Raw genomic sequence first — 60,948 nt, forward strand, 5'->3', positions numbered from 1 at the left:
AGAATATTTAAATGGACCGTTTGACAAAATTTAGAAAATCCATGTCACTGCTTCTTTTCAATACACATTGATAAACATAAATTGTTCAGACATTGACTGACCTGAAGTCCAACAGGTCAACCCGGTGATGGGCCTAAAAAGTTACCTAAATAGGTCTACACCCGCAAGTGCACGGGTGTCAAGTTGTAGTTTCCGGTAAGACCGGTTCGTTCCTCAGAGACTAAGTTAAACTAAATTCTAACCTTAAAACTATAAAGATTTAAAAATTCGATTTTTGATTTTTTTTTTTTTTTACAATTAAATAGCAAAATAACGTAAATAAGTAATAACGGAGAACGGATGAATGGAGGAAAAGTCTAGGGTTTTGAATCTATTTTAATCATGCATAAACATCGATTTAAATCTATTACCTTTTGGTGACTAAACTAATAATCAATTCTTAAGGATTCTAACTATTATTTATCAACTATCAAGTATCCAATATTAAAGAACCTAATCTAAATATAATGGATCAAGACTAACGAAGTATAAATAATGAAAGACTTAAAAAGAAATTGAAATATATCTAAGCACCTAAGTTGTCGAAATAATCATAATAATCATGCATAACACAAAAATGTCATCAAAACCCTAAACTAGGTGTTTAGCTACTTATCATAATCATGATGGGAGAGATAAAAAATTAATAAAATAAAGGAGAGATAAGGAATCGGCAAAGAAACAACCTTTTTCTCGCAATTTTCCCTCTGCGCAGCCAAACAGACCCTTAGGGAAGGGATTTTCCTTCTGGTTTAGCTGAATTCTGCCAAACAGACCCTCAAGGAAAATAATTTTCTCGTCTTCCTGGAAACGATTTCCTGGTGAGAAAATTATTTTCCTCACCTGGTTTTTCTCTCTCTTTACTGTTTTCTCCTTCTTTCTTCCCCTAGACTTTCTCTTTCTCTTTCTTTAACAATGATAAACTCTCTCTTTCTCTCTATAATCGAACCAGCAAAGGGAGAAGAAGATAAAGAGATGTAAAAAAATTGATTTTTATTAATATGAAATCTCTCTCTCTCTCTCTTTACAGTATCTCTCCTAACTCTCTCTTTCTAATCTTATCTATCTCACAAAGATAATAATCAGAAGAAGAAGAGGAAAAAGAAACAAAACTCTAACTCCCAAAAAACTCTCTTTCTCTCTCTAGCTCTAGCTCTCGGTTTTCTCTCTCTAAACTCCTCTCTCTGTTCTGTTTTTCCGTGGAGAGATAATGCTTCTCCTCTAAACCTTCTGTTATATAGATAAGAAAATCAAATCCCCCAACTCCTTCTCCTCCTTCCTTCCTATCAAAAATCCGGTTTAAATCTCTTTCCTTCTTCCTTTATTCTTTCCTTCTCGGTTCATTCTTTCCTTCTCTTCCCATATTAGGTAAAATCTCCAGCTAACATAACCAAAACTTACCATTTCTCGATTTGTATCACTGCTGTTAAGATGAGGTGGCCGTCGGTTTGTACCATTCTTTCCTGCTGCTCGGTTGTGTTTTAGCCGTGGAGAGATGATGATGGCAACTCTCTCTCCTCTTCTTCTCTCTCTCTAATCTTTCTCTTTAATTGAGCTGGAGAGGATCAGTTTTTGACCCCCAATCGAGATGCCTCCTTCCCTCTTCTCCTCTCTGTCTTTAAACCAAGAGAAGAAGAAAAACCGAATCAGTTCTCTCCCTCTCTCTCTCTACTGTCATTTGCCATTAATTTCCTTCTCAGAAGATCTTCTCTGTTATTTCCTTCTCGGTTCATCAGAGCAGAGAAGAAATCTCTTTCTCTCTTTCTATAATATCGCTTTCCGGCCAAAATCAAATCAAGATAAGACCCAATCCAATCTTCTTCCCTTCTCTGTAAATACCTTATTCAGCCCTCTCTTTCTAAAATCTCCATCCTCAATCATTCCCTGAACATGGTAAGAGTATTAAACCTAGCAATATCCAGCTATCTCTCTCGAAAGATAAACCAAAATTCCATATTTAGTGAGATAAGTGAGAAAGAGAGGGAAAAAATGAATCTGGCCATTTCAAATCTTCCATGTTAATTGAAGATGATATGGTGCATCTCGCTTGAGTGAAACAAGCGGGACGTGACTTCTTTAGATTTTGCCAACGTGTGCAGAGATTAAGTTGAGCGTTGGATCTCTCCTTGTGTACGGGAGTATTTCTGGCACGTCACATAGTATCACAATTTCAATCAATAGACTAACGTGCACTGCGGCCATGCAAATATGGAACAGCTCTCAACTAAAATCACGCCACGTAATCCTTCCTGTCCCGAAATTATCCCGATATTTAATAATACTTGACTAAAATTTTGACTTGCTCTAATTTGCTCTCCCGGACTCCGGTTCGACTTCCGTTTTCGCCATTGGGATCGTCTTGGACTCTACTTTCACATGAGCACTAATATTGACCAGAATACCCTTGTCATGAAAATGACCAAAATGCCCCTCAAATATGTCTTTATCACGATGTTTCCGCATCGAACTCCGTAAATGAGACCTGAGAAAGAAAATCAAACAAATCATCAGAGTAACCGCTCGAACTGGACTAACTAACCCTAGTTAAGAGATTCAGATGGGACATTTTCATGTCTCATCACCCGGCTTAAGGCAACATAATAGCTCAACCCTCGACGCTCTGCCACCTACACCCCTAACTGGGAGGCTAGGACAAGCTAAGAGGCATCAACTCTGTTTCCCCCAGCACGAACGGATCAACCCTGGAATCTCTAAAGGAATGAGGGGGGTCCGCGTAAGCTACGCCTCTGTCTCACGCCCTAAACTGGGGAGGCAGGAAAGTGCCAACAACTTACCGACTCAATCCCAGAATCTCCCTAAAAGATCTTAGTCGGTTGCAGATCTTAAGTGTTTAAGCAAGTTTGGGCTTTAAGAGTCTCCAAAGAGAAAGTATCTCCCCAAAGATCTATCACCTCGGCAGGATATCAACCAAGTATCCTTAAACATAGGAACATCCTGTTATCTAAGATACGGGATAGACTCTAAGAGAAACCCTAGATACGAATAAAGGGTAACTTCTTTTAACGGTTTGACGACCACCGCCTCACCTACGCCACTACACAGTCGGCCTACCATCGCTTATAAAAGGGCCCCCCATCGTCTTCCACAAGACATCCTGACACCCTCGATCTTCACCGAGAACTACACTTCCACTGAGTAACACATACTTGCCCCCCAAAAGGTTCAATCAACATTCAATCTTTTACTACAAAGAACACCCTGATTGTCTTGAGCGCCAGAGCGGTTTTCGAACCCTTTGCAGGTTTTCCCCTCGAGAATCAGGAGCAAGGAGCAGGAGCAGAAACCAGAGCTGGGGCAAGGAGTTCGGGAAGGAATCTTAATCAACTCACAGAATATTCGATCATAACAGAGGCTGTCATGCATCAACTCCTTTTTTCATGATGATATAACAAAGGACATTTTTTCACATCAACATTTGGGCCTAGAAGGAGGTCATCTTTCCAACAATACCAACAGTTCGAAAACCCGAACTCTCTCTCTCTTTATCTCAAAATTAACCGTTTCCATTAGCTTCCCAGACAATGATGTCCACCGACGGCAGCGCCGCGAGAGAGATTGAAGCTAAGCCTTCTTCCACGGAGGAGGCCATGACCGAAGTAGAGCAAATCGGAGAAGAGGAGATACATACATACCGAGTGGGTTGTGGAGCTCAGCGAGTTCGACATCAAATACATACCAAGGACCTCCATCAAGGGACAAACACTGGCAGACTTCATAATGGAGTGCTCCATTCCTGCTACGGATATAGGGCCAGAACAGACGTGGATTGTTTTCGTAGATGGAGTCTCAAGCGCAGCAATGAAGGGAGTTGGAGTTGTCCTAATAGACCCCGAGGGAGAAAAGACTTTCCAGACAACGACCTTCAAGTTCGTTGTAACAAACAATGAAGCGGAATACGAAGCTCTACTCGCAGAACTACGAATGACCTTACAGGCCAGGGCAAACAACATCCGAGTATACAATGACTCCCAACTGGTAGTCAACCAGATCAATGGGGAGTACGAAGTAAGAGGAATCGACATAGCCAGGTACGTCGGTAAAGTAAAAAACTTGATCCAGCACTTCACTAAGTTCACCATCACAAAAATTCACCGGGAAGAAAACACGCTAGCAGACGCCTTATCTAAAATGATCAAGGGTCAAGAAACCATACCAAGAATAATCTTCCGAACACTGGAAGAAAGAAGCATTGACAAAGCAGCAGAAGTGTTAGCCATCAGAATGGCCCAAGAGATAGACCACTAGCATCTTCTCCAAGAGATGGACAACTACCATCTTCTCCGAGGCATCCTTCAGATGCCTCATTAAAATATTGAAAATTTCTAACATTTCATTCCCCTGCTTACCCTTCAACCTCTCTCCCTCTCTCTCTTTCTTCCTCCATGTCTTTCACCTTCTTTCACTTTATAGTGTCTTCTTACATTTTTTTTTCTCAAGTATTTTCACTTTCCTTGATCATTTGGGTAATGTCATAAATTCTAATTTATTCTTTTAAAAGACTTTAAGCCGAAAAGCTTGCTTCTTGGGTACCATTAGAGCCAATTTAGAGTAAATCTTTTTTTATTTTTCAGAAATTTAAATCTTTAGCTATTTTTGTATTAAGTCTTTGGGGTACCTATTGTTATGTCTCCTAATCTAAAATTCAGAAATAATTTTAATCAAACTTCTAATTAAACTATTGATTTAAGGGTTTAGGAATAGCAGAATAACCATGGCTTCCCACCATCTCTACCACCAAAAATATTTAAATCAAACTTCTTCCTAATTATCTTATTTTGTCTTTGGGTACCTATTGGTATGTCCCCTCAAGATCTTATCACCTGAGTTCATCATGGCGTCTCACTATCTCCACAACCAAAATCACCACCACCAAGATCATCACGAACAGTGGCAGCAACAAAAGAATAACCATAATCTCTCTCTATTACCAAACTATATATCTATCTCTATCGAAAAATTCTGGGGGTTATGAAAATGTTGGAAATTGATTCGATTGAATCACATAAAGATCAGGTTTAAATCGATAGAACCTCTGAAATACCCAGAATAAAATGGTTTGATTAAATGGTAATTATTTGATCAGATTTAAATATTTTGAATGAGAATTGAAATACCCAGATTTAAATATCTCATCTCTAATCTTCTTCTGATCTCTTCTTTTGATCTCTTTCAATCTCTTTGTTAGAACTGTTGATCGTAGGTCTCATTTAATCCCTTTCTCACAATCAAATTCCTCTATGTGCAACAACAATGGATCATTATCTTCTTCATCTTTGTCGTTGTCTTCTTCGTCTTCGTCATAACCTCTGAGAGTATTTATGTACGATCTTTCAAGTAGATTACATCTAGCTATGATTAATTGTAAATTCCGTAATGAAGCTACTCCAACTGCTAAGAATTTACAGAAAAAGAATTTACCTTCATGGTTGAAACAATCAAGACTTAAAAGGCAACATAGTGTTGAGTATTGGATGATGCCTTATCTTCTTTACGAAGATGGGCGAATTTGATGGAAGAGAAGCAATCAGAGTTATGAATCCTGAAATTTCTTATGTATTTTTAGAGAAAGAAGAAAAAGGGATGAAAAGATTTCTTTTAGAGAGAGAAGAAAAGGGGACGAAAACATGTGAAATAGGAGACACATGTCCACAATTAAATCTTCATAAATAAGGATGAATTACTTTTGCTTTCTTGTCCTTGATATTTACAGAAGTGGTGAGGTAGAGAGAGAAAGATATAGATAGAGTTGATGTGAAAGCATTAATAGAAGGGTAGTTCTGGAATATACTATCCGACTTTAACGGACTTTTGACTTTAATGCCAAAAAGGTGGCCATCTAGGTATTCTCGATAAACTAGGAGGCTACGCGGGAAGCTGGTCATAAACTAAGGGGCCATTTGGAAAATAACCCTAACTATTACTAGCAACAATTCACTACTGCTTTGGGTAAGTACATTCCATCACATTATTAATATTGTTTGTTAATTCCACGATTAGGTGATAATCAACGAGATAAATTAAAATAGTAACGTGATAATTTAACGTGGTCTGGTCGAAGTATAGTAACCTACATGGCTACACCCATGGAGAAAGTCATGATGACCATTTAATCAATTACAAGAATCACGGGTCGGATTTGTAGCATTGGTCGGACGCAAATGAATGAAAAGACTCTCGATTCCAACTCATATTTACATAGTGGATGAGGGCCTTTTTAGTTTCCTTAACTCTCTTAATAATCTAGAAAGAAGACAATATCTGTCTCATAATAGTATTATAATAATTACAAAGATATCCTTGATTTAAAAAACTCAATCTTTTGTATTCAAATATCATAGATTTTTGTTGATCGTAGGAACTTTTTTTTTATCGTGGAACTTCTTTCTAAATTTGTTACGTTACTCATGTATCTCATTATGGTCCATTGATATCGTCAAATAATAAAGTAGATTATATGGAAGCACTATATGAGTTCAATATCACTTTTAAGTCAGGATAAATTTCTTTTATAAACATGTTATGCCGAGTTATTGGCATATAATTTAGTCAACTAGAAAAAATACATTAAAAATAATAATTGTAATAATAGTGTAGATTTTATTGGGTTGTTTGAACAGAGAAGAAGAAGATAGAGTGAAAATCGTTTGATTTTGAAGAGAAGGAATATAAGGAAGAGAAAGAAAAATAATGTGAGATTATATAGGAAGTGAATGGTTATTTCAACTTTTAAAATTTATCTTTTAAATAATCTTTAAAAAATAAGGTCCATGATTTACAAAAATATTGGAAGACTGAGATTTATAAATAACAGTTGGGTTAATTTCGTTTTGGCCCCCAATTTGTGACCAACTCACCGTTTTGGCCCCCATAAGTGTACGTCAGTTCGATTTGGCCCCCAAAGACCAAATTTTTGACATAGATATTCTTAGGGGCAAAATGGAATTATTTCTCTATAAAACTTAAAACCATAAAAGTCACATCACCTCTTTCTTTCTCCTCAACCACATCTCCTCCTCTCCACCTCACCTGTTCTTCTCCGGCAAAAGGTCGCCTACTGGAAAAAAAATTCGGTCGGCCACCTTTAACTTGAAAAAAAAAATTCTTCATGTCTTTTTCTTCTTCTTCTCTCCCTTCGATCTCCCCTTTCTCTCTCTAAAACCTCTGGCGAAGGGGTTCTTTTGCCGGAGGTTTACTCCAACAGACCTTCAAAGGTCTATTGAAGATCTGTTTAACAGACCTTCAGGTCTGTTGAAGACCTCCGGTGAAGGGAACCCCTTCGCCGAAGGTTTTAGAGAGAGAAAGGAGAGATGGAAGGAAGAGAAGAAGAAGAAGAAAAAGAAAAAGCAAAAGAAAAAGAAAGAAAGAATAAGAAAAAGTGAGAAAAAAAGAAAAGAGAGGGAGGAAGAATAAGAAGAGAGAGAAAGGAAGAATTTTTTTTGTTAAAGATGACCAGCCGAAATTTTTTATTCCGGCTGGCGGCGACCTTTCGCCGGAGAAGAACATGTGAGGTAGAGAGGAGAAGATGTGTTGGAGGAGAGATAAGGTGAGGTGGAGGGGAAGGTGAGGAGAAAGAAAGAGGTGATGTGGATTTTATGGTTTTAAGTTTTTTTGAGAAATAATTCCATTTTGGCCCCCAGGGATATTTCTGTCAAAAATTTGGTCCTTAAGGCCAAATCGAACTGTCGAACACTTATGGGGGCCAAAACAGAATTAACTCATAAAAGTTATAGAAGACAGAGATTGATATATGAAAGTTATGACATGACATGAAAATCTATATCATTTGTGATGTAAATGATTAACAATTATAACAATTACAGACATGTATAATTGGTTTGGAAATGGTTGTTTAAGGAAGTGAGAAACCTGTAACCCGATGAAGCATAACTTAGTTGTCTCACACTAATTCTTATTACAAATTATTTTCTCTCATATGTTTAAAAATATTCATGATTTTATCATATTTTGTCGGGAGATTTTATTGGGCCTCCCCATTTTTGTTGAACGGCCCCCCTTTAAAAGGCCCCCCAAAATCTCTCATTTTTGTTAGAAGGGCCCCTCCTAAAAAAGGCACCCCTCTTCTTTAGTTTGACCTGGCGGAAAAGTTAACATCGTTAGGTCAAAATTATTCAAACAAACAAAAACTCTCTTAACCGATCAAAAGTCTCACCCCGCTTTCTCTCCCTCATAACCTTTGTTTCATCTTCTTTTTCAGTTTATCTTCTTTCTTTGTAAAATCTATCACCTATATCACTACCGTCATTTTCATCTCTATCTCTCCCTCATTTCTCTCGGTTTCTCTCTTGTTCTCTTTTTCCTTCTCTCTCCCTCTCTATTTCTCTCCCTCTTTTCATCTTCATCTCTCCCTCTTTCATATTCCTCATAACCATAGGTTTAGATTTTTTCGACTTTTTACATTGTTTGAACACTTGAATCTACTGGTTAACAACACAAGGAAGAAGATTTGCGGGCCTTATTTGGAAGCATTTTGTCTGGAAGTGGATGAAAATCAAGAGAGGAAGAAAACCCCCAAGTGAGTTTTCACGTCGAAAAGCTACTGGTGGCATTTTCGGTGGGCTCGGGTCGTAAAATGTTACATAGCTCGACCTGAGCCCACCGAAAAATGACGCATAATGCGGCCTGAGCCCACAGAAAAATGTTGCATAATTCGGCATGAGCCCACTGAAAATTTTGCCAGTAGCACTAGTAGCTAATGAACAATTTTCGGTGGACTCATGTCGAATTATGCAATATTTATGGCTCGGGCCCACCGTAGGTAATGAATCCACTACGGTGTTTTTCCATCGGTTGTATCTTTTTACTAAGAGAAATCATATTCGGTCTGGTCTCACCGTACCATGTTCACATTATTTGGTGGAACCAGAACAAATTGAGCTTCGTGTTGAATAAAAAAAAATTAATACAACTACATCTTGTCTCGAAATTGATGTTCTTGGATCCTTTGCTATTTCTCCAAAAATTTTTGGAAGTTTCTTCATCCATGGTGGTTCGCAACAATGAAGATGCTTCGTAGCTTCAGAAATGAGTGCAACAACAATGTGAGATGCTGCAGAATTTTGGTGAACTTGCCCCGATACTAATGGTCGTCGGTGATGGATGACAATTTCGGTGGAAGAAGAGTGGAAGAAGATTTCGAGACCACTAGATCGGCTTCTGAGTATACCGCTTACCTTCCTTATTTGTCGAGTACAAAGTTTACTGCATTGTCAATAGATTTTGGGATTATTTCATAAAGTAAAAAAACTCATATCTACGAGATTATTTCCTTCTCATGTTAAATAGTCTTACCAATAAAATCTTATAAAAATTATGGGTAATTATTACTTCACAAATTAAAACTATTATGATAGTTTCTTTATCAAAATTGAATACTGCAAAAAAGAAGGATCTAAAAAAAAATGCTAAAGGCGCCCACGATTGTTATAATGACCTATATTTTTTTAGTATATTATTTCAAAATAGATATTTTTACATAATAGTCATAATGATTTACAGAACCATAACAGTGTATTAAAACCCAAATTTTTCTCAAAAACAATATTCACTAATCTTCCTTTATCAAATATTACCAATATAATCTATTTATTATCTCTCAGTTTTGTAAATCATGCAATCTAAACAATATTTGAATACTCTTAAGATATACCGAAAGCACTTGTGTTAAGTTATAAAATTCTTCTTCTGCAACTCGTTTGACTGAAACTACAGTTTTCAATATTTCTGAATTAAAGAAAAAGAAAGATTTCTATGTAGCCACGCTAAAAAATTTTAGTTGGTAGAGATTCAATAATAAAAATGATTCAGAGAAAGAAAATCTCTCATATTGAGTTTTATTGATAAAATTATTTTTCTAATCTTGATTAAAAAAGGAAAGTCTTATAAATTATAGCCTCTCTCCTGGGTTCTCCACCATATCTCAAGTAGTAAGGGAGCAAACAAGAGAAAAATAAAATAAAATTGTGTTTTGTTTGAGATGGAGGGGAAGATGAAGTGTGGAAAGCAAACCTTAATTATGTTGATGATATCAATTTTGGTGTTGGGCATGTTTGTAGAGCAAGCTCAAGCAGGTTGGTGGTGTTTTACCGCATGTTTTGTTTCTTGTAGTAACGGAGTTCGCGAATGTTTACGTATTTGTAAGGAGGAGTGTAAAGGAGTATTATCTATCGATGAGGTTAATATCAACTATACATGTCAGTCTCGATGTGCTTTATCTTATTGCTCTAATATGAGTACCCCAGAAAATCCTCGTAAGTTCGCCATATTCTTACGCGGTCAAATTTTATTTAAAATTAAATATTACTTAAAAAATTCCAAGTCGTTTTAGCTTAGTTTTCTTATTTCTTTTCGGATTTTGTTTTAATGCAGGTCCGGAAGAAGAGAAAATATGTTTGAATTCTTGCTCTGATAAGTGCAACAAGAAATACTAAATTATAGTATAATTGTATAAATTAATCTGGAAGTTTAAGTAGAAATGCAAGGAAATACTCACTTTATTTCATGATAATGTTTTTGTGTGGTGTACTTCCTTATTTATAAAATAATTGGAGTTTATAATTGATTCTTATGCCAGAGACCTTCAACCCTCTCGCCAACACCCATCTTCTCATGTACTATATAGATATCTGTAAGTACTATAATATATATATATATATATATATATATATATTATAGCTTCATATTATGTAGCTAGATATTACCGGCCAAATAGAGGGTACGGTCGGTCCCTATAAACTCTTCAATGCTCAAGATAATTGAATGCTCAAGAATAAAAGAAACTAGTAAAAAGTCAGTGTTGAAATCGATCACTTTTGAGGAAAAATTTGTTATGTATATAGGTTTGGATGGCGGTACTGAAAGAAATGTCCTTCAATCAAGATGACAGTGCGATCACTTAATTAGATAGGAAGAGTGTTAAAGATCATTAAGTTCGGTCTCTCAGGGCTCGTGGTGTTTAGCAACAAACCAACTACAATCTACAACTCAACTAGTTGACTCGTAACTAATGGCGACCCTCATCCTATAACGAATTGGTCGCTGCTTTGGGGAAATAAGAATATTTTCCAGTGTGAAAATTTTTAGAGGAAAAAAATAAGATTTAAAGGACTTTCTAGTGAAACAAATTTTAAGGGGAAACAAAATCTTTTTTCTTCTTCAACTCCGGCCACCACCTCTAACCACCGCCACCATTATTTTTCTCTTCTTTTTTTTTTCTTCCTCCTCTCCTCTCTCTTAGTTTCTCTCTCTTTCTCTCACACAATCTATCTCTCTCTCTCACGGTTTCTCTCTTAGTCTCTTTCTTTCTCTCAGTATATATCTCTCATACTCTCTCTGTCCTTTTCATAGTATGTTCTCTATCTCAGTATCTCTCTTTCACTGTCTCTCTTTCTCTCGCATAGTATTTCTCTCTTAGTATCTCTCTCTCACAACTTCTCTCTCAATTTATCTCTGTTATACACAATTTCGAAGAAGGAAAACATTCCCTTCGCTGGAACCAGACCTCGAGATACAAAGCGAGACAGGAAGGAGCAGATCGGCCTCTCACTCAACTGCTCGGTTTTCCTCATCAGCATGAGTTGTCTTCAACAACAGCTTGGGGTTTGGTTGAATCTTCACATCGACAGAGAAGACGGGAGTAGCAGCAACATTTCTCCAACAGCGAATCGTGCACCGGACAACAGCTCGAGTTTGAAGTTTCCAGCCAGACCTTCAAGCTCGGCCGAACTTCGTCTCTCTTGGCCGGAAAGTTGAGATTTGGTTGATACATCTTTGCGGTTGCTTCCTTTGTGCTTTGACTCTGAATTTTAGGTTCAAATTTCTAGTGAGAGAAAGCTTAGTTGAGCTTTCATGGTGATTTAGGGTTACGAGGAAGAAGAAGACATTTCTATTAAGGGGAAGTCAAATTCGGCTGAGAGGACACCTATTGTACACTGTTAAGAGGACTCCTGCATTCTTTTACAGGGAGATCGACAGCACTTAAACACATATATTTCATGTCGATCTTAGTCTCGCGCCTCATCGGAATAGGGAGCTTTTCACCTTAACTCATGTCTTTCTTTATTTTCTTCCCTTTTATTATGTGTTCCACAATGTCTAGCTAGCTTTTGTACTCGAATACTCGTGAAGCATGTTTTGATGTGATAAATGAATTTTATTGTTTTTAACGATAACACCTTCCGGATTTTAGAACATTCGTGTTCTAGAATCCGAGTAATATAAAGAGTTCGTTGACAAATCCATGTAAATGGGTGAAGTTAACTAACTGTTCATGCTTATAGATTATTAGTACTAGTCACTATCAATTTTGTGGATCGAAGTATCCCTCTCATTCCATTCTTGCTCGACTCTTTCCGAATCTCTCACCTTTAGTTTAGTTAGCCTTATTTGTTTATTTATTTGAAATCAATCCAAAAACCCTACTTATTATCTTTTCGTTTTTAGTCTTAGTTAGTCAGTGACACCTAGACCGGTGGGCTAGGCTCTTTCGGTATTCGAATTACCTCCTTATCCTTGAGGATCGATCCCGGTCTTACCGGGTTATTACTTGACGCCCGTATACTTGCGGTTGGAGACCTTTTAGGGTAACCTTCTAGGCCCATCATTAGTCGTGCTCGAAGACGACGAAACATCCATGGTAGCTAAGGCCATGATCAGGGGCGGACAATAATTATACAGGGCTAATTTGGGCTTTATTTTGCAGAGGGAGTTAGTCAGTTAGGTCATGCTTGAATATGTCTAATTTTTCCATTTGTACAGGAGCGATCATCTAGAGCATGCATAGTAAGACTAGGGGAATCGCATTAGTAAGCTTAGGTCTGGTCTAACAGTCAAAGTTGAGTCGCTTTTTGCAGGAAATATGGAATACCCATATAGATTGAGGATAAGGCAAGAGGCAACATTGTATTCTCAAAAGAGGTCTATCACAGAAGAAATTACAACCAAAATACATCAAGAAGAGCGCGACCCTCCGGATCTAAAGAAACTGCAAAAAGAATATAAAATCCACAAAAAGAAGAGACAGGGGAAGAAAAAAACCAAAGAGCGCGAAAGACTAGAAGAGCAATCGTGCAACTCGGCTGTAAAAGAGCTGAGAGATCATCGAGAACCAACTTCCAAAGAACTGCCAGGGCCGGAAGACAACCAAGGAAAAAATAACCCTCTTTCCACCACCGTCACCTTCTCTGCATCCCAGCTGGAGGCGGTACCGGTAACCACACATCTCTAGGGAATTCCCTGATATGGCCCATAGGGTTACCACAACCATTATCGGAAAGTTACCCTTAACTATCTCCATCATCGAAAAAACATCACGAAAGCAAATGCAAAGTACAAACTCGAACGAAGACCTCATCTAAAAATCCCTGTAAGTCGAAAAAAGAGATTAGAAAGCTCAACGAGAGAAGAAATACAAACGGGAAGCATGGATGAGAAGTCAGGGACTAGAGGATCCTATTTATAGTCACAAAGGGATCTCCTCAACAAATAAAACAGAAGAATACATGCACCTCGGGAACACGCGGGGTCAGAATGACTAGGAGGAACTCGCGGCTCGAAACAAACAATTCGGAAGAGGCGTTAGCAGAACTCGAGGAGATGCGATGGTTTCTTCACACGCAAAACGCCACGTGTCCACGCATGGCAACAGACCTGCCGTCCGCAGTTACCTAAAGGATTATCGCTGAAAACGCGTGATTAGAAGATCAAATCTATGACGTCACAGAATCACGCATGAAAGGAAAACTGGTTGGCTCTAGCAGAGCTCGAAACGTGTCACTCAAGAAAAGAGACGGGAACTTCGTCTCAGAGAAGACAACACTAGGAGTAGTTCTGGCCAAAGATAGTTGAGAAATGAAGATCTTATCAATACTGATCAGAAAGAAGAGTTCACAAAGCACCCCGAGACAACTCAGTACAAATCAGCTCTGGAAAACCAAAAGGAAAGACCAAGCTTCCCAGAACAGCTCTGGCCCAGGTAAACCCTCTGTCTTTAAGGTCTTCAATGTTTGAGAAACACGAGTTACTTCTACTCCTCAGTCTCATTACTTTTGACTAAGGAGTGGCGGGACTCATGATGATGCATAAAATGTCCAGACGTTGACTAATGTCTGAAGAGTCAAGATCTGACCTGAAGTCCACTTGGTCAACCCGGCTTAAGGTAGAAGGTCAGTTGAACCCTCGACGATCCGTCACGTACTCCCTTAATTGGGAGGTCGGCTAGAGGAAACCAGCCCTGTAACGCCCTTGGCATGAAGGGATCAGCTTGGAGTTTCTAAAGGAATGAGGGGGGTCCACATAGGTTCGGTCGATGCCTTACGTCCAGAACTGGTAAGGCAAAGCGCACCAAGCAACCTACCGACTTAATCCCAGAACCTCCACAGAGATCTCAGTCGGTTACAGATCTCTAAGTGTTTAAGTAAGTTTGGACTTCGCGCGTCCAAGGGAGGAAATTTCTCCCCAAAGATCTATCACATCGGCATGATATCTACAAAAGATCCTTAAACTTAGGAACTTTCATCTATCCTGGATACGAGATAAACACAAAGGTAAAACTTCCCTCCACACCATCGCCGCCTCTTAAGCCTATAAAAGGCCCCCAAATCGTTTTTCAAAGGACACGATCTAAAAACCCTAGTTGATCACAATTAACTCTGAATTCTCATAACTCGCCCCCAAAAGAATCAATCAATATTCATTCTTTTACTGCAAAGAGCACCCTGACTGGCTTGAGCGTCAGAGTGGGGTTAAACCCTTTGCAGCTTTTCCCCCCTTGGGAACAGACGATCAGGAACAATAAGCAGGAGCAGGAGCAAGGAGCGAGGAACAGGAGAAGCAGAGAACAAGAGATGGAAACAGATTCAACTGATAGGGTCTAACCTGACCTAACAGAACATTCAACTTAACGGAGGCTGTCATGCATCAACTCCCTGTTTCATGCTGATATAACAGAATGCCATTTTTGACATCAACAATAGTAGTACTCGAACTGTATTGATCTTGGCTACAGGAGAAAACGTCTCTGTGTAGTCAATCTTATAAGTTTGAGTATACCCTTTTGCTATGGTTATTTATCAAATAGCCCCCAACTTCGTGGTCGGTTTCCTGCCTAGCCCCCCTACTTTGTCAAAAGTACCCAGATGGCCCCCCTTTTTTGATTCCGTTATAACACTGTTAACTAGTCATCACCTCTCTCTCATCCAACTCATCGCGTCTCTCTACCACCTCACCTTCTCGCCACCTCATCATCTTTCCTGGCGAAGGTCGCCGACCGACCAATTTTCCGGCCGACGACCTTTAAACACAAAAAAAAAGATAATTATCTCTCCTCTATCTCCCTCTAAAACTCCGGTGAAGGGAAACCCCTTCGCCGGAGGTGGGTCTGTTCGTTGAATTTACCACGCTGGTAAAACATAGTGGATACCTAGTTATATATTAATCGAAGATTTAGTTAATACAAATGAGACTTGTGAGAAACCCGTATATAAATATAACGAGGTTGAGGTTTAAAATCAAACCTCCATTATTAATTTTTTTGTTATATAGATTCGAAGAGTCGTTACATTTAATGTAGTATGGGTGCATCATGAATAAACCTATGAAATGAATAAGTTCGATAACAACCATTAATAGAGACATCTTGGCCCTGCAGGTCATGTAAAGACCCTTGAAGCCATCATAGAGACATGAAAGTCCATTCCTACCTTTATGTTTTATCTATACTCTTAAAAAACCTAATAAATGACATAGTATACTTCCATTATTATTGGTCAGTGTTTTGGAGAAATAAGAAAAAATTCGGGGTATAAAATTTTAAAGGGTTAGAAACCCAAAAATATCCTCCAAACACACCCTTCAATCCCTTATGTTCTTCTCTCTCTTTGTCTCTCTCTCTTCGTCTCTCTCTATTAATCTCTTCTCTTCTCCCACCCTCTCTCCATTCCGACGAAGGGAAGGGATCCCCTTCGCCTAAAAACCGATCTGGTTTGGGGGGAATCCCCTAACCAGATCAGGTACTGGTATGGAGATCCAAAAAACATTGGTCTTTATAAAATCCACTTTCTCAATCCAAAACGTAGATTTTAGGTTATCTCCTACTTATATAAATCCCCACACACAAGAGAGATCTTAAAAGAGAAATCTAATTAAATAAGGTCAGATGAGTTTTATTTCATAGTTAATTGAGCTTAGATTTACAAGCTATTTTCATACCCAAACCATATAAAAAATATTAGAGTCTCTTTCTAAATATAATAAGATAGCTGGTTTTCTGAGAGAAACTTCAGAGATAAAAAATGTTTATGAGAAATTTTTAAACTTATTGAATATATTAAGAAATCAGTAGAAGAATTGAAGAAGATTAATCTATTTAAATTTCGACTTCTTCTCTGTATGCTCCTTTTGAGTGATGGTGGGTCATTTATGAATTATGTCAATGATGGGGTGATTGCCTCAACCAGCACGACTGTTATAGGTCAACGAACATTGAGGGAGAAGGAACAGGAGGGAGAGAAAAAGAGAGGACATGGAGGACAAAGAAGATATAAATACTGTGTTGGGAGAAGAACATAAAAATTTGAACAAAAATGTTGAGGTCTCTGCCGGAGTTGATGGTGAAGGTGTCGTAGAAGTTGATGGTGGTAGTGGGAAGAGCAGATGGAGCAAGAAGAAAAAAAATTAAGAATGTGTGATGGTGTTTACATAAACAAAAAAAATTACAAAAAAAATTTGGTTTCCACCCTAGTCTAGAGTGTGTACCCCGAAAAATTGGCTTGTTTCCCCCAAAAGATCGACTATTAATAGGCCGGGATTGGAGAGGGGTGTCTCGTTTCAAACCCACCCCTTTTTTGTATCCCTATACTACTCTCCCCTCTCCCGTAATTAAACTGGCAACGAACGTAAGAAAGAAAAATCAATCAAGAAACCTAGAACTAATTTCCAAAACCCTAGTTCTCCTCCTTCCTCGAAAAGCTTACTTCAATGACGGAATCCCCACCTTAAGCATTTTTCTTTCCAGTTGGTGTTTCTGAATCTCAATTTAACTGAACCAGTAAGCCCTAGGGTTCTATTATTTTTCTCTCTGTCTTCTGCCTTTTCTTTCTTTCCCACTCTCTCTAAAGATGAGCCTTCCATCTATTGAGTATAAATACATAACGGAAGATTGCCTTCTTGAATGGAAGAATGGAAATACTAATTTCAAGATTCCAAATTCCGTGCCGATGCTTCGATTTCTGTACGAGCTTTGCTGGACTATGGTAAGTTCGTTAAATTTTTCATTTTGAATTAGGTCGTTTATCTATCTAGTTCTCATTTTATTTGTTTGAATTAGGTCGTTTATCTATCTAGTTCTCATTTATTTGTCATTTTGTATTAGGTCCGTGGAGAATTACCATTCCAAAAGTGTAAGCTAGCATTGGATTCAGTTGAATTCTCTGATAAAATGTCGGATGGAGATATCAGTTCTGTTTTTGCGGATATTGTGACTCAAATGGCTCAAGATGTGCGTTTCTCTCCTCTTCTCTTTCCACATTTCACTGTTTATCATGAAATCTGTGCAATTTAGTTTGTATGTTTTAATTATCGATTCAAATTTAATCTGTAGGTTTCAAGCACTTTTTCATATAGGATGTAATGAGCTTGTAGGGTCTAAACAACACACTGTATATACCTAAGGTGTCTAAAATTATTAGGTTACATCAATACATTGTAGTGTAGTAAAGTTTAGAAGATTGCCCACGAGTTTTTTGAATTTCATAGAATAACGGTATCTAATTTCATATAATAACATGATTTTGATCTGATTGAAGCCAATAGATTGTTATTAGAAATCCTACCGATTCAAAGTTTTGTCTAAGGTGGCTCTTTTTGAAATTGAACCTATATTTGAGTTATATTCGTGTACAATTTACTTGTATAATTTGAGTTCTTGAATGTATTTACGTCTAGTAAAATCGTTTAGGTTTCCCCTCTTGAATAATGTTTTGGGGAGTACCTATTCTAGCTGAACTGCTAGGCGTTGTTCAAAAGTTATTACTCTCAGACCAGTCAGCCAACAGAGTTTGGAAGAAGAAGGAAGAGGAGAAAATCACTGTGAGAAACTTCTATTCGAGAAGGTGTCAGGGAAGCCAGATCCTGAGCACAAACCTTAGTAAGTTGATTTGGAGGAAGCCAATTCCCCATGTTTGGGTAGTATGTATTCAAAAGATTCCCACGATCGGTCAATTAAAGTGTTGAAGATTCTGTATCGCCAGCAAAGGCGTATTGTTTAGGAAGGAAGAAGAATCAATATACCATTTATTTATTCATTGCCCCATGGCAGAAAGTATATAGAACTACTTAAGTAGAACGTTAGTGCAAGCCAAAGATAGTAAGACAAACTATCGAACAACGGGACGCGCCGAAGACGAGGAAGAATAGAAGAGTAATGGCATCATCTGGAGCATATGGAAAGACAGAAACAACAAAGTCTTCAAGGGGGGAAATGTAATAGCAACTCGGATACCGAAGACGTAAAAAGGAATGCCATTTCTTTGGTATAAATTATAAAGACTGTAAGATGTGTTAGTACATTGATATAGATGTCAATTGGGAGACTTGGATGATGTAACAAGTCACTATCTCAATATTCCGACAAACTTGTAATTATTATCTTTTGAATTCGAAGTTTAAAAAAGAAGAGAGGTACAGTATGGTGAACAGGTGCATAATGTGCAGGAAGGAAGAAGAAACAATAGATCACATTTCACCCACTGCCCAGTGGCAGAAAACATATGAAGCCACTTCACTAAGACGTTGAAATTTAGTTGGTGCAAGCCAAAGACAATAAGACAAACTATTGAACAATGGAAGGGCTGAAGATGAAGAAGAATAAAAAAGCAATTTGGAACATGGTTCCAAAAGCTATCATTTGGAGCACATGGAAAGACAGGAATAACAAAATCTTGAAGGAGGAAATATGAATAGCAACTTGGATACAGAAGATGTAAAAGGAATGTTGTTCCTTTGGACCTGAACTCTAAAGGATTATAAAATGTTTCGTACCGTTATACAATACTTAATTGGGAGTCTTGGACGATGTAGCAAGTACGGATCTCAATTGTTTGTCTTTCTTGTAAATATGATTTTCTATTACTATATTCATTGGAAGTTTCAAAAAGAAATAAGCAGGTGTCACTAGGATCTACGTGAACCCTGGCTTGTTGTATATTAGGCTTGGCGATTGTTGAGCATGACTTCTTTGATTACAAATACTTGAGAGTTGGGATTGTTAGTACAAGACTGCTTTCTGTAAACCACTGTTAGTTGGAGAACTACTGCACAACTGAGGAAGCTGTTGGTGTCCATGTTAGTCCAATAGTCCTTCATTATAGTGTGTGGTTCTAGTCAAAAGCATCTAGCTAGAAAACTAAATTTTAGCTGAACTTGTGATTTGTGATCAATCTTTCTCCTTTTGGGTTTCAAGATGATATTTGTGTTGAAAACAATTTTAGTAGTATGTTTAACCTCCAACAAATCTGCAAGTGGTTGAGCTCCAGTATTCATTTTGGATTTACAACTACAAGAAATAAACTTGAATGAAAATGAGGTTCGCACTGTATTGAGAAAGCTTGTTGGTTATGGTTTGTTAATAGTACGCCTTGGGGATCGGTTTACAGGTAGTAGACACACGAGATGTCGAAGTCCATCTGAATATATGTGCTGGTGCTTGATGTGATGGTTTGTGTTTGATTAATGTGATGGGGGTGATATTACTTGTTTTATTTGGTAACGTGTCTTCATATTTAATCTAGATAACTTCTTTTTTTGAACAACTTGATTAAATCAAAAGATAGAAAAGAGACACAATGATAGGCAGAGGCTCGTTCAAAGGCAGAGCCTGGTAAAGCATCCCAGAGACTGCAAGAGACTAAAAAAGTTGTGCTAATTAAAGGCTCCCAACTGACAGTGAAATCTAATAATATACCCAGTGTTCTAGCCCAATTTAGCAGTCTGCTGCTGTGGTTGAGAGTGGCTTGAATATTGTTGATTGTCTCCTTGGAGTCCTTGGTGTCACAACCTCCGTTCTCAAAGATGATTCTATTCAAAATCAAGATAAATTTTGATGATTTCAGGTCCATGTTTGGACAATTCTGTTATACTAGGGTCTACGTGTCATCGGTATGTAGAGCCTAGTATATTTTACGCAATCATTACATGCTGGTCTGTATTCTGAATTGTCATTATCTGGACTGGATATACTATTCATTATGTCTATACACTTTCTAAGCAAAAAAATTATTTTCATGTAATTTTGCAACTCAACAAGTAAATTCTTTCATTTTGCAGCTTACAATCTCAGGGGAGAACCGAGGTCGTCTTGTCAAAGGGGTATGTTGCTGTTTCTGTACATAAAGAGTTATTTTACCTATGAATATTCCTACTTAACCCTTTCTGCCTTCGACATGAAATAAATGTTTTTAACTTCAATTATGGTTTTTAATATATCCAGGGAAAATTGGATTTTGGTAAAGATATCTTGGTGTTAGGCATGTCTTAAGTCTTATACAATAGGCTTCCTGTTCATTTTAGTGTCGTCTTTGTTAGAGTGAACATACATATATATATATATATATATATATATATATATATATATATAATAGGCTTCCTGTTCATTTTAGTGTCGTCTTTGTTAGAGTGAACATACATATATATACATATATATATATATATATATATATATATATATATATATACATATACATATATGCGTGCCATGCTGTAGTGAAAAGTTAAGTGGAGGCTTTCTCCATCATCTTGTATGGGTCGTACACTAATGCATTCTTGCGAGCGCTACTCTATTTGATGAGATCTATTCCCTACTAAGATTATGCAAAAATAGTTTACCTTCCTTTCATTTTTGTTATCTAAATATGACGAAAGTTGGGGATTCATTTTGATTTTTTGCCAAATAAAGTACGAGTTGATTTTGATTTATCTTCAACGGAAGTATTCTATCAAAAAATCAAAAAGAGAGATTGAGGAAAGTTGGGGAATTGATTTAAATTTTTTTTATGTTCTTGTTTGGAACTTGGAATGAATATTTATTGAAAAAGAACTAACGATACAAGACTAGGTGACGATGTTATAGCATCATAGCCTCTCAATGGTTTACAAAACCATTATATGCTTTAGATTTGGCCCATCCCATGTTTCTACTCCAGTGAAATAATAAGCCTTTATGTATTCTACCCCTGAGGATACTATGGCGATTGTTGTCCTTGAATTTGTCATGTCTCTCCTTTGATAAGCACCAAATTATCGCCAGAGAGATTATGTTCCAGATCTTCTTCATGCCCTTGGGGGCATTTAAACCACCTCCTTGATAGATGGCTTGATCAACTGACTCTGGTATACACCATTGAGATTTCATTGCTTGGATGAAGTAGTCCCAGAAGGTAGTGACTATTTTGCTGTAGAACTTTATGGTTGACTGTTTTTTCCTTTTCTTTGCACACAACACATCTACTTGCCATATGGAAACCCCTTCCCTTCAACGTGTCCATCATTGGTACTTTCCGCGCTGCCCATACCATGAGGCCCACCCAAGTAGGGATGATCTTCTTCTAAATTTTATCTTGGGATTCCAATTATGAGATATTGTTAATTGAGGTCATTCACGAAGCATACCTTAATAGAAAAATCTTCCTTTTCTTTGGCATACGATTCAAATCGTAATGCAACGTGAGCCATAAATCGGACGATTTTGACTCCACTAGTCTTCCCATTCTCTGTTCACGAGGAACCTCTCTAAAAGGCACATCATTGGATTTTCCTAGTTATTGGACGAAAAGAAGGCCATGCGTTGCTTTGGGAGGTTTAGCAGACTGTTCTTAGTAATTTAGTCTTCGAACCCTCTCATACTTGATGTTATTTCCTTCATGTTCCTTTTCTCATGAATGAAGCGACCACATTGAATCTCCTCCCAAGCACCACTGGATAGTCCACTTATAAGCTATTTCGTCCAGTTCTCCCAAAACTTTACCCTTTTTTCTTTGATACGAGGGCCATTACATAAAAAATCTTGGAGTTCCAAATATATAGAATGCCCCCATCGAAGGCAATGCTTCTCACCCACAACTGATAGTACCCCAAACAAAACGAACTAAAGCTAGTGACATACTTCCTAAGTTTCTCGTGAACACAAGAAAGAGATAGAAAAGTCCAGGACCACTTTTCTGACTGCGAGCTGCTTTACCAGACTCCCAAGCCTTCGTGTTTTCCAGCTAAGAAGATACACCGACATTGACGAGAAGATTTTTCTTATTGTTAGCTCGAGCTGTTCTCTTATTAGCGAACTGTAGAAAGACTTATTGCGTCTTCATTTTTTTTTTCTAAGATTTTGTTATGCAATTAATCAGATGGGTTTGACCTTTCAGCCCTATCTTATTAGTTAAGTTTTGTTCCTTCGTACTTTCGTAGTTCATTAATATAAGTTCTTTTCTTTGTTCAAAATTAATAAAACATATTTTGTTAGTCAGAAAAGACTTCGTAACTAATACATAATTTTTCTTGTTAGTTGTTACTGTGAGTGATGCCAGTCTTGATTCTTATTCTTAATAGCTAAATTTTCTAGGATCTGTCTTTATTTGAATCTTGATTTTTTCCAATAGATTTTGTTTGTCACTTGTTGGTGGTTTTGCCTTTTCAACTCCATCTTATAAATATTTTGTCCTTATTGTTTGGAACTAATATGTAAGACACTTATTATCTTTAGTTTGTGATTAGTAATGCAAGTGAACTTCTTTTTTGCATTCGGAGTTAGTTCCAGTTGTTCTTGACAAGTCATGTAATAAATTGAAGTGTTAAAGCGAAGGCATGTTGTTTATTAAAACTTGAGCTTCAATCACGTGCAACTTCAAGAGAGATAGAAAACCCCAAATTTCAAGTCTTTGCGTCTCCTCCTCACATCTTCTAAGTCGTATATATACATATAACATATGTACCTAAAAATTTTCATATTTTAGACTTCGACTCGAGAATATATTTTTGTACGATTAAAACCCTTTTTCTGCACCCAGCCAAACTGGGTTCAAGACGCACATTGTGAGGCGTATACCTTATGGTTAAAAGTTGTGGCTCTTTCTTGGTTGAAGAGCCATACCTGGAAGGTTGAGTATCCTGAAGGTGCCTTTGGACAGCTTGTTAAAATGTCAGTTAGCAACAGTTCCCCCCAAAAGTTGGGAAAGACAAAAATGCATAGTAACTTCTTTGTTCTCTGGTTCTGATGCTAATCTGTCTCTATACCTCATTGTTATGCAAGTTCTTGTGGCCTCTATTCTCGTACTTGTGTTCTGATTAACTTTTTCTGGAAGGCTAAATGGCTAGTAGAGTCTGGATTGGTTCCATTGAGGCTTTTCCAGGAGCGTTGTGAGGTAATAACCAAGTTGTGATTTCCCACTGTATGTTGTATGTCTATTCTGATATAAGTTCAATTTATGATTTTTTTCTTTTGATTTTCGTTAATGTGTCAGGAAGAATTCCTCTGGGAGTCCGAAATGATCAAAATAAAGGCACAAGATTTGAAGGCGAAGGAGGTAATGGTCATATACTTGGGTTTCATTGAATGGATTTATGCATTGCTCGATTGTGATTGGGAGATTCAACGAAATTTTAATATTCTTTTAGTAAAATTGATGTGTTTCACGGAATTGATGAAGTACCACTTCAAATCGTAAGAAATTATAGGCGATGTAATGCATAGTTTATCTGGATCGTTAAAATGATTGTTTATGCTGGTCGGTAACAAAATAAAGAAAAGCCAAAGAGGATCAAAATCTGGTCTTAGTCGAGCTACTTGAGCTAGCACATTGAGTGGGATTGGTTCCACTATGAATTGGCCAAGTAAATATAGTGTAGAACTAGAAGCAAGAGCAGATGTGTTACATCTGCAAACAATGTCATGGCTTCTTTCTCGAGAGCCTAAGCGGTTGGGTTTGGCTAATTCACCAGAGTGACCTAGAGAATTGGTTCAGGCTCGGGGATAGCCCTAGTCATTACCAAGCTGAACACATGAGTTGGTTCTTGTGTTTGAAACTTTGAATGGTTGGAGTTAATATCATTAATTAGATTAGTTGAGAAGTAACGTAAACATCATGCATGCTGACTTGTAACTCTCTCTCCCTCTCTCTATATTAGTATATATTATATTATATTATATATATATATAGCGTTTTTATATCTTTTGATGAATAAAGAGTGCTTGTTAAAAGCTTAAATCCGGGAATATTCATTTGTCAAATCTTTTTGCACTTCTATTTTCACCTGTGAATTGTTTTTAATCTCTGTTCTTCATATTTTACTCTGAATTGCAGGTTAGAGTTAACACTCGCCTTCTATATCAGCAAACAAAATTCAACCTTCTTAGGGAGGAGAGTGAGGGTTATGCCAAGCTGGTTAGTTTTGAAAACAGCTTCCTGCTGTATATGTTTATTATTCATTTCATTCATGGCCTTCTAACTACTTTCATGTAGTTTTTATTATATTGGCAGTATTGCAGTTCTTTACCTCTATCTACATATCTGAGACATAAAGCTTGCTTTTCTTTTTTAGCTACTTTCATACACTAAACTTTCTGTCCTGTTTGTAAAATATGTGTTTTTTTTTTAAGATGAATGATATATTCTAGATTGAAAGCCACCATTTGACATATCTTTCTGATTGCTTCTCCTCCATGTATTTCATTTTTGTGCAAGTTTACATGTTTCTACTTTCTCCAATTAAGCATGTTTGGCGTTCTGACCTTCTGTACCTGTAAAATATATTTCTTTCAAGGAATGCTCTTGCTTAGTGATGGCCCTTAAAGTTCTTCTGTATTGTGCATGTAAGACACTTGTTACATGACATCTTCTACTCACACTTACTCGCCTACTCCCATTCAATAAAGTCATAACATGGTATATTTTATTTTGAATAATTTGAATTAATAAAGAAGAGGGGAAACAGGAAAGAAAAAGGGGAGGACTAAGGGACACAATTACTCCCAAAGTTCCTCCCAATGCAAAATAAAGTCCAAATACGTAAGGCTCTTAGCCCACTGAAAACTCTTAGACCAATGGAACAGAATGCCTAGGACGTCTTCAACCTCAAGGTTGCTATCCACACTACCCTCCTTAAACACTCTAGAGTTTCTAAATATCCAAACAATAGCACTTGGGACGAGGGCCCAAAGAGTTCCTAGTTTTCTTCCGTCCCGGCCGAATCCATTGCTCCAAAATATCCGCAAGTGATCTCGGGGTGCATCACTGGATCTTGCAAGCCTTCACGAAGTAATTCCATAACTTGGAAGCAGAGTCACAGTGAATGAACAGATGATATGAAGATTCCTCCTGAGCTCTACAGCAGACGCATCTACTAGGAAGTATCTTACCACATCTTCGTAGGTTATCGATAGTTGGAATTTCATCTAATACTGCTGCCCACACACAAAAGCTGACCCTCGTGGGTATGCTTGGAGACCAAATAACTTTAGCTATCTTCTTAAATTGCCGATCCTGCTCCACTGGAACTAATCTTCTGTAGCCCTGAATAACTGATAATTTGTCCTTCTCTTCAAGCAGCCAAACTTTGGTGTCGTCCTGGTCATAACATGGTATATTATTCTGAATTACTAGAAAGGTCCTTTTCTGGGAACTGATAGAAGGTCCTTGCCTCCTTGGTGCAGTGTCATCATTATAAAGTCCAAAAAACAACTTATATCAGTTTAGGAACATGAAGACCTTTTATATTTCTCTTGTTTTTATTACCGTTCAGTTAGTAGTAAGCATTCTTTTTTATTTAGTACTTTAATGACACCCTTGTGCTGATTCTTAGGTGACCCTTCTCTGTCAAAACGGTACCGAAGCTTTGACTCCAAATGCTTCTGGAGCAACTATCAGCATGATTAAGGTTATAAATTTATTAATTGTTTTCACATACTTTATTCTTATTTGCTGGGTCTTACAGTCCTCTATATATATACTATTTGCAGTCATTAATCGGACATTTTGATCTCGACCCGAACCGTGTGTTTGATATTGTAAGTTCTTATTAATGTCTCTCTGTTTTATTATTTCTTTTTGAAGTACTGCATTTCTTAGTTTTATTATGAATGTAAAATTTTGGTAAGTTACTTGCTCCTTCTCCATTTTCCATGTACCTGCTTTTTGTTGCACCAGGTATTGGAGTGCTTCGAACTTCAACCTGCCAATAATATATTCTTAGACCTCATACCTATATTTCCCAAGGTATGCATGGATGCCAGATTTTGATCATATTAAGACAAATGAACAATTCTGTTATGCTCACAGCTCAAATCTAAAAATACATCCAATTATCTTCTGATGTTTTACAGTCTCATGCTTCTCAAATTCTGGGGTTCAAGTTTCAATATTATCAACGTCTGGAAGTACCCAATCCTGTTCCTTTTGGGCTTTATCGGCTTGCAGCTGCACTGGTCAAAGCAGACTTCATCGATCTTGATAGCATGTGAGTATGTTGTGCATTATAATAAATATTTTGTGGTAGTCTTGTGAGTAATTAATTTGGCTTTGGCATCGGGGTTCTGCAATTACAATTGACCCTGTTGGTCCTGCTTTCTTAACTTTTGTCTGTGACTTGTTCAGTTCTCAATATCACAAAGCAATGCTTTATTAAACCATAGGTGGTGTGCTTGTTATGACCACAGTAACACGAGGTGGAAGTCACACTAATACTTCGTTTTGTGTATTTCTTGGTCATCTACTCATTCTAGATTCTTAATGTCATACACCAACACTGAGCATCAGAAGATTGGAAATTACATCTATTGCATTGTATCATGAAGTACAATTGGCTGGACTTATTAAATGCTCTATGTTTTTGATGGGTTCGTCGCGTTTTTGCTATTCCATGGTTTAACGCCAGTTTTATGCCAGTAATCAAAGGTTCCACACGAACTGTTATTCTGACTTGGTTTTGGGACGTCTAGGGCATTGGTGCCAGGTGTAGGTACTATCATATCTGAGGGTTAGGCGCAAATCTATGCTAATAATGTATTTGTTGCACAGAACTTTTCCGCTTTTGGGGACTCCACATGGAAGTGGATGGCACAAGATTGGCCAATAGTAAACAAAATTCTATCAGCTGCGAGTGAAACATAAGTGAATTCATCAGAAACCTCAAAATGTGATCCTGGTATCTGCATTCGACAATAAATATTTGTAGTTTCCTTATTCTCGATATGACTTAAAGTGATTCTTCTGTTAAGATGTGTCCATACAAAAATGATGATAGGACTGGATAAGTTACCTTGGAATGAGAACTCCTACTAAGCACAAGTGTCAGCATTGAGAACTCTTAACCCTGTTATATGGCTTAATGCTTGTCCAGATAATGTGATGAATTATTGTTCGGAAAAAAAAAATGTGATGTATAGATGGGGGAATCAGAACTATTCTCATGATCAAAGCCCCTCTGAGAAGGCATTAATCAGGAATGGGTTAGGTTGCTGTCCCACAGGATGAAGTTCCTCCTGAGTTTGGGTCAAACCTTTTCGACGAACTCTTGCTGTTCCGATCTTTTGGCCCTTAAATGTTGGACTATATCTCTTGTTTTGAATTCCCTACCCCCACAACTATTCTGTGTGGTTATTCACTTGTTCATGTACTACTCAATGAACGAGCTATACTTCTCGAAGAACAAGACTGATGAAATGTTAGTTATTTCATTTGTAACTTGAGTCAGCAAGGCGTGGACGAGTTTATTCTCAAAAGTAAGGACTTGAATGGTTGCTTTAGGTTGGCGATGGATGCCCACGATTATGAGCATGAGATTCATTCCGCCATTGGGTTGGCTGGGAGGAAGATTATTTAAGACCTTCCAAGTGTCAGCTTCCTTAATTCCACGGTCATAAGTTCATTCTCGATTGAGGGGTTGTAGAAGTATGTTACTTGAAGAGGGTATCCGTTATCATGGTTCTAGAATTCTTGAAGTACTTGACTTGAGAAAATCCTTGTAGTAAATTGTTTTTCTTGAAACTACAAATTCCATGTTGTGCCTGCAAGCCAGCACTGGAGAAACCAGTTCAGTTCAATACATGGATGGCTGGATGACATTTGTCATGACAAGGCGAGTTCATAAATTATCAGCACCGGTCCGTTTGCTGTAATTCATTTTGTTGTACAAGTACAACATACTATCACTGCATCTGATGTTACCTTCAATATATCTTTGCGCAGCCATTCCAAGATCTGGGAGAACTCTTGCTTGAAAGTGTACTCCTACTTTTTTACTTCATTGCTTTTGTATTTAGCCTTGATAGTAAAAGCTGTAGCCGAGTTTACCTTTTTTCTGTAAAATTATATGGTAGCCGATTTTAATTATCACTATTTCTGTGCTGTGCCGAGCATGTAGTTTAGTGTATAAGGTTTTCTTTTAAAAGATAGAAATGCATAATCATTTAAAGTTTTTGAATACTTAAAAGTCTGTGTGAAACTGGAAAAGGCCACATTGTCTTCATCTGAGTAGCAAGAACAATTTCATTACGTGATGGTGTCTTGGTAAAACTTCAAGCTTGGTGTTGCGATTAGGTTTACAGAATCTCATATTTACTGGTTGCAACTAATGATAGAGTTTCTAATCGTGCTTTCAGTAGTTTCTTTCTCTGTATTTGAGTGGATAATAATTAATAATAATAGTAATAATAATAATTATTATAATAGTGACAGTAATAATAATAATAGTAATAATAACAATAATGATAATAACAACAATAATAATAATAATAATAATAAATAATAGGCATGCACTAGACTTGTCTTTATCCTTTGTCTTGTGAAGAAGCCATTCTCAAGTTTCTTGATTCCTCGACCCTTTTTCAAGTTCTTCTTTCACTTACTTTTCTAGGGCTGTTGAGATTATCACTTTTTCTTTCGTCTTCAGTGAAAATGTATATTGTGCTTTTGGTTATCAACTATTTCTCCTTTCAGATGTGCACATTTACTTCCCAAAGATGAAGAGGCGTTTGAGCTTTATGATACATTCTCCGCAAAGCGTTTTGACGAGGTATACGAAATTCATTGATCTGCATTATGTATTTTATGCTTGTTCTATATAATTGAACCAGAGTTTGTTGACGTACGTGCTACTAAATTCGGTCGATTAACTTTTTCCATTGTTATTAGAATATTTCATTCAGGTTTATTTCTATGTTATTGTTTCGCACAGACGCTCACTCATTATAGGAAACCTGGGAGAGTAATCATCACCTATTCTTGTCGTGTTGTTGTATGATGCGCCTTGTTCCAGAAAAACTAAGTTCTCTACTTAAAATAGATATTGATGGCCGTAGACTCATCGTAAATCAAAATTTGAAGGGGATAGGGGAATTCTTACAGACACTTTTCTGCAATTCTTTGTTCTATTTGTTAATAGGCACTTTGTTATAACTTATAATTAGAGATGAAGAAAGGAGTTTACAACTGATAGTCCTATTTCGATAAACCCTAGAAGAAATAACATTGTAGTTCTCGGCTTGCTTAGGCTGTATATGAGCAAAAGGTGGGTTTTTGATGCTAACTCAAGATCAATTAAATAAATGATAGTAAATAACCAATATTAAGCAAAGTGGAATCCAACTAAAGGAGAGTTATTTAAAGCACATGACACGACGAGTCCCTTCGTTTGGGGGGGGGGGGGGGGGGGGGTATTGGACTGGACTTGTCCGGAGCAATACCTTATTGGACTTATCCAAAAATAAAAATTATTTTTATCCTGAAGTAATTTAGATATAATTTGGATAAGATAACTCTATTATGTCCCGAAGACCTTTTCTTCTTTTGAAGCTTCAAATTGATATTAATGATGAAAGTTATATAAAGTGTAGCAGAGAAAAAAATTACAACTACGCAGACTCCTACTAACTTCTAATATAAGTGTAGTGATGGAGTACTTTGTACTTCATATGGCTACCTAATTTTAGTATAGATCTTTTGGAGGGATTGTTAAAATATATAATTCGAAAGAAGGGAACTGAAATGTAACAGACATTTTCACATTGGTATGTCTCGTATTGGTGTCCAACACCTATAACTGCATTAATACGCAAGTTACCGAACATATATAGAAATTAGTCAAATGACTGACATCTTTTCCTGCTAACTATTTATTGTTCTCAATGCTATCATAATTGTAATCTCGTATTTTATTTCATCTATTATGTTGAGTTCAATTGATTGATGGGTCGCCTAAGTACTAAAGCACCACACTTGTTCAATACTTCAATTGCTTATGTAGGCTAACAGAATTGGCAAAATAAATCTAGCTGCTACTGGGAAGGACTTGATGGATGAAGAGAAACAAGATGTTACCATAGATCTCTATTCTGCTTTAGACATGGAAAGGAATGCTGTCGAAGAACGTTCTGCGGAGCTTGAAAATAACCAGAGTTTAGGTTTACTCAGTGGATTTCTTTCTGTGAATGACTGGTACGTACATTGTAATATAATTTTCATAATTAAGTGTGTAAAGAAACTTAATTCAAAATTTTCCCCTTTTAGGTTTACTCAGAGTTTAGGTTTACTCGGAGAGTTTAGGTTTACTCGGTGGATTTCTTTCTTGGGTTGTTTTTTCCCCTTTTATAAATTAATTCAAATCTTCAAGAAAAAAAAGTTTGTAAAGAAACCTTGTATCAACCATTTTGACATAACATGCAAGGGGTTTAAGCTCTCTTAATAATTAGTTTGGAGTATTGACTTGACAGTATATATTAAACTAAGTACTTGTTAATTTTACATTTAAAGTACAACCACTTTTCTGGTGATAGCAGTGAAGATCCTGGATCCTGTACTAGATAATGGTTCCATTTGTTTCCGTAATCCGTATGCAATCGCCAATATGTTATACTTTCTACCTGAAAAGAAAATAATCGTTTATACTATTCTAGCCATTTATCTATTATCATGTTGGCTCTGTTTTTTCCAGGTATCATGCACACATTCTCTTTCTACGTCTCTCTCCCCTCAATCCTGTCGCGCATGTTGAGATTTGCAAGGGTTTATTTAGGTATTTTAGTTTATAGATTTCTATTTTTCTTTTATCTAGTTATTCTATTCGTCAACCATAGGTTAGTACGTTATTCTCCATCTAAGGTAAAATATGTTCAGGGCCATTGAAAATTCGATCTCCTCAGTGTATAACACTGTACGTCAAACACACCTTCAGAGTTTTGCTTCTGATGTCTCTGAAGCAACAGATGCTCTTTCAGTGCCAAGATCATTCATTGATCTTCCCAAGGAACTTTTTGAGATGCTAGCTTCAGCAGGGCCATACCTCTACCGTGATGCTGTACTGCTACAGAAGGTCTGTTGACTGTTTAATTTTCTCGTTGCCCAAGAAAAGGCTGCTTTATGTCCAAACTGATTTGTCATTGTAAAATGTTTGGACAGGTTTGTAGAGTATTGAGGGGCTATTATCTTTCTGCAAGTGAACTTGTAGCTTCTAGTGGAGAAGCAATATCTCTGCAATCTGCAAAAGTCAGTATTCAAGATCCTCGTCTCCACTTTAAAGAAGCTAAATTAAGGGTTGAGGAAGCCCTAGGGACATGCATACTTCCTTCACTGCAGTTAATACATGCAAATCCTGCAGTGGGGCAGGAGATATGGGAAGTAATGTGTCTCCTCCCATACGAGGTTGGTATGACACCAGTTCTAGTTTCCTCTAATATTGAAGCTTGTGACATAATGTTTATGAATCTTGGCTTCTAGGTGCGCTACCGTTTGTATGGTGAATGGGAAAAAAATGATGAGCGCATTCCAATGGTTTTAGCTGCAAGACAGACGGCGAAGGTATTACTGTTGTTATTGGAGTGAGGTGATTTAGTTAGTTCTCTCGGTCTTGTACTTACTTGGTCATCTTATTTATTTTTATTTTTATTATTGCTCCATAGTTGGACACCAGAAGGATCTTGAAGCGGCTTGCTAAAGAAAATTTAAAGCAACTGGGTCGCATGGTAGCGAAGCTAGCTCATGCTAATCCCATGACCGTACTTAGAACAATTGTTCATCAGGTGCTTCATCTAATTGTTAAGATAGTTGAGGCTGCGTATTTGAGTCTTTCAGAGGATCTTATGATATTTGAATCTCATTTGTACAGATTGAAGCATACAGAGATATGATAGCTCCTGTTGTTGATGCATTTAAGTATCTGACTCAGGTTTGCATTTCTTTTTTCTTCCAGCTTTTGCCATTTTATTTTTCATTTTTCATGTTGCAACTTGCTACCAGTAGGTTCTTCCTGGTATGAATGAACCCGAATGTCTGTAAAAATTATATCTTGGAAAGTAAGGGGGATGAGGTCACCTGCAAGACAGAATGCAGTATGTAAAATCACGTTGAAACATAATGCCGACGTAGTCATTTAATTTCCAAGAAAATAAGATGGAGCAGATGTCACAGGTAGTTAATAGAAGGATTTGGGGAGAGAAATATGTTTTGTTTAGGTTTCTTCGCTCCATCGGGGCCTCAAGGGGGATTTAATGCTTGTAGGATCCAATCTTTTGTAACCGGATCGATTCTTCTGCATATGTAAGGGATGGTTACGAATGGAATTAACTGCTGCATATGGACCTAATGATGCCTCCTTGAGAATCAGTTTTTGGAATGAACTGAACTCTGTCAACAACAGATGTAGACTTTCTTGGTGCATAGGACTTCAAGGTGGTTAGACTCACCCATGAAAAGAGAAATGGAGGTAGAATTAACTTCTAGCATGAGGGATTTTGATGATTGGGTAAAATACAGAAATCAGGTAGTTGATTTACCTTCTAGTTGTATGTCGTTCTCATGGTCTAATAACCAGTGGAGTCCAGTAACGCACAAGCTTGATGGATTCCTTGTTAACCACAACTAGAATGATTATTTTCAGCATATCCCTCAAGCCATTCTGCAAAAACCATCTTCAGACCACTCCCCAGTGCTTCTTTCTGCAAAAGTAAAGTGATGCTCTCCCGCCTGCCCTATGATGAATTTATGCCTATGGTGGAGCAATGGTGGAAAGAAGTTGCTGTCGACGAAGACAAAGGGAAGACTCTATGCAATAAACTTCATTATTTGAAGGACAAGATGAAGGCCTGGCCCAGAGCTAAATTCAGAGCAGTGCTTCAGAAGGAAAATAGTTTCTGGGATTTAGAAGGAGAAACAAGGATCTCTCTGATTTGGAATTCAGGAATAGAAAGTTACAAGGTTAAGCTGGATAATTTGATGAAAAGCCCGACTGAGGTGGCTCTTTGCAGGGGACAGAAATACTAAGTATTTTCACAAAATCGTCAAGTGTAGATCCAGAGATAACAGTATTGCCAACTTAAGGGTGGATCAGAGCCGAGGGTGATAGAGGAGCAGGAAATTTGGAGCAAAGATACCAAATACTCAACTCCCTCTAGCATATTGTGTTGGATTGCCAGTTCCTTTCTTGAGGGTTCATGGTCCAGTCCCCCAAATTTGGCATGCCGGAATTCTGGACTTAATTAAAGAACAACTAGTTGAGCAGTTAACCACACTCTTGTTTAGTTACTAGTTAAGAATTTAAGTTCTATGGAGATAAAATTACTGAGACTAGGTGTACCTAATATGTATATGCATCAAAATGAGTATGTTTTATTTAGGAAAATACTCCAAAACATACTGCGGCTAAAAGTAACATATCAAAGAGGTACCTGATGAAAGTGAAACAGTCTAGGAGGCGTATTTGGCTTCTAATTCTGGCGGCTATAATTTGGAATATTTGGAAGGATAGGAACAACAAGATCTTCAAGGAAGCTAATTTGACAAGCAAAGTCGACATAGAATATATCAAAGGAACTATATTCGCTTGGTCTGAATTGCTATAGAATTCAAGGACGTTTCTTTTTTTGACATGGTTGTTAATTGGGACACTTGGGGTAATGTAACAAGTTCCCCAAGTTCTCATCTTTTCTTTCTCGTTGTATATTCTTTCTTCTTCCTTATATTCAACCTAATCTTTCAAAAAAAAAGAGGTACCTGATGCTAACATGGTAGAGTATTGCGTATTGGTTCCTATGCCTCGTACTGAAGTGGTCCACGTTCCAGAGAAATATTTTGAGGTCCAATCCTCAACGAGCTCATTCATCAACTTGATTTAAAGTTATGGAAGATGATTATACCTTCGAGATGCCATGACTGTAAAAATCGGCATTGAGGACTAGTCAGCCAATTGGAGACTAGTGGTGATTAAATCGAGACTAGTTGAATTTAGTTAGGCAGTATGAGATTTCGTTATTATGTATTCAGGAGTCGAAAGTTAGTGAATTTCCTCCTTCTTTATTTCGTAGCTTATGGGGTTCTAATGTCTGTGGGTGGGATGGGATTCCCTCTGAGGGTGCCTCAGGGGGCATTTTGTGTCTTTGGGATTCACTTGCCTTGTCAGTTTGTGATGTATTGAAAGGCAAGTATAGCATCTCCTTTTTGTTTAAGAATCTGAATGATAACTTCGAATGGGTTTTTACTGGTGTTTATGGCCCTTGTGATAATTCCATGCGGAAAGATATGTGGATTGAATTAGACTTAGTGGCAGCAACATGGGATAAACCCTGGTGTAGGTGGAGACTTCAACGTGATTAGATTCTTACATGAAAAGAAAGGTAACTCCACTGTTTCACCTGCTATGAGAGACTTTGGAGAGTGGGTTGACAGAAATGCAATGTTAGACTTGCCCAAACAAGGATCGGAATTCACCTGGACGAACAACCAGGAGACCCCCTGTTCTGTGTGTGCTTGATAGATTCTTGATTAATGGGAAGTGGGAGGATAAGTTCCCAGGAGTTGAGCAGATAGTGTTGCCGAGACCCACCTCAGATCACACCCCCTACTCAGAGCTGTAATCGATCCGTCTAACCCCCCACCTTTTAGGCTGGAGGAGGTGTGGATGTTGGATAAGGATTTCAAGGATAACATAGATAGATGGTGGCATGAGTGCCCTCTTGGAAGTTCAGCTGGCCACACCCTAGGGTTCAAATTCCAGTTCCTGAAGGAGAAACTCAAGTCCTGGTCGAGAGAGAAGTTCAGATGCTTCTCTAAGGAATTCAATGAACTCCAGAATGGAATAAAGGAATTAGAGTTGAAGGAGCAAAAGCCAAGGATTGTCTCTTAGTGAGTTCACTTCAAAGAACCTTCTGAAGGCTAACTTGGATAAGCTACTTAGTCTTGAGGAGATAAGCTTGAGACAGAAATCTAGGTCTCAGTGGCTGAAGGCTGGGGACAGGAATACTTCATACTTTCATAAGATCATCAATTGTAGGAGGAGACAGAACAAAATCAGTGTAATTATGAAAGAGGAGGCTGCCATATCAGAGGAGGAGGAGATTAGTAGAGAGGCTGTATCTTTCTTCAGCAATTTGTATGAGGAACCTCGGTTGTGGCGACCAGGCTTGGATAATATGCATCTTCCTTCCTTGTCTGATGTAGAAGCTGAACTTTTGGAAGCAGATATATCAGAGGAGGAAGTGTTGACTGCACTCAAGGATTTAGCCAAGGATAAGGCTCCTGGGCCGGATGGCTTCCCTATCTCTTTCTTTGTGAGAACCTGGGATACCATTAAAGTTAATTTGATGGATATGATATGTGAGTTTGCGTCAGGAGCTCACTTCCACTGGAGATTGAATCACACATTTATTGTCCTAATCTCCAAAACCCAACATAGCTCTAGTTTCAAGGATTACAGACCAATCAGTTTGGTGGGAGGAGCCTGCAAAATTGTAGCTAAAGTTTTGGCCACACGGTTGTCTAGAGTTATGGGCAGCTTGATATCACCCTGCCAAGGGGCGTTTGTAAATGGTAGACAGATCCTGGATGGAGTTATGGTAGCTAATGAGTTGATTGACTCCAGGAGGAGAGAAGGAAGCAATGGATTAGTAGTGAAGGCTGATTTGGAGAAGGCGTATGATAGAATAAGCTGGGATTTCTTGTACAAGACTATGGAACGTATGGGATTTGGGTACAAATGGAGGAGTTGGATTTATTCCTGCATCTCGACTGCTACCTTTTCAGTTTTGATCAATGGAAGACCATCAGAGGTCTTTCAAAGTTCTAGAGGAATCAGACAGGGGGATCCCCTGTATCCCCTCCTGTTCCTGTTAGTTGCTGAAGTTCTTAGTCAGTGCCTACAGGAAGCTGGGAAAAGAGGATGGATAAAGGGTTTTACTGCGGACAATGGAGGAGACAGGATCAACCACCTCCAATTTACGGATGATACTCTATTCTTTATAGAGGAGGATGGCAATCAACTAAGGACACTAAGAGATATCCTCATATGGTATGAAATTTCCTCAGGTCTTAAGGTGAACATGCTGAAGCCTTATATATACAGTGCTACCAAGGTAGGTGACAATAATATGAATCATGAGATGATTAAGGAATTTGGATGCCAGGTAGGATGTCTACCTACCTCTTACCTTGGATTGCCCCTGGGAGAAAGATACAAATCCAAGAAGCTATGGAATCCTGTTATTGAAAGGGTCAACAAGAGGTTAGCTGCATGGAAAGGCCACATTTTGTCCAAAGGTGGCAAGATAACCCTCCTGAAGTTAGTACTCCAGGCTCTCCCCACTTATTACTTGTCACTGTTCTCAATTCCGAAAGGGGTACTTAAGATCATTGAAAATAAAATGTGCTCCTTATGGAATACTACTATGAATCAGAGAAGTCTACATTGGATGAAGTGGAAGCAGCTTACCACTAGCAGAGGTAAGGGAGGCATGGGGGTCAAAAACTTAGCACACATGAGTCAAGCTCTCCTCATTAAGTGGCTGTGGAGGATGGATCATGAGAAGGATCAACTTTGGCAAAAGATTATTTTTAGTAAGTACGGTAGGAGCTATAAGGAGTGGACCTACAAGTGCAAAAGAGCATCCTACGGGTGTGGAGTTTGGAAAGGCATAACAGCCAATCTGAAAGAGTATCACAGCCTTACTAAGTGGAGATTGGGTGATGGGTCCAAGATCGAATTTTGGACGGACTTATGGTTGGGGACAGAAACCTTGCAAATTACATTCCCTCACATCTATAGGCTGGCTATGAAACCAAAAGCCACCGTGGCAGAGGTTTTCAACAATATTAGCAGAGAATGGGACATAACAGTCAGAAGAAACTTGAATGATTGGGAACTCCAACAGTATGTTCACCTACTGCAAATCCTCCATGATGCTAGTAGGGGGGAAGGTTCGGATATAAGAGTTTGGCGTACAGAGGAAAAAGATCCACTATCAGTCTTGAATTGCTATAAGAGATTGGATAGTGATGACAGCCTGCTCGAGCCATGTGTCTCAAAATATGCTTGGATCAAAGCTCTACCTCCTAGGGTAGGCTTCTTTATGTGGGCAATTTTGATGCGCAAAGTACCTACGATGGACGCCCTGAAAAGAAGAGGCTTCCAGATACCTAACAGATGCATCCTATGTAAGCAAGAGGAAGAATCATTGGAGCACATGTTTTTGCATTGTAAGGTGGCTTCTAACTTGTGGAGTTTCTTCATTCAGTCCATGGCTGGACAATGGTGCATACCAAACTCTATCAACCATATGGTAACCCAGTGGGATGGGCTTTTCAAACATAAACATAGAAGGGAGGTGTGGCAACTCTGCTGCAATTATATGGAGCATATGGAACGATAGGAATAATAAGATCTTTAAAGGAAAGAACCTCAACTCTTCAGTTGATATTGAAGATGTGAAGGGCACAATCTTCGCTTGGATTAGGAGAATAGATAAATTTAAGAATGTATCTTATCTTGATGTTGTTATGCAATGGGATACATGGATGATGTGAGACATTGTCCAAAGTACCCCACCCATCTGTAAATAGTTTCTTTTTCTAATATATTCAATCTAACTTTCAAAAGAAATATATTTTGCGGTGGTTGTAGTTTTCCTTTGTACCCTACCACCCCGTGGCTAATGCACACTCGATTCATGTACCCTTTTGGGTGGATTCATGATCTAGTACCCCAAAATTGACTTATGGGAACTTCAGTAGTAATAAACACAATTTATTTGTAGAACTTATAAGCCCGACTAGTTGGGTAATTAAATAAAAGATGATTTTAGTTAAGTTGTCCAGCTTTTAAGGTTAATGGACATAGTAGTGTGAGTGTAGGAGTATCTAGTATATATGCATCATAGGGAGTATACACTGTTTTGAGAAAATAGTCTAAACGTAAGGCAAGAGAAAACTATGTACTGATGAGGTATACCCTAGAGTATTGGATACTCGCATGGTATTGCGCGCAGGCACTTGTACGGTACCAGAGCTATCTGCGTATCATTATTCGTACCATAAATGCACCAAAGTGTACTGTGGTTACCATACTAGAACAGAGATTCTTGTCATGTGGGGCCTAGATATAATTGTCAAGTTTTTTTTGTCATGGTATTTGATGACTAATATATTCTTTAATATGCAGCTTGAGTACGATATTTTGGAATATGTCGTGATTGAACGCTTGGCACAAAGGGGGCGTGACAAACTAAAAGATGATGGCCTTAACTTGTCGGACTGGCTTCAATCTCTAGCTTCTTTTTGGGGACATTTGTATGTCTTGTTCTCTTACTATTGCATGAAATACATTCTCTTTTTTGGAATTAGGACTTGTTCTTATATCTATCTTATTTCTTAAGCATGTCATTGTCAAAAGTAATAGAATATTGCACTCTAAGTTGTTTGTTTTGCGATAGTCGTCGCACATCAGCTAGACCAAAAAAGCAAGAAATTCTACTTTTCACTATTTCTTAAATATTTAGATATTATCCCCGATATACAGGTCATATGTGGTTTTGGTGCCAACTACTAAGGTTCAATGAAGTGATCTAGTAATTGGTGCTCTCCTGAGCTGAGAGTCTCCATGTCCAGAATGGATTTTAGGGCTGGCACTAAAGGTGCAAAGCTTGGACAGCATTATAATACACATACGAACAAAGGCTATTATATTTTGTTTGACTGTCCGATTCTATTCGTTCATATAAAATACATTCAGGTTCATCACCGTTAAAGTCACAATGTACTACTAATAGTCCATCTAGACTGACATCATGTGCGTGTGCGTGGTACTGTGGAGTAAAATAGTCCAAAACATACATTGACTCCAAAAGCCATACCATAAGGGTAATCCTCTTGCATAGACGTACAGGAATGGTAGTGCGCCACCTACTTGATGTCACACCACACACCTAAGCAATCTGAATTCCAGCAACTTTGGGTTAGGTCTTCCTGATTAGGCTGATTCTTCGCAGTAAAACAATGTAACAGTCACGACCAAGGGCGGAGCCAGGGGTAGGCTACCCCTGGCTGCAGTCAGGGTTATGTTTACCTGATAAAGGGAAAGGATCAATAGGATTGGGGAGATAGCCAGGTGGTTGAGTTCATGGTCACAAGTTCAAACCTCAAGTCCCACATTTCCAATTTTAATATCTTTTTGTTAAATACTTCTCTATTGGTCCTTATTTATATGTAATTTTCTTTAAAGTCCCAAGTCATGCTCCCTACTTATGAACCTAATTCTTTTTTGATCATTTTTTTTGAAACTACAGTCAAGTTTTACCCCCTTTTATATGTGTCATCCACGTTACCTTTTAATTAATTCTTTGTCCTCAAATTATCAATGATCACATACATTATAAATTTTTAAGGTTAATTCTTGTTAAGGTATTTATGTTTGAACTATTAACGAAATATTACATATTTGGTAAAAATTGCTTTTCAAATATTACTTCAAAGTGCATATTCGTTAGAAATGAAACATTTACTCTCTAAGTACTTTTAGGCTAGTCCGACTAATTTTATATCATGGCTCCGCCCTTGGTCACGACAGCTGCTTCCAGAATGCCAAAAGTTCTTCACAGTCTGATTCTGACATTTTTTCTATCCTAAAGTCCGTCTGTTCTCCTATTATTTTCTTTGATGGAATTGAGGGGAATTTTTTGAATGGTAATAGAGATGGTTGGGAATTGCTTGCCTGTATGATTTGGTACTGCTTTAGCAGTTTTGGAGTTTATTGACAAATATAGCGCATCTGAAAAATAAAATAATACCAATGAAACTACTGAACTAAGAAAAAGTAATGAAACCAAGAAGTTTCAAGTTTTTGGTAATAGAGATGGTTGGGAATTGCTTGCCTGTGTGATTTGGTACTGCTTTAGCAGTTTTGGAGTTTATTGACAATATAGCGCATCTGAAAAATAGAATAATACCAACGTAACTACTGAACTAAGAAAAAATAATGAAACCATTAAAGCAAGAAGTTTCAAGTTTTTGTAATAGCTGAACATGTTTATTGAGCTGAGGCTATTGTTAACCTGTAGGTGTAAGAAATACCCTTCCATGGAGTTAAGAGGTCTTTTTCAGTACCTTGTTAATCAGTTGAAAAAGGAGGAGGGTATTGAGCTTGTTCTCTTGCAGGTATTGTCTGTTGAGAGTATTATTCGTTTGCCCTGAACTATATGCTCTGGTTATCTTGTTTATAGACCACGTGAATGTTGCAGGAGCTTATACAACAAATGGCAAATGTTCAGTATACAGAGAACATGACAGAGGAACAATTGGACGCAATGGCAGGAAGTGAAACTTTACGTTATCAGGCTACTGCATTTGGGATGGCGAGGACTAACAAGGTTAATGTCACTATGATACTTGATGCATAACTCTGTTCCTTACTAGTTTCACTCCAGCAATTTGCGCAGGCAGGAGTATCCGTACAAACTTGTTGGGGACTGTGAATCATCGGACCCTACTCTTCTACCATTTCTTAGAGTCTGGAAAACTAGTTATTCGGTGATGTTAAAGAGAGGTGTAAAGTCCTGGACAGTCAAATTAATTGAATCCAATTCTAACCTTGCAAATTTTGAGAAAACTAAAGCTTCCTTGAAGGGGTCTTTTTTTATGAAATGGTTGTACTGTATTGGATATGTATATATACACATGTGTATTTATATATATAATACTAGGATGGGTTATATATTTTTTTTAGTATGTCCTATAGCTTGATATGACATCAAATTCAGTACTCATACTATAAAAATTCTCATGCAGGCATTGATTAGATCTATTAATAGGCTAAAGGACTCATTGCTACCAAAAGATGAACCGAAGTTGGCAATCCCCCTTTTGTTGCTCCTAGCCCAGCATCGTGCTTTGTAAGTTATCTGGTTTGAAGGTTCTGAAATTTCTAGTAACGGTCGTTGATCTCATTTTAATATAACTCATGCTCTAGTGGTTCATGGCTGATCAAACACTTTAAGTCCTCGCTTGCTTCTTGAATTACATTACTTCATGGAAAGCTGGTTACTCTAAGATAATGAAAATGACATGCAGTTGTTCAATGGTCTTCAGGGTTGTCATAAATGCAGATGCGCCACACATTAAGATGGTCAGTGAGCAGTTTGATAGATGTCACGGAACTCTTTTGCAATATGTGGAGTTTCTCACTAGTGCCCTTTCACCATCAATTGCTTATGCTCAACTGATACCTCCTCTGGACGATCTTATCCACAAGTACCACCTTGACCCAGAGGTATGCTCATCTTATATAGCATAATGCTTGTTTTTGTATAATTCTAACTCTTGGATAATTTTGATCATCTTATATATAAAAATGTTCTGTAGTAGTATCTATATCAACTGAACACGTCAAGACTTGAAAGGGTAGAAGTTCTATTCTATCTGCAATCTGGTTAAGAATCCATTATGGCTTCTCACTTGGAGAAAACTAAAGATAGGTATTGTCTGGACATGGCAGGAGCCCTTCGTAACGTGTGGTTAAACCTAAATTAGATGACTTATATTCTTGTTTTAAACCAAACAATTAAACAACTTTACTAGGATGTACCCTCTGTGAATTCAATATCTATGTTTTAAAAGGCGGTTGAGGCGTAGGCCTAGACTCGCCTTAATGTCATTTCTCACTTTATGCATCGATGCTAGTGCCTTCGTGTCACCTGATACAATGCTTTAAAATGCAGCAGGTGCACACGTTTTCGTTTCCGCTTCACTACCTGCATTGAGGTGGCTAAAAAAAGTTTACTTGCTATATTAAGTCCAAACTGTGTAGGCATTTCCATTTATAACACATCAGATATTGTCTTTTTTAATTACTCCTGTTACCCCCTTTCTAATTTCTTTTTACTGTATCTTAGATCTAACTTACAAAAACTTTGAGTTTTGGAGCACTTGGATTTTGTTTGTTAACTGCTTAGTACTTGTTGCCTATCTTGCTTGTCTATATCTTGGTTAATATCAAGCTACCTATCCTCTACTCTTTATTCTTATTGTGTAAATTGTTGATAAGATTTTCTGCCTTAAACAAGGCTTATGCCTTGGTGCTGCCTAGACTGTACACTTCGCTTTATGAAACAGACCATCTCTAGGTTCAAACATTACTTGTATCTAGGTGAAACAATTCGGTTTCCCTATGATATGACAGTATCTTTTATTTTATCATTCACTACTCGGACAGTACCTTTTGCTTACTCAGGTGGCCTTTTTAATATATCGGCCGGTGATGAGGCTCTTTAAATGCTCAAGTGGCTCTGACAAGTTCTGGCCACGTAATAATATCGAAGAGACAAATAGTTCACATGGGCAGGAGTCAGAATTCTCAATGTCATCTACCAAGCTGATTCTGGATCTTGGAGCTTCTCGAAAGCCTATCACGTATCATTCTTTTCCGTCATTTCACTTATTCTTAAATTTTTAAATAAACATTTCACTATCAATATTCTTATTTTATTTAACATAGTTAGATAAGAACTTAAGAAGTGAACTCTAATACCGAACTCTCTGTCATTCCTTATAGGTGGTCATATCTTCTTGATACGGTACAAACAATGTTGCCTCTAAAAGCCTGGAATAGCCTATCTCCTGACCTGTATGCCACATTTTGGGGTCTCACACTCTATGATCTCTATGTTCCTAAAAGTCGTTATGACTCGGAGATTGTGAAGCAGCATTCTGCTATTAAAGCATTGGAAGAGCTTTCTGATAATTCGAGTTCAGCAATCACCAAAAGGAAAAAGGATAAGGAAAGGATTCAAGAGTCACTTGATCGTTTGAGTGGTGAATACCACAAGCACGAGGAACACGTTTCATCTGTGCGCGAGCGGCTTGCTCATGAAAAGGACAAGTGGTTGAGCTCATGCCCAGACACTCTAAAGATTAACATGGAGTTTCTTCAGCGCTGTATATTTCCCCGCTGTATTTTCAGCATGCCGGATGCTGTATATTGTGCCAAGTTTGTGCACACTTTGCATTCTCTTGGCACCCCTTTTTTTAACACTGTCAATCATATTGATGTCCTTATATGCAAGACCTTGCAACCAATGATATGCTGCTGCACTGAATACGAAGCAGGTAGATTGGGGAGATTCTTATACGAGACTTTAAAGATGGCTTACCATTGGAAGGTTAGTATATTTCAATGCAATTCTGTGTCTGCATGTTCTGTGTACAATGAAGTCTTGTTTTATGCTTCTTTATCATCTGGTGACAATGTTAAGGATGAGAAGTCGCACTTGTAAATACAACTACTTATTCTGATTGATCTTTGGCTTTCTGTTTCAGAGTGACGAGTCCATATATGAAAGCGAGTGCGGAAACATGCCAGGATTTGCTGTCTACTACAGATACCCTAACAGTCAGCGTGTTACATATTGCCAGTTTATCAGAGTGAGTTACATGCTTTCTACATAAATAACAATTAAAACAAAAAATAATTAACAAGCAAGGATATACATTCTTTTGTTTCCACTATAAAAACTGCAATTAGGCCCGCAGATGCTTACTGATGTGTTTTAGGCACTCAAAAGTGTCAACCAGGGGAATCTCAACAAAGCGAGAACCCTTCTTAACATACTGCCTTGACCTCTTAAGGTCGCTTGAACACATGTTTCAGGACACTTGCAAATGACAGGAGATATGACATATTGTAGCTTTAAAATAGGGATAAATATTCACAGACCTCTAGGTAAGCTTAAAAGTCAGTAACTAATTATGTGAACACGTATGCGGAATTCCCACATAGTAATTGTTTCTATTTCTTCCAACCAGAATCAAATGAATGATCGCTCAAACTTAATACTTTGTTAACATCTATTAAAATTCTGTAAAATTCTCTGTAATTCTTCTTTCTTTATATGAAAAACTCCAGGAAAACTCTACCTTTTAAAGTAATTCAACTAAACCTTACTTAGAGAGAGGGGGACTTCCACAAATCCAATCAAATAAGTGTTTAGTATAAAGTTTATTAATTCAAGTCTTCGTACAAATTGTACAAAACACTCTAGTTCTTCGTTCTCTAAATGTAGAACTCTCAAAAGACTCTACTTTTATAATAAATCGACTAAAGCCTATGCAGAGGGACTTTCCCTACTTCTTTCGATTTTCAGTTAGATCTTTGACTTCAATCTAGGAAACTCGAAGGACTAAATCTTAATATATTGATTCATAGTTATAGAAGAACCCAAATGTAATAGGAAAAAAACAGCAACTTATCCCTTGAATCATGATTGAAACAAAGGAAAGAAACAAAATAAAATAAAAAGTTTGGTCCACATCAAGTAATTAAACTGGGTTTTTACTAAAAAAGGTTTCATTTGGTTAAGCTTAAGCCTGGTTGCCTTTATATGTACCCACTGTCCTTGTTTTCCGCCTAAAGGCGGTTTGCCCCTGATAATGCGGTGCCTTGAGGCCTCCAGTGTAAGTCACTTTTTTTTGGAACTTTGAATTAATATATTGAAACGAAAACAAATTTACAAAAAGGAGAGGGTTAGGACATTGGATTCCTCACGTATCCACGTCTCCCAATATACAACTATGTCTACATATGATGTGTGCCTGAAGGGAGGTATATTTTTTATCCAAGAGTTGATAGTTCCTTTATCATCTTCCACATCTAGGTTGCTAGCTAAGTTCATATCCTTGATGATCTTGTTTCTGTCCTTCCATAAGTTCCATATGATTGCCATAGGGACCAGGTCCCATATTTCCTTTTTATTCCTCTTTTTGTAGAGGCCCTCCCGTTGCTCTGGTATTTGAGTTATGGTGTTTGGTCTGCACCATTGACTCTTTGATGGGGCAACAGAGTAGCTCCATATGCTGCTTGCTGTTGGGCAAGTTACAAAAAGATGGTTTATACTTTCTCCTGAACTTTGCACAGAGCACACTTGTTAGCAAGAGAGAAGCATTTCCTTTGCAAAGAATCTACAGTTAAGATTCTATTGAGAAACATGGCCCATCCTAGGAAGCCGACCCTAGGGGGGATACCTCTCCTCCAAAGAATTCTGATGTGGAGAGGGTCTAATATCTGCGTATCTTGCTCTAACAGGTTATAACACTTCCCAAGACTTAGTTTCTCATGAGCATTTGATCTCCATACCCTCTTGTTGGGTTGCTCTGAAAGCCAAACATCTTGAAGAGTTTCCATTATTTCCTCATATTATTGAATTTCCCAATCATTAAGATTTCTCCTAGTGTTTTTTCCCATACGATAGCCGTAGTCAAAGAAAAAGCAAAGAACATCGGAAGAAGAGGTTCGGGTGACTACTTCTTTAGTCGTAATCAAACCAGGCCAGACAACTGGGTTTGATTATGGCTAAAGTGTGAGTCACTTTTGAAAAGAAAAATTTTCATGTCACTTGAGTGGAAATAAACATGACATAGTTCCTTTTTTTTTGTTTTACTTTCTACAATGTTATAAAATTTAAGCTTTAAACAAACGGTATTTTTGTCAGTGCCTTTAACGTTGCATAAATTCCAAATGGTGAAAACATAATCATATAAATACTAAAAAATAAAGGGTCTGTTGAGCTTACCCCCTCAACACTAATTAGTAATTGAGTTTACCCCCTTTAGTAATTGGTAATTGAGCTTACCTCCTGAAATTTTGAATTTTTGCCAAAACTATTAAGGACATGTTTGACATGTGATAATAAAATTATAAATTAAATAATATACAAACAAAATCAATCTTCACTAATCATATTTCCAACCAAATCAAACAATAAATTGAGGTGGAATAACTACCAGGAATTATATTGAAGAATAATTCCTCTTTGTAGTCACAGTTATTTCACGTAAAATAACTGTGACTACAAAGAGCAATTATTCTTCCCGAAATTTCACCGAAATGAAACTTTCCGTAATTTTCAAGAAATTTCATCAAAATTTTCCCGAAATTTCACCGAAATTTTGCAACTACAAAGAGCAATCATTCTTCCCGAAATTTCACCGAAATGAAACTTCCTGACGGAAATTTGCGAAACGTTTCCTAAAATGAGATTAGGTGCACGAAAATAACACTTACAACTATTTTCTGCATAGTTTCCACCGACATGATCGAAATTTCCACCGAAATTGTTGGAAATATCGAAATTTCCACCGACATTATGAAAATTTCGACCGACATAGTAGAAATCTAGCAAAAAAACCGGAGAAACTAATACTAGAAACATATCCTCTTCCTTCGTCTTTTTCATCTTCATTCGTCTTAGATCTCTCTTGATTTTTACGTTACGTTTTTAATGATTTTTAAATCTATTTGAATGATTTACGCTTTAACTTAACTGCCTAAATTGATTTTATCTTAGTAACACCCTGATATAATTGTGTAATTGACGATACCTTCTCAAACTTAAGTAAGAATGTTATCTTTTGGGTGTCATAGCAAAAAAAGTTATTCAATTTACCCCCGGAAGTAACAGGGTAATTGTTAATGCTCCTCAAACTAATAGATAGTGTTAAACATCATTTTTATGCTTTATTATGGTTTAACAATCTTGTTATACATAATTGCATCATATTTCTGTAGATTTGTAAGATTTCCACACTGACCGAAACATTTCTACGAAACGTTTCCACTTTTGGACCGACCAAAATTTCCACCGAAACCGAAATTTCATTCCCTGTGCCAAACACAACCTTCGTATTTTTGTCAAAAATAGTAAATCGAAGGAGGGAAGCTCAATTACCTATCATTGAGGGGGTATCAATTACCAATTAGTGACGAGGGAGTAAGCCCAAAAAACCCAAAAATAAAATCTAATACTTCAAATATCTTCTTTTATATTCTCTCTAATAAGTGAGGTATGTAAGCCTCATGGCTTTCCGCCTTACAACTGAATTCCGTACACCGTGGTGAGCCCTTAGGTTGTACCAATGTACGCTTTGAAGTGAAAACTATTGAACTGCCTTTAGGCGTGCCTCTAGTCATACTTCTCAACCAATTCTGTGAACATTTTATGTCGTTGCGTTGGTCTAACACTTCAAATCTTCTTAGTGACTAGAAGGTGAATTCGGGTTGCAAATGATTATTTTTGGAGTTCAAGCGTTATACTTCTTTTATTCGTTTAGGAGTCGCTCTCTTACTGTACACCTTTTATTTATATAAATATAACTGTTTATAGATGCACAAAATATCCGTGGAATGTTATTTTAATGCATTCTTATTATTTAAGGTCCTATTGTTATAGTAGGTAAAATATTAGCTACTCATTTGTCGTTCTATTTTCTATTAGGTTCACTGGAAATGGAGTGGAAGAATTACTCGATTACTCATACAGTGCTTGGAATCAAACGAGTACATGGAAATACGGAATGCCCTTATTATGTTGACAAAAATTTCAAGTGTTTTTCCAGTTACCCGAAAGACTGGGATTAACCTAGAAAAACGGGTAAATATACCCTCCTTTATTATCTCTTCTTGTTTTGGTGTGCTTTCTCTGCCATTTATTGTTGCTTTTCATTGTCATTTCACCTTCAGGTAAGTAAAATTAAAGGAGATGAGAGAGAGGATCTCAAGGTATTGGCGACAGGTGTCGCTGCAGCTTTGGCTGCTCGTAAGGTAACCGTTATGTATGTAATTACTTGGTACACCAGCCTATTACCAATTGTTATTGATATATACTCGAGATTTCTCATGTGTTTTTTTAATCTCAGCTTCTTTCTAAGCAGTACTATCTATTAATACTGATGCAGAGTGATCTATGAAGAATTGAAAACATTTATGTTTGTAATTTTGCTGAAGTGCTTTCATTTTTATTAGCTTCGAAGTTACATTAGGATTAGTGTGTTAGTTTTCGTTGACAGTAAGTAATTTAGGAGGTTTGAACTTTCCATTTGATTTGATTTATCTATCAAGTATAGCCCCAACTCCCAAGGCTAATGTGTATCTTGGCTTGCAAGTTCATAAATCTCAGTGGGTTTATGTTATCATTTATCCATATAAAGCTAAGTTAATTAACTTTATGTTAGTGTGGTGTATAGTGATAGTTAGCTTATTTCGATCAATTTGCACTATCTATTCTCCGGTATTCAGCAACTTATGTCACTCTGCCTTTTTTATTTAACTGCAGAGTTCCTGGGTTACAGATGAAGAATTCGGTATGGGCTATGTTGATGTAAAACCTGCAAATTTACCTGCTTCAAAATCGTTAGGTGGTGCTGTCCCGAATGGTTCTGCCGCCCTTAATGCTTCTCAAATGGAGCTTTCTGGATCAAAGAATGTCAGTCCTGCAACCCAGCTTGTAGATTATGGAATTTCTGCCAAGGACCAGACATTTCGAATGAGGACTGCAGATGGCCGCCTGGAACGAACAGAAAGCATGACACAGTTGAAATCTGATACAGGAGAACCAAAGTTAAAAGGTAACACAATAACAAATGGACAGGATGTACAGTCAAGCATGTCGACAGTTGCCTTACAATCTGGAACAAGTAGGCCAACAGAATCTCAAAAGCATACAGATGAATCTGCCAAATCTTCACTTGATGAGAATGTGGGTAGAGTTGGTCAGAAGACATTGGAATCTGAGGTATGACATTGACTTGTTAGTTGTAAGATACTGCCTTCTTTCCTTGTAGTTGTCTTAATCTTGGTATGAAATATTTATTATATATCTAGTTAATAAAAGGCTTACATGCATTATTAGCCAACACTTAATCCAGAAAAGTTAAAGAACCGGAGTAATACACTATATCGTAACACTACACTATTACCTAATTAGCAAAGGTCCAAAGTCTATAATATCAGTTAGCATCACTGCCTGGACATTAACGTCTCTTACTAGTTAAGACTATGCCTGCGTAATGCTTACTCTGATTGGGCACATTTCATCATCAATCATGTATATTTTGAATATCAAATGATATGGCTGGAAGCTTTCAATGTCAGAACTGCAGGTGTGGAGGTTTTGATGATTGCATTTAGATAATTTAGTTAATTATATCACTTGCTCTTTAGATAGTGCGTATCAGTAAAATATTGGTTGAAGTTCTGTTTTCCTTTTCCATTATTTTCTGTTTATATGAGCTCCTATTATGCATGGAATGACAAATCGACAACTATCTGTCGACAGTGCTGATATTTTCGGTTTTCCAGATTAGGTATACGAAAAATTACCTACGGAAATGTCATGCATGATTTCCACTAAAATCCAACGACATCTCGTTGAAGATTTCGAATATTCCGCAACCTAACAAACAAACAGATGGTCATCTTTTCCTCATTTACCGGTGGATTTCTTCAAAGTTTCTTTTCGATTTATTTTCTTTTTCAGTATTCCAAGAAAACTGCATCTTAAATGAGAACATTTGAGATGGTTGAAACCCTAGAAAGAGAAAGTTCGGCTGCACAAAGGAGGAAAAATATTTCGGTCATGTTTGCCCACGTCTAGCAACTATTTGTAACTGTTAATAGTAAAAAAAAAGTACAATAACATCTTTTTTTAATTTTTATTAAATAATGGTTGAAAAATCTTGTTATATACTATTGTATCGTATTTCTATCATTTCCCTAGATCTGTAAAATTTCTAAACTGACCGAATCATTTCCATTTTTGGGCCGACCGAAATTTAAACCTTCATTCCTTGCTATTATGAGTTTTGATTTTCTGGATGAGTTGATATTATACTTTTTAGATTAATGTGTTTACTGTTCATTTGATTCTAATGGTTTGGCTAATTGACACTCGAGGTGCTGAGTTGTTTCAGATAAATATAGGAAAATTAATGATATAGTGATCTATGAAAGTTATGATACAAGTTGCAACCGAAATATATAGGGTGTGCATGGGTACTAGAGTATACACCTATGTAGGTTTAGACCATTAAACAAGTTCATTGTGGTAAGACCAAATCGTAGAAAAAAAATTCTCGTATTCGGCAGCTTTTAATCTTTGTTGTAATTGTTTTCTTACTGATTGTGTATTCCTGCTTTATGAGTGCTTGAGTACTCGTAACACATCATAAACCAGAAGTCGCCTTTTGTTCCGTTACTTCTAACTTCGTGTGCAATATTGCAGTTAAAGGCTCCAATGAGACGGTCAATGGTTGCTGGTTCTCTTGTAAAACAGGCAAAACATGATTTAGTTAAAGATGACAATAAATTTGTCAAATCAGTCCCAAGAGGTGCTGAAAGAGATTTCTCAGCGAATCCAGCAGATGGTAGGCAAAGTGGAGGAACGTCATCTTCCATAGCTCCAGGAAGTGGTAACACAATGCCATCCTTTTCTAAAGGGTCAACTGCATCTGCAAGAACATCCATGGATGTGCATGGTAGTCTACCGAAGGTAGAGGGTGGGGTTGTTAGGCCCTCAGACTCCAAGGTTTCTGGTGGGAAAGTTATGGATGATGCTGAGGCTTCTGAATTACCAAGGCAACTGTCCTCGCGAACTGCTCATTTGTCTCTTGCCGATGATTTAAAGTCTATGGAGAAACAACATAAGAGGGCCACTCCTGAAGAACTGGATAGAACGAGCAAGCGAAGGAAGGAGAATGAAACGAAGGATGGAGAAGGTGAAGTTCGATTTTCTGACCGAGAAAGGTTTATGGATACTCGGGTTCCTCATTCTGATAATGACAAAATTGCTGATGACCAGACTTTTTCTAGGGCCACAGAAAAGCTATTAGAAAAACCAAAAGATAAAGTTAGTGAAAGATATGACAGGGACCATAGAGAAAGACTGGAAAGACCTGACAGATCAGGTGGTGAAGATATTGTAAGTGAGAGGTCAAGGGGTAGGTCAATTGAAAGATATGGAAGAGAGCGATCACTTGAAAGAGTCCCTGACAGGAGTTTTGACCGGATAGAAAAAACTAAGGATGAGAGAAATAGAGACGACAGAAGCAAACTTCATTACAGTGAGTCACCTTCAGAAAAGTCTCATCTTGATGAACGTTTTCACAGGCAAAGTTTGCCTCCACCACCACCTCTACCACCTAATATGGTTCTTCAGTCATTTAGTGGTAGTCGGAGAGACGAGGACGCTGATAGAAGGGTCAGTAATAACCGACACATGCAAAGGCTTTCTCCTCGTCATGAAGAAAAAGAAAGGAGACGCTCTGAGGAGAGTTACTTAACTTCACAAGATGATGCAAAACGTAGAAGAGAGGATGATTTCCGAGAAAGGAAGCGCGATGAACGAGATGGTCCATCAATAAAGGTACATTTGGCCCTTTTTTTCCATCATAGTTAGGTGTTTACTTGATCATTTGTTGGTGATTGTCTTGTAATAAAAAAGAAGATAAATTGATTCAGTTCTAAGTTCTTGCTCTAATGTTTGTATCAAGGTGGATGAGAGGGACAAAATGAACATTATAAAGGAGGATTTAGACCCTAATGCAGCGACCAAAAGGCGAAAACTTAAGAGAGATCACTTATCATCAGATGTTAACGAGTACTCAATGGGAATCTTACCATCCCCTTCACTTACTGTTGCTAGTATGCCACAGGCATACGATGGGAGAGAAAGGGGTGATAGAAAGGGACCTTTAAGTCAGCGGGCAGCTTATTTGGAGGATCCTATGCCAAGGATGCATGGTAAGGAAGCTGCGAACAAGATAACCCGTCGTGAGAACGACCAGTATCCTCAAATCTAATGTAGAAACCTTTTTGAAGTCTATAGTGTCTGATAATCATTAGTCCATGATTTTGAATTTTCATTTTCTCTCTTTCGTTTTTCTTATTCTTGGAGGCTTCATACTCCATATAAATATATATTTATATATCCACGAATTTTGATTTCATTGTTTATTTTTATTTTATTTTGCGTTTTTAGAGTTTTCTATTCATTTTGCTTTCCTTCTCTGTTCTTCAATAGCTAGTTCGGGAATACAGTGATGTTTTAGACTGATAATACTTTATTATTCAAATTTTTCGTATTCTTGTTCATTAGGAAAGCATATGTGTACTGTAGATCCTTGACCATCTTAATTCAGAAATTATGAAAGAGAGTGGGATGATGAGAAGAGGTTGAGAGCTGAACAGAAGCGAAGGCATCGGAAGTAGTAGAGTTTGTTTGCAGAGAAGTCCGAAGCAATTGGAGTTTACTGTGTCTGAGCTTGAAAGAAGAGGTGCATAACACTCTTGCGTTGGTGAAGTGGATGTTTTTGTTAACGCTGGTCTCTTCTGTTTCAACAACAGAAATAGTTAAAATTTGGAAGGGGTTTGTTCAAGGGATAGTAATGAATGTTGTATGTGAAGTGCTGAAACATCTCTTCCTCTCTCTCTCTCTCTACTGAAATTTGGAATGAGTTTACTTACGATGAGCATGTAACATGTATCTGCCCAAAATAGCCCCATAGTTTACAACTCTCTCTCTCTCTTGCACTTATTTGTGTGTTTAGTGTTTTGTGTGTATAACCAGGCATGTGAATAACCCTTAGACTGGAGTGGAGGAAGGACCTCCGCAAAATAGGCCCAGACTTGACAAATTTGTAAATAGGTATGCTGCAGAGTTTAAAGTTTCAAAAACTTCTTATGGAAGTGGGAGTTGTCTGCCAATGTACTACCATTTTAAAATGATCGATCACGTTGTGCTGATTAAATTTACCAAAGGGAAATCGAGAAGGGGTAATTTCTAGAAAGGTCAAAATAATATTGAAAATGAGTAGAAAAGCACAAAACATTTGAAAATTATTATTCAGGTCAAAAAGTGTACAAATACTAAAATACCCCTTTTTGTCATTTTGTGTAACTAAATTCTTTTATTTTTCTTTAAATTTTAAATCGATATAACTTTTGTTTGAGATGTCGGATTTCTATAAAAATTATATATTTAGAAATGATTTTTCATTAGCTTTCTAACAAAATCCACTTTCAATATATTTTTTTTTTTTTAAATCTAGAAAAAAACGACATTTTTTCCTTTACGTTTTCTGCAAACGTGTTTGCAACAGTCTGTTATGCAAACGTGTTTGCAACAGTCTGTTATGCAAACGTGTTTGCAACAGTCTGTTATGCAAACGTGTTTGCAACAGTCTGTTATGCAAACGTGTGGTTGCATAATGTAAACTGCAAACTTTGTTTGCAAACATGATATGCAAGCATTTTGCAAACATGATATGCAAGCTTTGCACAATATAATCTTAAGTTGCATATCTTGTCAACTCGATTTGCAAATCGATAATATAAACTTTAATGGGTAAAAAATCCAGAAATCATGGAACCTCAAATCACATTATCCTTTATTATTAACTTATCAAAGTTAAAACGAGCAGAATCAACATACCCTTGATGTTTGAATAATGAGAAATCATCGATTGAGGACCATACGACCATATGAATCTGTGTGACTTCCAAAGTTTTCTTCCCAATTATCCCCTTATTTCTTACTCCTCAACTGCTCAAAATAAAAAAAAATCCATGTGAATTCATTTACAAAACTCGGTTGCCTCCTTTCTTGGAACATAAACCTTGAAAGGATCGCGTCGAAGAACAACTTGATGATCATAATCAAATAAGGATATGAATCACCATTAATAACCTCAGTATTCAAATTCTTCAACCAAGTAATCCACCACCTAACCATCCATGTCGGCAGTTGATAGATCTGTAATTGCTGTTAAATCTAGAGAGAATACTCAACAGAGAATACTTAACAGAGTTACCAAGTCGGGTTCAATTCCTGCCTCCCTCATTTTGCAGAAAAGCTCAAGGGCTTCATTTGCAAAATTGTTAGGAACATAAGAAGAGATCATTCTAGTCCAAGACTCTATATCTTTATTTTCTATCTTCACAAACAGTCTGGTTGCATAATCGATCTCCCCACACTCTCAATATACATCCACTATTGTGTTTTGTAGTACATGATCAAACAACCCTATTCTAAAATGTTACCGTAAATTTGCTTTACATGAGAACTGCATTTCGTGCCACTACATGCTAGGACACTCGCAAGCATCATAGGATCTACTTTCATCCCTTTTATCTGAACTTCTCTAAACAACTCCAAAGCCTCCAAATAGTAATGGTTCTGGGCATAACCAACAATCATGGATGTCCACGATATAAAGTCTTTATCAGGCATCTTTTGGAACTTGAGTCATATAATTTACATAACAACACTTCGCATACATATCTATAAGTGTATTTCCGACCAACAAATCTGAATCTAATCCAAGTTTAATAGCATAAGCATGAATTTCCATGCCATTTAGTACATTTCCAAGCCCACGCAACATTGAAACAATATTAACAATTGGGTTTAATGTGAGTAGAATTGGACTACATCTTCGAGGTTATAGAGAACCAAAGGTTTGTGATCCAGAAGTACTTTTAGCCATCTTAGAGCTTGTGGGCAAGTATCTAATCAATTGATGAATTGAAAGTAATCCCACATTTTGGTACTTGACCGATTGACCCCCACCTAAACTATTGTAATCTTAAGTTGAAACCCTGGCTTAAAAGAAGCCAAATATGATAAAAGTAAAGAAGAGATTTGACTAATCAGTGACCTACCCAAGACTTCAAATTTAGGGGGAAAAAAGTCTTTGGCAACTTGATTGAATTTAGCTGCTTAATATCGAAAAATTAACAAGGGTTTACACTATCACAATGAATGAACTAAAATCAACTTGATTTCCTTATGAACCCTAGATAAACTTATGAAATGAATAGGAAATATGAAAACCCTAATTCCTATGAAAGTAAATTGAACATTTGAGGTCTACTTTAGTGTAATTCATACATTCCTAGAGAGACAGAGAGAAACCCATACTCTGAAGAATTTGGTCATGTAAGAATATCTGAAATAACTAATGATATAACTAGCTTCAGATCCCATTAAAAGCAAATTAGCTACCATCATAACTTTAAGGTCTTCAGAATCACTACTGCTACTAGTAGTACTGAATTCTTTATCAAGATCTTCATGAGAAACTATCTTACAAGTAGGAATCGAAATTCTCTCTTCAAAAATAACCAGAGCAGCAACAAAGATTAGTGATAACAACGATTTCAAAGCAACCATCTAGAGATCCACCAGAGCAGGTTACTAGATTCAGGCGAAAAATCCTATAAATCTTCAACGAACTAGACTACCTTGATGGAGAAGAAGATGAAGGCTAGGGCATTCTAGAAAGAGAAAGTAAAAGTGGAGAAGAAAAGTGAAAGTGAAGAAGATAAGGGTATTTCTGGGATGATTTTTGTCAAAATGACCTTAAAAATAATTAATCATATTATTTAAAACAATAACGATAATTATATATAGTATTATGGCAAACTTTAGTTATTTGAAAAAATTAAGTGTCTTTTTGCTCATTAAGTAAAATATTTTGACCTAAACACTCATTTTCTCTATCGAGAATGTGTGTTGGCCTATTGTTGGTATGAGGACATCAAATAAATTGCTGGCTAAGGGGTCTGTGTGGTCCAACCAGGTCCCAGGAAAAGAAAAACCACCAAGCAATGCTAAATCCAACAATGGACCATACTTCAAATTATGCCGGTTTTTACTCCATTTGAAGAAACCATCCATTTTGCAAAAACAGAACTGGCCAACAATCCAGAGTAACCAAAAAAAATGCTTTAGGGCCTGCATATGTAGGTGTTATGCGCTATTGCGCTCGCCCTGCGAATGGGTGCGCGCCGCCTCCACCGACCATTTATTTACTGCCGTACGCAGAAGTAACGTCTTCAGTTGATCCTAGAGTTTCGGGAGCGCGGGATGGCTTGATTTGGTGGATGATGTTTTATTTCTTATTTTACAGGAAGATCATGAAGACCAATAACAGGGAAGCATAAAAATAAGGACGCTTCGAAAGGTATCGGGTCAAATGGCTGTAAACGGACTATTCTATAAGCACTGGGCCCAACATCTATTTCTCTATTAGTGCCGGCCAATCTGTAAGCACCCGGCTATACCATTAATGCCGGTCCGAAGGACCCTTAATGCCTACTTACTTTTTTTTTTTCTTTTTTTCGAAGATAGCAAATTCAAAGGTCATATATCAGAAGTTATAAACCAACTGCATATGTATACCACCAAGCTGTTACAAGCAAAATAGGAGACAGAAGTAACTTCACCCTTCTCACAAAAACCCTAACAACAATCAAACTAAGAACCTTAACTATAGACTGATATTTATATAAACCCTAAGTGAAACCTCAGTTAACCAACTACATATTCATCAAAACCCTAGCCATCTTAAATGAAACATAAGCATCAATGCAAGCATAAGTAATCTGATCGTAATTCCAGTAAGGAGAATGGCATCTACTCATAGTAACTCTTTTACGCTTCTCTAATTGAACTCCAACAAGATTAAAAGCTGGTATGCACGACACCAGTCCTGACCCAATCCCGACGGACTGACATGTCGGGCCAGGATCTAGAGAGAGAAACTTTTTCACTTCTCACTAGATCATGGCCCGACACGTCAGCCCGTCGGGATTCGGTCGGGAATCAGGCCGACCCTAGCTTATAAGAAGCCTAAAACGGACTATAGAGTTGGGGCCCTATTTGGCTAAGAAAAAAAAAATGTTTTTTTTCTTTACGACTGTAAGATTGTTTCTAACAAATTATAACAAAAACGCAGTCATTTAGTTGAAATATATCTGCAAGCAATAAATTGATCTAAATGTTGGGGGAATCCTTCAACTTCTCATTTTGTTGTTTTCTTTTTTCCATTTTTGTCTCGATCCCTATTATTTGCGAATAAAGTTTTACTATGTTATAGTGCATAGAAGTGGAAGTCCACAAAATGCTACTAGAAGAGTAAATATTGTACACAAGTGCAATGAATAATTGATTTTAGATCGAATTAATGAGATTAGAATCATGCTTTGCGTTATATAAACAAAATGAAAATCTAAATAATGTATACGTGATTATAAGAAAAAAAAAACAGACAAAATAAAAAAAGAACAGACAAAGTACCAGAAAAATATAAATTTGATGAGATTAGAATCATTCTTGCCTTATATAAACAAAATGACTAAGCTCAACAAAAGAAAATGACAAACAATGGAAACTCAAATATTTTTTAACACAGGAAACTTAAATATTATATGTGTGATTATAAGAAGAAGAAAGAGGCAAAATACAAAATAAACAAAAGAGTTAGGGTTTGTGGATAATCGTGCTCGATCCTAAGTCATCTAGGTCATTAGCAAGGCATTTAGCCGTTCCACCGCTTTGGGTTCAATCTAAAATGTTAGGCTAACATGTACTATATCAAGTATTGTTGATTTTGGGGCCTTCAAAATCCTGGGCCCAAAGCGGCCGCTTTGGTCCAGAGCCGCCCCTGTCGGGACTGGTGCCGGGCCTAGGGTCATTTTCCAAAAACTAAACTCTTCAAACTAGCATTCTTCAAATCACATATATTCACAATATCAACAACCCAATAACCAAGATCATCAGTTGTACCAACCTAATGATTCAAAAGTTTTGAAGCATCTCCATTGAATCCAACCCCAACAAAAGTGATATTAGGGTTTCAAAGGAACTCCACAAGAGAATTAGGGATGTAATCGGCGTGTAAGATTTGAAATATGAGACGTATACGACCAACAAAGAGTTGCAGAATGGCTCCCTTATTTGTGTAGAATTTATTGTTTTAATGCCATTCAACATCAAGACTGACGAGCAAATTGTGTATACGTTCTGATAATCACGATAGATATCGAAAACCCATTCATCGACGATGGAAGCAGAGTGAGTAACGATTGTGTTTATTTGATCATTGTAGAAGGTGGCGCTATATGATTGGTGAAAGTTTGATGAACAATGGAGATGAACTTCACTCAGGTTAGTTGACCAGGTGCTTATAGAGAACTCAGATCAATAGTCATTGACCCGAGTCCATGACATGACCGACCGCTTGCAACCATTTGGCACGGTCCCTATAGAAGCGCCCGGTAATTTATGTACAATGTCCACATCCTGTGATTTCTAGTTCCTTTAGTTCAATAGTCAGAGTGTGTTGTTTCTTCGGCAAAAATACTTATATTATAAACTTATAATCATAATAGATTTTTTTTCCATAAAGAAAAATTGTCAGATACAAGTGTGCTACATCATCAGTTGGACCATGACATGATCCAAATGATGACGCAGTTAATCTTCTTGGTAAGTGGTTTTCCCGGATGACTTCAATGTAAGAGAAGGCAGCGTAAAAAGAATCGCTGATTTATAGTTTTGGCCTGGTTTTCATAGAGGGTTTTAACCCTAATTAGAGAGCTGCAAGAATTGATTGTGTGCTTAATCTATATATGATTTTTTTTCCCTTGATTTTATTCTTTTACTAGTTGGCAGATCTGTTCTTTGATCTGACAAAGATTCCAAAGAAGAAGAATTGATTTGTTCATTTAGAGCATTTCCAATGCAAGATTTAATCCTAAAATCCTAAGTGACACTTTGGATTTTAGAGTTTTTTAAGAAAAAATTTGTCCATTGCAAAACTCAATTGAGATCTTAATAATGCGGAAGCATTTAATTTTAAGATGTCTCAATTAGAAATTCTATTTTTGAGATCTCTTTTGAGAATCTTAAGTGTCCAAGTCATCAGATTTGATTTTGGCCAATAGAAAATGTTTCTCTCTCAACTATTTTTTCGTATGTGTGACATGTGTAACTATTAGAGTTTTTTAGAGTGTTGCATTGGAAAAAGACTTGAATTAGAGACACTAAATATGCCATAGAGGAAAGAGAATCTCAATTGAGAATCAACACATAAGCTAATTAGAATATTTTTTTTGAGTTTTTCATTGGAGATGCTCTTAGGACAGAAGTAGAAAGTCTTCTATGTGAAGTATAAAAATAAAGAGATTGTATTATCTGATGGTTGACTTATGGTCCAAAAATCTACTCCTAAACACACTTTTAATCCTCTCTAATTCTAAAATAGGTTTATAAACCAAAATATTACCTCCGTCTCAAAATGAAAGTCCATTATCGAAACTCAACCGATTTATTTTCGTTTTGCGTGTTCCCATATTGTCATTATTAAATAAGAATGCTAGCATTTATTGTAATTCAATCTAGTGGATTTTATTGGACAAAAGTAGTGCATGCATTATCTTTTCTAATAAATGCACTTGATATTGATAGAATTAAGGAGGGGTATATTTGCCAAAATCTTAAATATTATAGGCTATATATGGTATGAGACTTTCATTTTGAGACAACCCAAAAAGGAATAATGGACTTTCATTTTGAGACGGAGGGAGTAACATAAATGGATATCTAGTCCATTTGTATTCATATATGGAGAAAACACAAATCCCTAAAATTTATATTAAATCATAATACATAATCTAACCTTCTATATAAACAAAAAATAATTTTTCTTCTAAATCCCCAAATATCCGTTTTCCATTTTTATCTCTCACTTTCTCTCTCCAATAACGATCATATTAACAGAAACTTTATCTTCATTCTTCTCCAAAACGGAAACCATTAATGTTCTCTCTCTAAAATCGAATCCTTATTTCAACCTCCATTATTGAGTCTCGAAATCTACTTCATCTTCATTAGACCAGCTGAAAACTCCATTGTTTATTTCGATTTCCATCATCAAAGATTCAGGTTCGTACCTTTGTTAAGATCTACAGTTGCTTATGAAGTTAAAGTAACAAGTTTAATCTTTCTTTTTAATGTTGTTCATCATCATCTTTAAAGATATTTATGATTTTCATTATAATCGATTTCATCTCTGTATCTTCTTTTCAAATATTCATCATTATTCATGATTTTCTCTCTCTAAGATCTTCATAACCGATTTATGATGTTAATGTTAAGTCCCTGTTTACTAATTCATCATCTTCGATTATGTTATTTTCGTATCCATGTATTATTTTATTTTTCATTAGATTAAGGTTACATATCTTGATGTTTAGAACATTTCTTGATATCAGATCCGGTAACGATACTATTTCCGATTTAGAGAAGATTTCGTACGTTTTTTGTAACAGAATGTAGACGATGTGTAATTTATACGAAATTATGTGTACTTTATTGAACATGACACATTTTAACCAGAGAAAATTCCGTACAATGTTATTGTAACAGAATGTAAACATTGTTCAAACCATGATATGTACTTTATTGCGCCTTATACATTTGAACCAGTGAAGATTCCGTACAATTTTTTTTGTAACAGAAGGTAAAAGGTATGTAATGTTCCAAAAATTATATGTAATTTATTGCACTTTACATATATTTTTTTTACATCACAGTAGCCTTGATATTCTAACTAAAGTTCTGTTGTCTCCAACACATGATGAATTTTATAAAACATTATACATAATTTACTGTATTATATATGTCGTTTCTAGTAAATTATATGTTTTGTTGACTAATGTATATGTTTTTCTTTTTGTGGTTTGGTTGTTACTGGTGGAATTTCCTACATAATCATCCAACCTAAGTAAGACTACGAAACTAAAATCTGATGGTTGGGATAAAATATTTACTGAAGTTGGCCAGTTGTTTCGATTTCATCAGAGAAGATTCAGTTCGTTTGTTAAGAATGATTTAAAGCGTGTAACTGCCGTTTGTTGAATAACTCAGATAGTTGAGAAGATACTGCAGTGTACTTGTGTAAAAAACATTAA

The 60,948-nt window shown here is 37.0% G+C and overlaps 1 protein-coding gene and 1 pseudogene across 2 annotated transcripts; one reads left to right on the forward strand and one right to left on the reverse strand.

Annotated features, from left to right (window-relative positions):
- The first annotated feature begins 16,650 nt into the window (after positions 1–16,650).
- On the forward strand, positions 16,651–52,704 carry THO2. 2 transcript variants are annotated; one of them, XM_086670755.1, is made up of 32 exons: positions 16,651–17,327; positions 17,447–17,572; positions 20,398–20,439; positions 23,424–23,483; positions 23,583–23,645; positions 24,423–24,503; positions 25,921–25,995; positions 26,078–26,125; positions 26,265–26,333; positions 26,441–26,574; positions 29,055–29,130; positions 30,361–30,551; positions 31,048–31,128; positions 31,230–31,425; positions 31,512–31,754; positions 31,830–31,910; positions 32,012–32,131; positions 32,218–32,277; positions 38,536–38,663; positions 40,430–40,526; positions 40,610–40,738; positions 41,157–41,260; positions 41,457–41,637; positions 42,598–42,776; positions 42,919–43,525; positions 43,683–43,787; positions 47,633–47,788; positions 47,878–47,958; positions 48,470–48,928; positions 50,417–51,556; positions 51,684–51,976; positions 52,332–52,704. In XM_086670755.1, exons 1-32 carry the CDS (start codon positions 17,193–17,195, stop codon positions 52,399–52,401), a joined length of 5,610 nt encoding a protein of 1,869 aa, XP_086526881.1. In that variant the 5' UTR covers positions 16,651–17,192; the 3' UTR covers positions 52,402–52,704. The 2 variants fall into 2 exon arrangements, with proteins under 2 accessions (XP_086526881.1, XP_086526882.1); XM_086670756.1 differs by lacking the exons at positions 16,651–17,327; positions 17,447–17,572; positions 20,398–20,439; ... (5 more) ...; positions 26,265–26,333; positions 26,441–26,574 and adding an exon at positions 27,649–28,194.
- Positions 52,705–56,511: 3,807 nt separating this feature from the next.
- On the reverse strand, positions 56,512–58,224 carry LOC147548579 (uncharacterized; annotated as a pseudogene).
- Between the last annotated feature and the right edge of the window lie 2,724 nt (positions 58,225–60,948).

This window comes from Eschscholzia californica, unplaced genomic scaffold (assembly GCF_041429995.1).
Source record: "Eschscholzia californica isolate CP2 unplaced genomic scaffold, dmEscCali1.0.p SCAF_3, whole genome shotgun sequence".
In the NCBI taxonomy this organism is placed as follows: Eukaryota; Viridiplantae; Streptophyta; class Magnoliopsida; order Ranunculales; family Papaveraceae; genus Eschscholzia; species Eschscholzia californica.

What these genes read in the sequence shown, in the direction of transcription:
- THO2 (XM_086670755.1), top strand. Translation starts at nt 17,193, where the DNA reads ATGAGCCTTCCATCTATTGAGTATAAATACATAACGGAAGATTGCCTT. An exon ending in ATGCTGTACTGCTACAGAAG is followed by an intron (nt 31,426 to 31,511) that starts GTCTGTTGACTG and finishes ATGTTTGGACAG; the next exon opens with GTTTGTAGAGTATTGAGGGG. An exon ending in GGATGGCGAGGACTAACAAG is followed by an intron (nt 40,739 to 41,156) that starts GTTAATGTCACT and finishes ATTCTCATGCAG; the next exon opens with GCATTGATTAGATCTATTAA.